This window comes from Silurus meridionalis, chromosome 9 (assembly GCF_014805685.1).
Source record: "Silurus meridionalis isolate SWU-2019-XX chromosome 9, ASM1480568v1, whole genome shotgun sequence".
NCBI classification, from domain to species: domain Eukaryota; kingdom Metazoa; phylum Chordata; class Actinopteri; order Siluriformes; family Siluridae; genus Silurus; species Silurus meridionalis.
Genome location: NC_060892.1, coordinates 12006866 through 12078954, shown reverse-complemented (window position 1 = coordinate 12078954; position 72089 = coordinate 12006866). Strand labels below are relative to the sequence as shown.

The 72089-nt window shown below is 37.7% G+C and overlaps 4 protein-coding genes and 1 long non-coding RNA gene across 10 annotated transcripts in view; 4 read left to right on the top strand and 1 right to left on the bottom strand.

Annotated features, from left to right (window-relative positions):
- The window catches only part of LOC124391675 (FERM domain-containing protein 5-like), a 20332-nt gene extending 147 nt beyond the window's left edge, over positions 1 to 20185 (top strand). Inside the window, exons 1-14 of the mRNA XM_046858409.1 lie at positions 1 to 319; positions 5647 to 5751; positions 6116 to 6158; positions 6340 to 6418; positions 7570 to 7667; positions 7946 to 8069; positions 8300 to 8387; positions 8513 to 8601; positions 8689 to 8752; positions 9524 to 9615; positions 10998 to 11072; positions 12262 to 12330; positions 12460 to 12566; positions 18464 to 20185. The exon at positions 1 to 319 is cut by the window's left edge and continues 147 nt beyond it. Coding sequence (XP_046714365.1) covers positions 218 to 319; positions 5647 to 5751; positions 6116 to 6158; positions 6340 to 6418; positions 7570 to 7667; positions 7946 to 8069; positions 8300 to 8387; positions 8513 to 8601; positions 8689 to 8752; positions 9524 to 9615; positions 10998 to 11072; positions 12262 to 12330; positions 12460 to 12566; positions 18464 to 19032 — 1704 coding nt within the window. The 5' untranslated portion in view covers positions 1 to 217 and the 3' untranslated portion in view covers positions 19033 to 20185. The remainder of the gene's footprint in view (positions 320 to 5646; positions 5752 to 6115; positions 6159 to 6339; positions 6419 to 7569; positions 7668 to 7945; positions 8070 to 8299; positions 8388 to 8512; positions 8602 to 8688; positions 8753 to 9523; positions 9616 to 10997; positions 11073 to 12261; positions 12331 to 12459; positions 12567 to 18463) is intronic.
- A 3753-nt stretch (positions 20186 to 23938) lies between these two features.
- serf2b (small EDRK-rich factor 2b) lies at positions 23939 to 25957 on the top strand. Its single transcript, XM_046857738.1, has 3 exons — positions 23939 to 24092; positions 25151 to 25256; positions 25351 to 25957. Exons 1-3 carry the CDS (start codon positions 24086 to 24088, stop codon positions 25415 to 25417), a joined length of 180 nt encoding a protein of 59 aa, XP_046713694.1. The 5' UTR covers positions 23939 to 24085; the 3' UTR covers positions 25418 to 25957.
- Positions 25958 to 46188: 20231 nt separating this feature from the next.
- On the bottom strand, positions 46189 to 53597 carry ralbb (v-ral simian leukemia viral oncogene homolog Bb (ras related)). Of its 6 annotated transcripts, none has more exons than XM_046857573.1 (5): positions 53576 to 53597; positions 50698 to 50821; positions 49980 to 50188; positions 47562 to 47739; positions 46189 to 47347 (listed from the first exon to the last, which is right to left on the bottom strand). In XM_046857573.1, the coding sequence occupies exons 1-5, from the start codon at positions 53593 to 53595 to the stop codon at positions 47228 to 47230; spliced, it is 651 nt and encodes a 216-aa protein (XP_046713529.1). In that variant the 5' UTR covers positions 53596 to 53597; the 3' UTR covers positions 46189 to 47227. The 6 variants fall into 6 exon arrangements, with proteins under 6 accessions (XP_046713529.1, XP_046713530.1, XP_046713531.1 ...); XM_046857574.1 differs by lacking the exon at positions 53576 to 53597 and adding an exon at positions 52301 to 52450; XM_046857575.1 differs by lacking the exon at positions 53576 to 53597 and adding an exon at positions 52301 to 52422 and having other exon boundaries at positions 50698 to 50818.
- Positions 52093 to 52807, top strand: LOC124391174. Its single transcript, XR_006926916.1, has 2 exons — positions 52093 to 52194; positions 52573 to 52807. It is a non-coding gene; the product is annotated as an uncharacterized LOC124391174 (long non-coding RNA).
- A 788-nt stretch (positions 53598 to 54385) lies between the features above and the next one.
- On the top strand, positions 54386 to 62233 carry LOC124391172 (inhibin beta B chain-like). Its single transcript, XM_046857571.1, has 2 exons — positions 54386 to 55485; positions 59939 to 62233. The coding sequence occupies exons 1-2, from the start codon at positions 55095 to 55097 to the stop codon at positions 60712 to 60714; spliced, it is 1167 nt and encodes a 388-aa protein (XP_046713527.1). The 5' UTR covers positions 54386 to 55094; the 3' UTR covers positions 60715 to 62233.
- The last annotated feature ends 9856 nt before the right edge of the window (positions 62234 to 72089 follow it).

Here is a 72089-nt window from a genome sequence, read left to right as displayed (position 1 = left end):
TCAAGGAATTACCCGTTTGAAATAAATATGAACCAGGCTGCGTTTCAGTGTGTCCTGTATGTGCAGCCATCAACGCATCCATCGGCGTCACATCGCGGCTACTCCAAACGCTTTGTGTCACGCAGCAGGTTGACCAAACAGAGGCGATACTGATCCCTAAACACTGACATGTTGCGTCCAGCTTAATGTTTGCGCCAGCATCCAGTGACCGGGCAGGATGTTAAGTCGAGTGTTGAGCGGCAGTGTTCGGAGTCTGGATAGAGAAATCAACTGCACCGTCCGGCTGCTGGACGACACGGAATACACCTGCACGGTACAGGTCAGTTTCGACATGTTTTCATGACGCCACACGTGTTTTCCACGCCGCTGGGCTGTTTGCTGATGCTGCGCATCAACGATGCAAAATTTGGTGCTTTTGTGCGCGTGCAGGGGGACCGTTTGTAAAGCGGTGCAAACGCACGCGGTATTTTCTGTCTGTCAGCCTGTCTGTCTTGTGCACACATTGTGGTGATGGGAATAACCCTTTTGGGTGCTTTGCTTGAGGTGTGGTCAGACAAGCGCAAAGCTTGTATTTAAAGTTCTTGAAGATCATATCTGCTTCGACGCATGCAGCATTAGACTGAGATTTCTTTCCACACACAGACACGCACACACACACACACACACACACACACACACACACACACACACACACACACACACACACTTGGGATCTGGCATCTATCAAAAAAATGAACAAAGCATTCACGCCAAGCTAGATTTTTATTTCCACTCTTCCCTCCAGCTTTGAGTGTCACAGCTGAGTGTGAGTTTTAGTTCACAATTGCAGTCGTGCAACTCATGTTGATAAAAGGTGTTACTATGGAATTAAACAGGAGGTAAAAATCAAGCCATTTTAGTTCTCTGATCACTTTACCCCTTGCTAAAAGTAGAACTATGGTATTGAGACACTGAATATGAAGCCATTATTTGGATACGTAAATATGCTATGGATAAAGTGTATGATTGACAAACCCTTACGTCTGTCTTTTTAAGGGAGACAAATCTCAAACATCTGGAATTTTGTAAACAGGGTGATGGTGGTCCTTCAAATGTGTAACGGGACCAATAATATAGTTCCAATGCCCTTTAAATGTGCAATATTTTTGTTTTTGTTTTTTGCATTAAACAGCATGGCTGTATATGGGTTCTTGTCTTATTTTTAATATATTATTGTAGTGTGCCTGTTCTTGTCTCTTCATTTTTCTTGAAACTGTCCACTATCTATGAATATTCATAAGCAAAGACTCAATGTTGATTAATATTTATTATTTGGTTTGGGAGACTTCCAAAATACTGTTGCAATCTGATGCAGAATTTGATGCAAAAGGACGAACAGCAAGAAATTTTAACATGGTGGTTTTATTTTATATAAAAAAAAATATATATTTTTTACTACAGTTAATGAGCAGTAGCCAATGTAAAGAATTTGTGACTTGTGTGTTAGCATATTCTGGTCTTTTTTTTTTTTTTTTGCCAAAAGCATGCTCAACGTAGAGAGCAGCACATAAATACAAGCAGACATTTCCTTTAAAATCCAAGCATCAGCAATGTAGTAATTCATGAAACTTTGAGCTGAATAACATCGTTTTTAGTCATATAATCCTGTATCAATACTATTAGATAAATTAACTGTTTATTGAGTGTGAAGAGCAAATAATCTAATGTGTGTGGAGAGTTTGTCTTTGGGGAAGAGGTAAAGGGATTATTGATATCACATTTCACATCGTCATTTCTTAGGGATGTTTAAGTATTTTAAGTAGAATGAGTACACTCCAAATTTTCTGCTTTGGCTAGCATACAAAACAATATGGCAAAATATTAAAGCTGATTGTATACTTTGTATGGATGATTACTTTGTATGGATGATTACATAAATCTTACTTTGTTCACATGAATTAATCACTTTATTAGGAACACCCGTGCTAACTAATGCATTTATTTAATTAGTCAGTTGCATGAAATCATACAGATACAGGTTAAGCAGTAAGCTTTTAATGTTCACATCAAACATCAGAATAGGAAAATGATGGCATCAAAGTGACTTTGTGGCATGGACTGTGGTGTCAGATCTGCTAGTTAGAGTATATTAGAAGCTGCTAAGTTTCTGGGATTTTCATGCACAACAGCCTTGCACAGAATGGTGCAAAAAACAAAAAACATCCAGTTATGTGGGTAAAAACACCTTGTTTGGCTGGTTTGAGCTGCTCAAATAACTGCTCTTCACTAGTGATGTCATTTGTGGGCTAGCTCCTTTTAAGTAAACAATAGGAGTTTATTATTATAATTTTTTTATTAATACAAGACATGAAAAATGCATTACCTGTTCACCACACTGCTCAGCACCATGCACTCCATGCACTGTGTTGATTTGTATATGCATGCAACCAATGTGCTCGTGAATGGTCACAAGCACATCCACATAGCATTCATATTTTGATTATCTGGAAACCATACAGTTTAGTATAAATACATTGCGCTAAAGCACTTATTCCTGAGCCAAATGATCTGGCTTACTAAAAAGAGGCTGAATTCCCATCACTATGCTTTAAAGATACGGCGAGTAGAAAAGCATTTTGGAATACACTCTTATTGGCATATTGGCTACAAGAGTAAATGACCATATCATGTTCCACACCTGTCAGCCAAGAACAGGAATCGGAAGCTGCAGACTACAATAGGCACAAACTAACTGAGACAGTTCATGTGGCCTGTAGTTGCATTATTTTATGCATTGCTTTGCAGCCACATGATTGGCTGATTGGATAATTGCACAAATAACCAGATGTGTAGATGTTCGTCTTTATTAGCTGGTGAATATATGTTAATTGCATGGAATAATACTTATTATTAGAGCTATTTAAATGAATCTCTTTTCAAAAAATCAACCAAAACCAAACCCTATGACCATTTCAGAGAGGTGAAGTGTCACTTAGACCAGTCATTATTATTAAGTCATTATTATATTGTGTTGGACTGTTTATTTCCATTTCACTTAAAATATCTTGTCTATTAAAACAAAAAAATTGCATTATCTTCGTCCCTTTTTTGTGTATGTTCTTTTTTGCTCTTTGTGTCTTTGTATTCAAGTATAACAGTTTTAATGTTATTGTAATATCATATGAAAACAAACCAAATGACTGCTGCTCATGCTGCGTCACAGGGCGGCATAACACACACAGCTAGGTCCTATCTGCTCTTATCTTTATACATGAGCTCACAGATGCCTACATCTGAATGTTGTGTACTTTCAAAGCGATGCTTTACTTACATTTAGGTTAATTGATATAATAATTAAAGACAGAAAAATGGTGTACTACCAACATTTTTCAGGATCAGGTAAACACTGCTTAACCAAGTGGAATTTTTCTTTCACTGATAATTAAAGAAGGTTTTACGCCTCTGTTGTGTACATATGTGTGACATAAATCAGTTTAAGTGCTTGTGCTTGTTAGTGACATCATACATTTAATGCAGTTGGGAATACCATTCTCCAACCACGACATTCCACTGTCCTTGGAATCCAAGGTGAGCTTGTGGTCTCCATGGCAACAGACAGATTCCATCATCAGTCTCCAGCTGCTCCTGCTTTTGTTCTGACAATAAAAAGTCATCTAGACATGAAGACTAAAGCTTCCTAACGCTGAGGAAAGAGCGATTTGATGGAGAAAACATGAGTGTGTCGAGCAGAGAGGGAGGTCTGTCCTCTGTTCTCCTCTCCTTTCCCCTCCTCTCTGCTCTTCATTCCCTCAAGCACTGTCCTGTCCTCATTAAGCCATTGAGGAGGTCAGAGAGGTGCAGCTAGACATAAAACGCTTATTAGTGTAATGTGACACTTTTTCTTTTGAAACATTGCTGACTGCATGTGGCTCCTGCCTGCCACACTGATAGAAAGGATATCAATCTCTGTCACCCTCTTGTACATACACCCACACACACAAACCCAGACACACCACACACACAAACACACATGTACACGCTGAACACAGTAATGTTGTCATTTACATTTTAAATAACAGTAAACGGTTATACAGCATATTATTGTGATTCAACACAAGACAACACACACAATTTTGACCTTTTATTACTCCTCACACCCACGATATGACGATGCCAAAAGTCACAGTGACTAATACTGTATTTAAAAAAACAATGTTCCCTTTTTATAAAAAAAAAATCGGAAGGAGTTAAAACAGCATTGTACATATCCACTCCTATAATGCTAATAATACACAAGAATCTGATTGTAGAGACATTTGGCTGATTTAGCATAAAATTAAGCAAAGCACACAAAGTCTCCAGAGAAATAGGACATTTCGGACAAATGTCCTTCATCAAATGTACACTCAAGGTTCTTTTACATACTGTATATACTCCAGCTGCCTCGAATGACCACATGCATTAAAAGGACAAAGGGAACATACAGCTAACTTTCAATTGGTATGCTCTATGAAAAGTAGTGTTGGTTTTATAGTCTACATAGTTTAGGAAAATTCACAGCAGAGTATAAGTATAAACATGATATATTTTTCTGCAATACTCATTCCATATTTTTGCTGTTAAACCCTTTTATATAACAACCGAATGCAAATGTGAGATTGAATAGTTTAGTGAAAATGTACCGAATGTCTCAGAGTCTCAGAGTCCCAGGGGGAACATTGTGGTATGTGGGTGAAAATGCATTAGTAAATTAATGTAGAGAAAAAAAAAGATGAGATTAAAGAAAAGTATAGTGGTTAATATTTTCTTTTTAAATCAAGTTACTTAGTGGATTTGCTCATTTATACTGCCTCGCAGTGTGTGTGTGTGTGTGTGTGTGTGTGTGTGTTTGTGTGCTGAGGTATTCTTTCTTGTCTTGTCCATTGTTGCTGGTTTGTGGTCCACCACAATATGGATCAGGATGAAGTGATTCTGTAAAAGAATATGTAACACGATATGTTTATAATGAAATATTTGTCATGTGCCATGTAATTCTAGTGTACATTTTTTGGATGTTGTAAACTTTATGAGAAGTTAGCAATTGTCTACTTTACTGATATAATGAATGGGACATTTAGTCAGATTTAGGTGTTAGCTCCTATAAACAAAAAAGCTCCTTTTCTCATAGAGAATTATCCATCAATGTGCGGCATCACATTAATAAAAAATTCAGCCAAGCAATACTAATTTTAGATCTTTTGAATGTCTGGCAGCTTTTCGACTTAACTGACACTGAGACTTGCCTCAGCTAGTTAATGTGTTCTAGGAGATGATAATCATCCGGCTGTGGATAGTGGTATTAGGATAAAATTTTGGAAGGTGGTCTGAGTGAACAGCTGACAGAGGTGAGAGAGCTAAAGGACTAAAATGCCACTGCATTGCTCTCATTCGATAGAGATGAAGTTAGGGCTAAATCCCACTGCTGTTATAGTAGTCCGTTGGGTAATGTAGCAACCCATTAACCAAAGTGAAAATAGACCAACGTGTCAAAGGAGAAGTAAAAAAAAACCTCAGAATTTTATTACATTAATAAACCGTGGAAACCATCTTCATGTTAATTTTGAGCAGTAATGTGAAAGATACATTTTTTTCTTTATATTTACACGTCTTATTTTGTTCGTGTTACAGAGGGACGCAAAGGGTCGATGGCTTTTTGAGCAGATTTGCCATCATTTGAGCCTGTTAGAGAAAGACTACTTTGGCATCAGATATGTCGACCCAGAGAAACAGAGGGTAAGTTACATTTAAAGAAGTTATGTTTTTGTTAAAAACTTCACAACATTTGTAATAAATCTAAATTGCATTCTTGTCTATGATTACTGTAATTACTTACATTTTTAGCCTAGCTAAATAGTCTATTTTTTATAAGACATCAAGAGAAGGAAATGCATTCTGGACAGAGCTTTTTTTTTTTTTCCTTTTATTCTTAGTTAAAACATTTTCTGTTATATTTATAGCTTTATTTTTCAGATTGCTTGAAATATATTTTACATAGGAACAAACATAAACTTCAAGCATTGTTCAATGACATAGCAACAATTGTTCTCTGCATTTATTTACTCAAAATAACTGTTATGATTTAACGTTGTCATTTCAGCATTGGCTAGAGTTAAACAAGCCGATTACCAAACAAATGAGATGTAAGTTTGACTTTTCAGTGAACTATAATTTCTAAATTGACTTCCTCATATGTACTGTGGCTTTGTAGAACTGTGAAAGACAATATGTCATTCTGTGATAATTGTTCTGCAAAATCAGATTCTTAAGAAACTCTATATAGATATAACTCTGTTATTCAGTTTTACTTTTTGTATGTTTCAGCACAACCACCATTCATTATGTGTTTACGGGTGAAGTTCTATCCCCCTGATCCTGCTGCTCTCAAAGAGGAGATTACCAGGTGCTTCAGTCCACTGTGACCTAAATAATAATAGTAATAATGACATCATAAAATCACCACCACCAATAATAACAATGACAAAAATAATAAAAACAATAACTATTATTATAATCACCATCACTAATTTATAATATTATCATCAACATTATCATTATCATCAATATTCTATCCGTATTTTATATATTTTATATACTCTTCTCGTATTAATGATCATAATGGTGCTTCTCTACATTATGCTTGCCTTAAACTCTTTGGGTGTTCTATTATGAGAAAATAATCAGGGACAAGGTTGTGTGAAGCGACGTAATGATTTAAAAATTAGCAGCACAGCCTGCAGGGGTTTTATTTCTCTAATACCACAGCATATACCAATATCTTTCTAAATATTTTTTTTAATTTATTTAACCCTTTTAACTATTTATAGTTGCATTTAAGGTTGTAGAAAACCTTTTACTTTATCACTTAAGTTATAGCAGATGTGTAAATAATTAATTGCAATAGTATACACACAGAACAAGTATGCTAATATAAAACTGTGGTTTAAGTTGTAGTATAATATTAATTAATTCTATAATTAAAATGATAGAAAATACCTTTTGTCCAATCACTTTAGAGTATTCAACTGCTCTGTGGTATAAACATTTGCAAAACATGAATGTTAGCGTTAATAAAATGTAACAAATTTTAACATGTACAAATTGAAATCTGTTTAAAAGTTAAACAAATGCAGCTACATTAACAATTTATTCAAGCTGATCAAAATTCACCTAAATGGGCGAAAATTCAGATGAACTCCAGTCTCCAGGCGCAAATATTGAAATTATACTATTTAAAGTTTACTCATCTATACTGTAAACATTGGATATTGCAGTGATTATTTGACATATTTAGCTTATTAAAACCACCATAAAAATCAATTAATAATTTAAAAATGATGCACTTCATGGTTTGTTTGTGTTTCCTGTTAACTTGTGTTAAATAATACTGAAAATAATACTAATGTAACCCTAAATGTAAAGTTGTTTCCAGATGATAGAATAAATCATAATTTTAATTTCAGTTGAATGTAACATTTCTATTATATTTGGGACCAAAAGTACAATATGTGCCCTAAACTGATCTAACAATGTTTTTATTGATGTTGTTTTCAGATATTTGGTCTTTTTGCAGATTAAGAGAGATTTGTACCATGGCCGACTGCTATGCAAGAGTTCTGATGCTGCCCTACTGGCTGCTCATATACTACAAGGTAATGACTTCTGGGGACATGTTAAAACATTGGTGTAATGTGATGACATGCTTCTGTTACTAAAATACATTTCATAACAAACTTTGGTATGAAAGAATAACTTCACTGAGTGTATGTGTTTACATATATTCACTTGGTTTGATTTTATGGATATATACGTGAATTACACTTTTGTGTTTGAATGATGTCATGATCTTAAATGGCTGCCTATTTTAACATTATTGTGGCATAATATTTATTTATTGGAGATTTTTCTTAATCTTTGCTTTCTCATCTAGCTGAAACTGGAGACTATACTCCAGAGAAGCACCCAGAAGGCTACAGCTCCAAATTCCAGTTTTTCCCCAAGCACTCTGAACGCCTTGAACGTCGCATTGCTGAAGTTCACAAAACCGAGCTAATGTAAGAACGTAATTATGGTTATAATTAAGCTCTATATTTGTCTCTTGATAAGCCCTGTTCATTAATAGAATGGTGTTCATAAAATAAAAGACTAGAGATGGATCTTGGGAGACTAGCTAAAGCAGTGCTATTAGGATCTTTTCAGGGTTTTCTAGTCACTTAAAATGTGTCTTTTTCATTATGCACTACATTTGATGTGTGAGTGAACATGTATACATCTTTTTCAACAGAGGACAGACCCCTGAGACCTCTGAGTTGAATTTTTTAAGGAAGGCCCAGACTTTGGAGATGTATGGGGTTGATCCACACCCTTGTAAGGTCAATATCATTTACATTGTATTTAAAATTTTGCAGTTTGAAACATACCGACATCTTTAACTTTTAGTTTTTCTTTATTTAGTTTCTGTTTATAGTTTATTTGTCCTTTGTTTCCTTTGATGCAGGATGTATCAGGAAATGCTGCGTTTTTGGGTTTCACTCCATCTGGCTTTGTGGTGCTACAGGGGAATCGGCGAGTTCACTTCCTCAAATGGTCAGTTGGAGAAAACTGTCATAGTGCATTTACATGATTGGTGTGTGTGTGTGTCACTGTAGATAACAGTCCGCTGTTCATCAACAGGAATGAGGTCACCAAAATGAAGTTTGAAGGAAAGACCTTCCACATTTATGCAAACCAACAGGAAGTAAGTATATATGAAATAATAATATCATGTAGATTTCATACATAATTTTCATAAAGGTGAATTTCAATTAAATGTTTTAAGTGGGAAGGATGCCCAACTATAGTCCTGGGGGGAGAATGTGGCACAAGTTTACAATCTCCCTGCTCAAAAACAACTAACTTAAGCATATTTTTAGTTTTAGTAGTTATTTGAATGTGGAAATCACAAAAATATACGAGCCCTCCAGGTGTACAGAACAAATTGAACTCCTGTTTTTCTGGATTCAAAATATTTTTCATATAGCATATCATATCAAGTTGTCTAATCTTATCTACTAAGGGTCATGGTGTGGCTGCAGGTGTTAATTCCAACTAAACTGAGGACAAATAATAGTTGATCAAGATTGCTGGTTTAATCAGTAAAATGTATAAATGCAACTGTCCAACACACATATAGACTTGTTCTAAGCCCACTTCTTCTATTTTCACAATTGTAATAGTAGCAGAGTAGAGTTAGTTAGACTAAGTCAGTTTTGCAATGCATGAGAGATCTGATGGCTGAAACCTTTTTAAGGAGATATTTCCTCCAGGAAAAGAATATACTATAAAAATACATATAAATAAATATAATAAAAATATACTTAAATATAATAAAAATATACTTATAGAGTGCATTAGAAAATCAGAAGAGTCAGAATTGTCACATCTGCTACAATATCCACCGTTTCAGTCCAAAATTGGAATGGTGCATTCCTATTCATGTTTTGATCTGCTACCTTTTTCCCTCATTTAGGATCACAATATCATCCTGACCTACTTTGCACCAACGCCTGAAGCCTGTAAGCACCTGTGGAAGTGTGGAGTGGAGAATCAAGCTTTCTACCAGTGAGTCACCACGGAGCATGCCTCTCCAAAGCCATGAATTAAGTCTATTACACTTAACACTTAATACTACACAACAAGAATAAGGCTAAAATACAGGACTGTGCAAAAGTCTCATGCACCCTATTTTTTATTTTATAGATATTTATTGATTCTTCACTATTAGTTTCCAAAACTTACTTTTTGTTACCTAAACATAAAATGTCACAGAAAAATGTCTGTATGTCAGTAAAGATTAAGTCAAAGAAAGAGGCATGTGCAGCAGCCAAAATCAGTGAAAAAATTCTTCAAGATGCTCGTCCAAATATATCTCAATTTCAAACTGCACAAACTTTACACTATTTGTATGGATATTTGGTTTACTGGCTTTATTTAGTTTGTAACTTTTTTGTGTAGTATTTTTATGTAGAAATATTATGGTTAATTATTTTAAAAACATTTTTGCTTTACAATTTGCATGTGCTTCTGACTACATATTACTGGACATACACTTTTTCCACATTTCTTACAAGTCATAAATAAAGTAATAGGATTTTGTTTTGTTTTATAATGCCTTTAATAATTTAAAACACACAGGTGAGTAAAATCTGAATAAAAAGGACATCAGGAGGAAACAACTTTAAATAAAATTAAACAGATTAACTTTGCAAATGGTCATAAGTCAATCAGTCAAAATAATATGTACCAGATTCTAGTAGTCGCCACAGTTTGAAAGCACCTGCAGAATGCTAGAACTTCAGATGGTGAAAATCACAAGGATACATTCTTGTGTGCATGGATTAGTAAGCCTTTTAAACAAAGGTTACAAAAGTGTTCAGTGGGGTTGAGGTCAGAGCTCTGAGGAGGCCTCTCTTGTTCTTTCACATCAACCTTGGGAAACCAAGTCTTTATTTACTATTCTTTGTACAAAGACGTATTGTCATGGTGAAACAGGTTTGGGCCCTTTTCAATGAAGCCTTTGTTTGTCTTATAAACATTACAATACAAGAAAATCATTTTCTTTCTATATCCTAGAAGCTTGGGTCAAAGTGCATGGTTAACCATGTAACACTAGTAGCTTAGCAATGCCATAGCTTGAACTCCTGACCTTTTGTCCCCACTGACCTAGAGTTCCAGTAAAGAAATAATGCCACAGCATATAAAGACATTTTATACCATTGTGTGTTTGTAAGGTGTTCACATACTTTGGTTATATTCTGAATAACTATGTTTATGTAAATACACCTGTAAATAGCATTCGGTTTTACTCCTCTTTTCTACCAGGAGTGGTGAAGTAACAAATGACAATTATGTCCATTTACTTTAGGACTAACCACAATTGATGATAAGTAATAATGATAAATGTTAATTTGAACTAAACTGTATCTATCTTTGTCTTCTTAAAGGTTTGAGAAATCCAGTCAAGTACGGACAGTGTCAAGCAGTAATCTCTTCTTTAAAGGGAGTCGTTTCAGATACAGGTATCCATTTTAGACCTGTTTCACGGCTTAATATCACTCCATTTCCTATGAAATGATATTACCTGTCTTTAACAAATCCTACTGGTTCCGTGCTGGAAGAAAGAGAGACAGGCAAAAGTTCACCAAGCAGAGCTCTTTCATTAATTTAAATTTTCACCCACAGTCTCTCGGTTTGGGACGCCTTTCCAGCTTGACGTCTGCTGGCGCCCACTCGCGGATCTGCAAGCTTTTACTCTTTAGCGCTCGCCCGAGTTTTCCTTGCGGACTGGCCCTTTCCCTGGTGTCTGCCCGAGTGCACTCGCTGGCCAGCACGCCTTTCACTGGTGCCCGCTCATGCTCAGTCACTTTTCGGCGACCCTTCCACTCTTCTATGCTTGGTGGCGATCTCCCCAAGGCTGGTGTCTCTCTCCTCTTTATTGGCATCACTGGACTAAAACAGAGTGCACTGATTAGTCTCATCAGTTGCAGGTGTTTTTAACCGCTCGTTCCATCTGGCTCCATACCCCCAATGCCCGACTCAGGCCAAGGAACCGTCCGGCCTGAGCTGACTCACCCTTGGCATGAGCGGCAAAAGGTGGTGGAAAGTGCTCTTAAATTCAGAGGAGCGGGTGGGTGGGTGGGTGGTGAAGGTCGATGGAGAAGGGCAATGAGAGAGAGGGAGAGAAGCTGCCTGTACATGGGGATACCGCCCTGTAGAAGCACAACAGACAATGGAGTGCCTGTTTTTACCACTGGTCTCATCTCGCCAAACAGGACTCGGGTGTTGGCTGCAGTGGCTGCAGACCTCCTCCTTGGTCTCGTCCTGCACCTTCTGCGGCAAACTCTCCCTGGTGTCATACTTCTCTTCCAGCACAAGGTTTTGGCACCACTATAACAAATCCCACTGGTTCCAAGCAGAGCTCCTTTATTCACATCCCTCCGCTCCTCTCTGCTTGGTGTTTTCATCTCCTTCTGTTTTTCTTTTTATTGGTGTCGCCGGACTGAACCAGAGCCCACGGATTAGTCTTGTCAGCTGCAGGTGTTTCATACTGCTTGTTCCGTCCGGCTCCACCCTCCACTCGCACACACTATGATAGACTTTTCTTCCTATTGTTATGACATACTGATATATGTGCAAATATTTGAATTACTACTGATATTAAACTGATGTTAAATTAGAAAATTTGATTTGTGTTTTATTCTTTCACAGCGGAAAGGTGGCTAAAGAAGTGATGGAGCAAAGTGCCAAAATCAGACGAGAGCCACCAGAAATCCATCGGTAGGTTCATAGTTAAAGCTTGCTTAGTTTGTTGTGTATTTGCTAAAGTTCCATTTAAATGTCTAATACTCTGTCCTTAGGAATTGATTTTAATAAGTGACAGTTTGACACACTGCTTGTGTTCCTCAGGGCTGGGATGGTGCCTAGTAGGAGTTGTCCTTCTATTGCTCATGGCCCTCGACAGAGTAGCGTTCCTCGAACATGCAGAAGAGCAGTCCATATGTCTATAATGGAGGGTAAACACACACGCACTTTCTTGTGTTTGTAAGAACAGTAATGTGGTAAACGCTAAAATGTGGGGTTTTAATAATGTAAGTGTTCTGAAATTTGGAATTTTAAGATGTAGAACTGTAAATACCTGTTTGTTTGTTGTAACGTTTTTTGCGTGGTAGTCTTATTTATTAATTTTTAGGTTTGCAATATCCAAGAACAGCTTAACATTTTTGTTTTGTAAGATTTTGTCTTTATTCAGATGAAAGTATGGCTATTCAATATACTATTTGTGTAATATTGATGATTACGTTAGAAGGTTGTTGATTTTTAGACAGAATTTTGTGGAAAAAAAATAGAAAGTGGACAAAGCACAGCAGCAATACATTCAAGGTTTTTTCAAGAAGAAACCATGTCAAAGATGGGTAGATGCAGTACAGTGCAGTACAGAGCAATTATTGTCTGTTCAATGGTTTTTATTTATAAAAAGAGAGATGCATTGTCCAGGCACTTGTGCAGTGCAATTTTTATGTCATCCCACTTGCCACAACCCGCTAATATGGCTGCCCAAACATGTTTACATGTTCATTCCATCTTTGTGTTACATTTTGTGCAATAATATCTGGTAACAACTGCTATCACTAATAGTGCTATTACTGTATTAATATTCTTTGCTACTCGTTGATACTTAAGACCGATGCTTCTTTGTTTGGATTAATATAGTACTGCATTGTAGCAGTTGGCTAATATTCGTGCTCTACCTGTCATTTTCTGGTGTTATTTGTGTAATAAGAATTTGTTTCTTTATCCTGATTCCCAAAAAACTACCTCATGCACATGACCCTGTGTATAGTGTTATTCTTGTGCAATAAATGGCCAAACTCTGATGACTCCAACTCACTTACCAGTGTTCTGCAGAGGCCTATACCATAATTACCAGTTCCAGTGGGCAAGCCCAACAGTGGTCCTTCGAGCCGAATTCAATGACTACCGCAGTGATGCCATCAGAGGAGCAGGTAGCCTAACTTTCTCATGCTGAAATGTCAGACAGAACCTCAATTCAGCGCCGCACACCCAAACATCTAGAGCATTATCTTCTTGACTACAGTCATCACCAGCCAGTCCCTTTCTTGCAGCCTGCAGTAGAGGTGCCATAGGAGGAGCGAGGAGATGCATCAAAATGGTCCATGAAAATATTGTCCGACATTAAACCGGTCCGTGGCACAAAAAAGATTGGGGACCACTGCTCTACAGGAATATAGAAAGATTATGGCAGCTTGATGTGCTGCCTTTCTGCAATGAGAAACTGGTTGACCGGTCTAGGCAAGACACGGAGGTAATGTATCTGCTTGAGACCAAAACTTAGCAAGTCACTGTAGACTGAGTAAAATGTTACTCCATCCGTCTTCAATGGAAACTGGGTACACCTAAACTTAAAGGGTCCAGCAATACGTCTTTGCAAATCTAAGAAGCTTGGAAAGAAGACTCCAGAAGGACCCAGAGAAGGCCTCAATCTGCTCAGGAGAGAGTGCTCAACTTATTGAGGCATGATATGTAGTCAAACTTGATAAGAGGGAAGAAACACAGCCGACAGATGCATGGTACTTGCCTCATCACCTGGTGTGCCGTAACAATAAGTTCCGTTTAGTGTTCAAATGTTCCTTTAGACATCTTTAGCACAACAAACAGCCCAATGCTGTGCGATCTTTGCCCTGCAGCATCATGCACACAAATTTGAAGCCAAATATCTAGGTTTGCAATAGAGTGCATCATAGCTTCTACGTGGATCATTGCTTGACCAGCTTCCCTATGGTCTCTGCATCCAATCAGACAGTGAAAGTTACACAGCATGTTAGCAGAAGAAGGATTTATCCTCAGACAGTGGGCCAGCAGTCATCCAGTAGTGATGGCTTATCTTCCATCTAAAGCATGGTCCTCTGCCACAGAGCGGTGGCTAAAGCAAAACTGTAATGACCCGATGGAGCCTGCATCACGTGCAACTGTGCAGCTGACACTCTCGGCTACCAATATCGGACCAATGATCACATAGCACAGACCATGAGAGCTGCCTATCTGGTTCTGGCATCCCAGTATTATCCATAGGGATTCATACTACAATTTACCACCAGAGCGAAAGTGATCATCCCACAGCTGTGGGCTAAAAAGAGATACTATGATGACCCAGATCTAATGGCAAACCTTCAGACTGCCTGGACCAACTGGGAGAGTGAACTTGCACATCTCAGTAGGGTATCAGTTACTTGCTGTTACTTACCAGCCTCCATGATGTTCTCTTCATGTGTTCTGTGATGCCTCTGTAAGGGTATGTGTGGCTTTGACATATTTGGCGCTTAACCTGGACAGTGACATCTATCTAAGAGGCAGCAGTCAATGCCATGCCAGCATAACACCTTTAACTGCTCTGTCCACCCTTTGACTCAACAGGCATCGACTGCTTCAGCCCATACCTGGTCAAAATAGAAAGTCGTAATGAGAAGTGCTGGGGCCTTATCTTTAAATGGGATCTGGGAATGTGAGGTCCTAAAGTATGCTCTCCAGGTAGCTGTAGGTAGTTAAGCAGTGGCAGAGCGTGTCCATGGTTCTACTGGAAGTAGAGGGGATCCTTAATTCAAAACCACAAGGATATGCCTTCACCAACGTTGCTGAAATCGACCCAGTCACACCTAAACTTCTCCTTATTTGGCGGCAGGATGGAGTGGGAGGATTCCCTCAGGTGGCCTATGCTTCAGGAGAAATGGGGCAGCGGAGGTGGCGTCACTATCAGAGCATTGCTGACCAATTCTGGATGAATTTCACCCGAAACTACTTCCCAACAATTCAGACCCGTCAAAAGTGGTATAAAGTGTTTATCGATTCTGGAAGTAGACTGATTGTGAATCTGCAACTCCCAAGAGCTCAGGGGCCCATAGGCAAAGTTTGGAAGACCTTTCCTCTTAGTGATGGACGTGTGCAGACTGCTGAAGTTGACGGCAAGGCATACCTCAGACCAGTTGCCCGCCTGATTCATTTACCTGCTCTAGAGGGTACTAAACAACACTTCTCTGAATTCCCCAAATTACCCATTTGCTGCTCAAATATGGGGGTGGCTGTTTTGAATTCTCTCCCTTTAAGCGTAAGTGGGAAGCGCGAATATAGCATAGCTGCCTATGCACAGCGCCTTGCCATCTGCGCAGGTAGAGTGCAGTCGCATTATCACTGATGCTGTATTAGCGAGCAGGATAAAGTTTGTAAATATGTAAGTGTACTCCGCTGTAGATAATAGCACAGAGTGTAAAAAGACACCACTATTGTGATCTTGATGTTGGCTACAGAATGTTACCGATATTTAGCGTGCTTTTTAACTGTGGATGTTGTACCTGTTATATAGCCAGGTTAGCCCACTAGCATCGCTGTTGTATAGCCGGGTTATCCAACATAGCCGCTCACTAGCATCGCTGCTCACCTTAACATGTTTATTCCGTCTGTGCGTCACATTTTGTGCAATAATGTCTGGTCACAACTGCTATTACTAGTGACTATATTAAGCATACATTCTTATTTCCTCATAATTCAGTGCACTGCTGTCTTTGCTACTTGTTGATAATTGAGACCACTGCTTCTTTGTTTGGATTCATATAGTACTGTATTGTCCAGTTGGCTAATAGTCGCTATACTAGCCATGTTATGGTGCTATTTGTGGAATAAGAATTTGTTTCTTTATCTTGATTCCCAGAACACTACTATATGCACATGACCCTGAGTTGGAGTGGTTAATACCATAATCACCAGTTTCAGTGGGGCAATCCAACACTTTAAATTTAAGACTCCCTTGACATTCTCAGACCAAAACATATGACATTATAAAACTATTTGGTAAGGTTTATATATATAAACCTAGACAGGCTAGACATATATAAAGCTAGACAGGCGGTTGGTTAACACACAAATCAGATTATGCAATTAATGGCAACACATACAATGCACGTTGTACAATTGTTAGTTCTAAAAATAATAATAATAATAAAAAAGACTAATGTAATAAACTCATAGATTAATACAATTAAACAATTAATACATTTATTACAGGCTGGGATGGAATAAAATATTTAAAAAATTTCTGTTAGAGATAAATGCCATAAATGTAAACAGAGATTATGTTTGAAATATCAGATTCTTGATATTCATTGCTTGTTAATAGTGCTTTTATATAAAGTCAGTATCACAGTCATCCAGTTATACTGAATATTGGCTTGGCTGTGGTATATGACATTGTAAATTCCTTTTATACTGCTTAAATGTGTTTAACAGCACTATTTAAGCAGACAACAGGATCTTAGTGATCTTAACTAAATACTCAATTCAAAACAACCAGCGCTGTATACAATACAAACAAAGACAATTCACCTATTACCACTGAAGATTTGACCTTTAACTGCCAGTCAGGTTCTATACATTAAACTGTATCTGATCTGACTTAACTGATTTAGCAAACTTTTAACACATTTTTTTCATTTTCTAATGAATTTGTTGAGTTACCACTTGTAAAGGTGCAGTTAAATGAATTAAGTCTTTTTTTGTTTAATTTGCATAATATATAAAATACATTCAGGCTGAGAATGTTTCGAACAGTTATCATTTTATTTCACATAATAAAGGTGCACATTGATGCAAGTGCAGGAAATTCTGTCTTTTTAATAAAATATGAGCTGACAAATCCAAAATCATAGGTAGATTCAAGGTCAATATCAAAAATAGGATCCAAAAAAACTACATGATTGATGAAATATACTTAGCTTAGGGGAAACAAACAAATGAGAAACAAAACAAGTCCAGATCAAAATCTAATGCAAATAAACTAAGCACTTAGTATAACTAAGCATACACTTAATCAGCTTGGGAATAAATAAGAGTCTCTATTTGAAAGTTTGTGTGTGTGTGTTTAATTGAGCACAGGTGATTCACTCTAGAGTGAATGGGTATATAGACCACGGCAGCCATATTTGACTGCTGCGATATCTGCTGGGAGTTGCAGTTGGTTGATTGCTGTGACATGACAATATGTTACTGCTGTGGTTCTGAATGCAGGATCCATGAAGCATAACCTGGGTGTTCCTTATATTTATATATAACTACAATAAATAGGCAAATGTAACTGCACATATTTAACTAATCAGCCTAATATAGAAATAGTTGGATAATGTTGATATGAAAATAAATATGTGAACAGTATCATAAATATTATATTTAAAATCATGTTCTAATAGATCAAATATAATCAATAAAACAACACAACTGAATTATTTATTATAGATTTACACTGAATTTCAGCTGGTCACAATGGTTTAAAAATCACAGCTACATGGCTGTGTCATCTTTACAACACACATTCCATCCATTTGAAATAGGGGCGTTTTGATAAATTTTTAAATATGGGAAAAATCAGGCCTAGTTTCAATGAAGTTTGACAGAATGCATGTATTAATTTAATCACAAATGGTGATTATTCCTATGACACCATATTTTTTACGTAAAATACATATCTGTTTTTATATCTGTCAAGTGCTCCAAATATTTGTTAATGAATCGGACTTTTACACAAACGTGAATATGGTCAACATTTTTTTTAAACATCACAACCCTGACCAAGCAATATGATGAATTAATGATGGCTATGTGCATTAAATTAAAATAGGTATTCATTCTGTCTACTCATTTGGGTCCGGATATAAAAACTTCTGACAAACCTTCATTAAACCAAAAATAAATATATAGGTTGCCTCTTATATTTATTTGTATTTGTTTAGAACACATGATTTGTTTATTTTGAATAATGGATTAAGTATCTCTATATATTGGAAATGAACAGAATTCAGTAATATTTCAGAAGCAAAATAAACCTTGTTTACTGTTTGTTCATTTCCAGGTCTGGAGTCTTTACGTGACAGTGGCCACTCCACCCCACTGCGGTCCATTGGTCATGGTGATTTACTGAGGTCTCATAGCAGTTGTGGTGAGGGTAAAAATGGGGCATCAGAGTTTTCAGAGGAATTGTATAAGCCCACTGACAGTGTCTTACCCACACCTGTCTCCAGCAACTGTTCCCTGGATCAAGCCTTGTGTCAGCACATCAACAGCCCTCCCAGTGTCCAAGAGGAAAAAAAAACTGAGGCAGGCATTCCAAAAAGTGGGAGGTTGGTGGTTGCTAAGTTTACAGGAAGAGTGTATCACCTGGGAAAGATCCAGACACCTACTGGAAGCATGGAGGTAAAGCAAGTAAGTAAGGTGATTGGAAGCTTGGCACGGCTCTTCTTGGTCACCCTCACTTTGCTCCTGGCTCTCCTCCTGCTTCTCATTGCTCTGACAGAGTCTGAACTCGATGTGGCCTTTCTGAGGGACATTCGACAAACAGCTGAGTTTCAACAATTCCACAATGAATATTTTTGCCCGCTGAGACGCTGGCTAGCCTACAAGCTGCGCTGGATGGGAGGCTAGCTCATGAAGAAATGAGAGACTGGGAATGTGTGACAGGCTTCTCCATTTTCTATCAGTATTCTATTATGGCATCATGTACTTACTGTAGAACTTTAAAAAAAATCAAACCCAGGCCAAAGCCACAGACATCCCCAGTGCCATGCCACGAAGACTGTGTACATGTTTTGTTTCTCGTTATTGTAAAATTTTACCCATTAGTGTTACCTTGGTCTAAGTAGAAAATGTTAGCAATTAGACCACAGTGCTGTTGACTTCTTAATTCTGATTGTTCAGAAAGTGTAGATTAATTTTCTATTAAAGCAGCTCTGACAATAATGCTGGCTATAATTTAAAATGCTAGGTTTATATTAATGCACTCAGTCTACTATGTTGTAATTTCTATAGAAACAACTTATTCACAGGGACTTGTATGGCGAACGATCTACATACTCTAAGGCTATTAATAATGAAATAAAAATCACACCGTATCTTAACAAAAAAAGTTAGACGGTGAAGCTTTCTTTTTAGAAGATGTTCATTTGACTTTATAAAAGGAGGCTTGCAAGTCTGTTGAGGGAATGATTTTTATAGCTGCTATGCGGAAAATTACTTGTCTTGCAGATGTTTCATAACATTTAATGTAACTGGAAACAGACAAAACACATTTGTTATTCATTAATGAATTCAAAATTGTTGGCAAATCACTGTGGTATACTGTAAGAGGAATAACACACTTCTAGACATGATGCTATAAAAAATAATCAATAGTAAGTCCAATTCATGCTGTGCTGCATGATACCATCCAATTGTCGATTATTTTCCTATAATATCATGTTTAAAAGTGTTTTATTCCTTACCGAACCAATTTTGTAATCACCTACATTAAATACTTGTGGTTTTCACAATAGTTAGATATCAAATGGACTGACAAAACATCTTTTCATACTTTTTTCAATTTCACTGTCTTATCCTGTTCCATATACCCATAATTTTGTGTTCGTTTTTTTTCTCTCATCACCATTATACATTTACTGTGTGACAAGTGACCGAATACTGCAGACTCCGATTTTTTTTTTTATTATTATTTATTTATGCTGGATAACACATGGATAATAAGATGTGCAGGGATATTCTGACATGAGGTAAACTGGTAAATGGATTTGCGAACCCAAAAGATATTGTTCAATGTGATTAATATTTTGCTCTTCAGTGATGTGCCGTTAATATCAATATTCTCTGTTGAGGGTAATGACAAAGAATCAATATATGTGATGTAGAGGCTTTATCTTTTTTAAGGAATGGTTCATACAAAAATCTATATGACATGATTTCCCTCTTGCCTTAATTATGCACCATTTGACATTTTATTTCAACCTTTTATAGTTTGTTTTTTTGTAGAGTGATGCATATTGCAAGTCAAAGTCGTCCTTGTCAAAGGAAAATAATACTTCCATGTTTAGAACATTGCTGAGCCTATTGGAGCAATATTTATTGGTTTATTGAAATATATATGTATTTACAAAATAACAGACAATGGAACTGTATCAATGAATGAAGTAAAGTGTCACACCAAGTGTGTTCGTAATTTGTCTAAGAATGGTGCTGAAATTAAGCGGGACATTTTTTCCAGATTTGACTATAATTTTTAATGAAATATGTAGCAGCATTTTTCCTCATGTTCTAAAACACATCTCGATTACTACATCAGGCAATTATTATAGTTATGGAAACATTTCAACACAGTTTTGCATATGTATACTCGCCAGCCACATTAATAGAATCACCTTTACAACTGCTGATCTGTTTATTTATCTGCAATTGGTACAGTGCTATATTGCCATATGGATCAGTAGCATCATAGTTCAAGAGGTCAAAATTTTGTGTTAATATTCACAACAAACATCAGAATGGAGAGAAAGTGCTGTCCTTCTTGAGTTTTTGCACACGACAATCTTTAAACATATATTCATATTAAAATAGTGCAAAAAAATCTAGCCAAAGTAAGGCTATGGTACCTCAAATTAACATGCTTTTTTAACCAGGTTAAACAGAAAAGCATCTGAGAACATGCAACATGATGAACTTTGAGAAGGAAGGATGGGTTACAATAGTGAAAGACGACTTCAAGTTCCACTCCTTTCAGCCAAGAACAGAAAGTCATGGATACAGAGGTTACAGCTCTTAGCCACATGATTGTATTCATTGTGCTGCAGCCACATGATTGGCTTATTGGATAATTGCATGAATGTACAGGTGTACACTGAGTGTACAGTTTAATTGATATAATAAGACAGACATGTCTGTTTACAGCATAAGCTGTACAAAATGCATACACTTTTCTCTTGAAGCAGCATAATCCAGACAAGAATGCAAGACAATAATATATAAATAAAGTGATATTTGTTTTATATAAATAGTATCTAAATAACATTTTACAATACATGTATGTTTAGTAACGATTATTACACAATAACACAATACTATTATACATTTAAGATGTGTACAATATGGTAAAGTGGTGAAATGCAAATACTTGTTTGTAATATAATATGCTTTGAACGCAGTTGATTACTGTGCACTGCGTCGTTTTTACCTCCAGATGTCACTAGCGTGCCCTTTTAAAAGGCGTGGGATAACTGTTTTTCCAAAATACTTACATGATTCATTACTTACCGTCGCATTCTACAGTAATGCATTGTTTTAGGTTCTGTTTTACCAAATTTCGCCCAGTTTCCCTTTTTTTTGCGGAATCCAGGAAGGAGAGGCACTACATGACTGAAACAGCCGTGAGCGTTACGTAAGGAGACACGTGATTATTCCTGGGTGAAGTCAAACCTCTGTACAATGATTCAATATTCATTTCCAGAACCAGTTTATAGATTGATGCTTCCAAAATCCTTATTTCCTGTTTGGAAAAAACTAAAAAAATGCAAAGTTTGTACATTTTAATGTAAATATAAATATTCTTCTTCTTCTTCTTCTTCTTTCGGCTTCTCCCATTATTGGTCGCACTTCCTTGGCCTTCCTCTTTTCCTCCTTTCTCGCAGCTCAATCTAGCCTCCTTCACCTTGTCTCCAAAACGTCCTAAACACGTGGTCCATCACCACTGCAAACAGGTCAGCTTAGAGCCGAACCTTGATGCAATCCAACCTCCACCTTAAACCAGTCTGTCGTTCCTACTGCACACTTTAGTGCAGTAACACTGTCCTCATACATGTCATGTCACCTGACTTCTTCATACAATACCACAACTCCACTCTTATGGCACCCTGTTGTACACTTTCTCTAAATCCACAAACACATTGCAAGTCCTTACGACCTTTTCTATACTTCTCCATCAACATTCTCAAAGCAAATATTGCGTCCATAGTGCTCTTTCTAGGCTCACAGATGCTCACCTCTTCTCTCAGCCTGGCTTCCATTACTTTTTCCTATAACTTCATGGTGTGACTTATCTACTTTATTCCCCTGTAGTTACTGCAGGTCTGCACATCTCCCTTATTCTTAAAGATCGGTACCAGCACATTCCTTCTCCATTCCTCAGGCATCCTCTCACCTTCCAGAATCTTGTTAAACAATCTGGTTAAAAACTCCACTGCCATCTCACCTAAACATCTCCACGCTTCTCATTCATCAGCTGCAAAAAATACTCCCTCCACCTTCTCAACACACTCTCCTCGCTAGTCAACACATTTCCATCTAATTCCTTATTGCCCTAACTTTTAGCACATCCTTTCCAGCAAGGTCCCTCTGCCTGGCCAAACAGTACAAATCCTTTTCTCCATCCTTAGTGTCCAACTTCTCATACAGCTCCTCATATGCCTTTTTCTTGGCTTTTGCTACATCCCTCTTCACCTGCTGCCGCATGTCCTTGTACTCTTGCCTACTTTTCTCATCTCTCTGGTGATACCAATCCTGTTTCACCAACCTCTTTCTCCTTATGCTGTCCTGTACTTCTTCATTCCACCACCATGTCTCTTTGTCTTCCTTTCTATTTCCAGATGTTACACCAGGTACCTTTCTAGCTGTCTCCCTTTTTACTTCTGCAGTATTTGCCCAATCATCCAGCACCTCTTCACCACCACTGAGCCCCTGTCTGACTTCTTCCCTGAACCTTACACTACACTACCTTTAGTTTTCACCATCAAATTCTTCTTTCAGTCCTCACTCTCCTCTTCTTCTTTTCCCCTCCAAAACCATCCTACAGACCATCATCCGATGCTGTCTAGCTACACTATCCCCTGCCAATACCTTACAGTCTCCTTCTTCTTCTTTCGGCTTCTCCCATTAGGGGTCGCCACAGCAAATCATCTTTCTCCATACCCCCTGTCCTCTACATCTGCCTCTTTTAAATCAACTACCTGCATGTCTTCCCTCAACACATCCATAAACCTCCTCCTTGGCCCTCCTCTTTTCCTCCTTCCTGTTGGTTCTATCCTCAGCATTTTTCTACCTATATATCCCATGTCCATCCTCTGCACATGTCCAAACCATCTCAATCGCACCTCCCTCACCATGTCTCCAAAACGTCCTACATGTGGGGTCCCTCTAAAAATCTCGTTTCTAATCCTGTCCATCCTCATTACTCCCAAAGAAAAGCTCAACATCTTCAGCTCTGCTACCTCCAGCTCCACCTCCTGTCTTTTACTCAATGCCACTGTCTCTAAACCATGCAACATCGCCTTCCCTCTCATTCACACACATGTACTGACTTACTCCTACTAACTTCCAACACCTTACAGTCCTAAATAACAATAACAATAATAATAATAACAATAACAATAATAACAATAATAATAATAATAATAATAATAATAATTATCATTATTATTATTATTATCATTATTATTATTATTATTGTTATTGTTATTATTATAATAACCAGGAGCTATTTCAGCTACTGTCTGAAGCGCATGAGCATGCTCTGCAGTCTGATTGGCTCATCTTTACAACATGGGGGCGGGACAATCAAGCCAAGGCTCACACGACCAGGAAATCTATTAGCGTTATACTGCTACAGGAGAGAAAAGAGGTTAGGCTTCGCTTTGCCCGGAATTAAAAAGCACCAAAAGTCATGACCAGTAAGTATTTGGTTGATTAATGTTTAAAAAAAATATTTTTCACATTTATTAATATTCAAAATGAACGCAGGTCAAATACCGAGAATAGATACGAAAGAGTCCTGAATTTACGCTAACCACCGCTAGCTCCGCTGACGATACTTAGCTAGCTGATGTTAGCACTGTTTTATTAATAAAATACTATATATATGTAAAAAGTAAATGCTATCTGCTTATTAAACGCCTCGTGTATTCTCGATAAAATGGTTTTAATATGCTTAATTCAGTCAATGTAACGTTATCTTAATGTTTCCTTGTAACGTCACTGTTAGCTTTGGCTAGCAATAAAAGCGCAGCAGTAAATGTAAAACATTATTTATTCTCAAGATGGGTAAAAAAAAAATAATTGTCGCACAGTTTTCGATATATATTTAATTTGCTTGGTGATATTGACTAGGTTTTGGTATATTGAAATATTAAACCTGTGCTTTTGTTCTTATGGATTCATGTTGCCACGTTGGCATATGATATGTATATAAATAATGAAGCCGCCTATATGAGGGAGTTTGTTTTATAAAGAGTTTGTGGTTTACACGGAGCAAGAAGAACCTCAACCTTCTGACAATGCTCTTTCACTAATGTATGCTGAATACATGTATCTATTTATGTTTACATAACTGTATCGCTGCTGAAAAATCCAGTTTTGGTCTGACCAGCTCTCAGCTTCCAAAACACAATCGTAGCTGGTCAAAGTGGTAGAGCATCTTAATCAGCTGGTAAGTTATTTTCCAGCTTCATAATTACTTGATAATTTGATCAATAATTGTTTGAGGAATTTTTTTTGTAGATCTCGTGTTATATACTGTATTTTCTTATTTTTCTTAAAATCTTTCTGCATTTACCAACTGGTAAAGATGGTTTACTGGTTTCACCATCTAGGCAGTGGGTTTTTGTAGCTGGTCAAATCAGGCTGTATTTTTCAGCACTGACGCTATTTAAGAGGAGCCGGATATGTTTGATGTGATTGACATAAATGGCTAAATTCTAATTAATTGTGGATTTGATCATTTCTTGTGCAGGAGGAAACCAGCGTGAACTTGCCCGACAGAAGCATGCCAAGAAGCAAACTGAGAATACCAAGGGCAGAAAGGATGATGGTCTCTCTGCTGCTGCTCGCAAGCAGAGGTAATGTCCTTAGTTTTTTGTAATTATTGATTGTGATCTACATCTACCAGAAATATGAAATAATCATATCTAACACATGTTTTTTTTTGTTCAGGGATGCCGAGATAATGCAGCAGAAACAGAAGAAAGCCAATGATAAGCCAGAACCTAAATCGAAATAACCAGTGGGATAGCTTGGGGCCTGTGTGCATTTTGCAGAGGTTTCCAAACTTCAACAGCCCATGGCTCACAAAAAGTTGTAACCATATAGACAACTAAAAAAAACAAACAAACAATTGCTGACTTTGGTAATCAGTTGCAGAAAATAGTCTACAATATGGTTTCAGAAAGATCTCATTTATGAGGAAAGTTCTTTTGAGTTAAGTAATGATTCACCCATTGTTCCAAATATAATCAGTACACAAATAATTCAATTTTGAAACATGAATTGGTTAAATCATATTTTTAACTGGTTAAAAATATTGATGTGTAGTTCCACCACATGTTAAACTCTTTACTGATAAATCTTGGTTCAAATGTCATGAGATTGCTTTCTAATCCTTCATCTTGTGTCTCCTTTTGATTTCACATCATTGAGTGTTTACTAGATGTGGAGAAGATCATTTTAAAGAGGGAGACTGCCAGTCAACATATGAACTGACTTTCAAGTTTCTGTATTTTTGTATCAAACACCCTTAATAAAGTGTACATTTTTAAACTGATTTGATTTTGTGCAAAATTATATATTTTTTTTCAGTGTTTTATTTATAAGTGTTTAAATTATAAGCTCATTTATTTTATTGTGGTTTGTGTGCATTGACTATTTTTAACTTTCAAACAACCTCCCAAAACAAAAAGAGCCAGGTCTACATGAGGCATGAGGTTGCAGTCTAGCGTTGTGTCAATTTGCAGCTTTCAAGATCAAGGGGTGTATCTGTTTGGACTGCCAATGTTTAGGTGTCTGTGTTTTTTTTATTTAAACCAGGAGTGGGTGTGGCCCAGAGATTTTTGTGAACTCTAGTTTGGGCCCTGGGGACAGTGAAAAGCACTGTAAAACCAAACAATAGCTAAAAGAAATCTCTAATTAGTTTTTTTTTTTTTTTAATATTCAGAAAATTTAACATTTTTACTACATATTTATAGAATTAATTCAAAAGCTAATTTTTCTTCACAGTTCTTTAACCACACATGAGCTGCCTGAGTGATAGTGTTACCCAGTCTTTTATGCTATGTGTCTATTGTGTATAATATTTACTGGTTTCATTGCGTATTTAGATGAACCCAGCCATTAGGGAGGCACAAGCCAGTGCACTCTTAGCGTCGCTCCCAAGCCCGGATCAATGGGGAGGGTTGCGTTAGGAAGTGCATCCATCGTAAAACGTGCCAAATCGAATATGCGTGTCACGATTAAGAAATTCATACTGGATCGGTCGAGGCCCGGGTTAACAACAACCGCCACAGGTATCGTTAGCCGACAGGGTACCGGTGAAAATAAGGCTACTGTTGGCCGAAGGAGGAGAAGGAGAGGAGGAAGACATCTACAGAGACGGCAGGGAAAGGAGAAGTGTAGGAGAGTAGAGGTTAGGGTTGGTACTTTAAATGTGGGTACTATGACTGGTATAGGGAGAGAGATATCTGATATGATGGAGAGGAGAAAGGTAGATATGTTGTGTGTTCAGGAGACCAAGTGGAAAGGGAGTAGGACCAGGAACATTGTAAGTGGGTTTAAACTGTTCTATTATGGTGTGGATGGAAAGAGAAATGGTGTAGGGGTGATTCTGAAAGAAGAGTACAGAAAGAGTGAAGTGGAGGTGATGAGAGTTTCTGATAGGGTGATGAATGTGAAGCTAGAAGTTGAAGGGATGATGGTAAATGTCATCAGTGCCTATGCTCCACAAGTCAGCTGTGAGATAGAGGAGAAGGAAAGATTCTAGAAATGAATGATTGGTGAATGGGGCAGACTTTAATGGGCATGTAGGTGAAGGGAACAGAGGTGATGAGGCGGTGATGGAAGGTATGGCCTAAAGGAGAGGAATGTGGAAGAGCAGATGGTGGTAGATTTTGCTAAAAGGATGGAAATGGCAGTGGTGAATACTTATTTTAAGAAGAAGGATGATCATAGGGTGACCTATTAGAGTGGAGGAAGGTGCACACAGGTGAATTATGTTCTATGTAGGAGATGCAACCTAAATGAGATTGGAGACTGTAAGGTGTTGGCGGGGGACAGTGTAGATAGACAGCATCGGATGGTGGTCTGTAGGATGGTTTTGGAGGCAAAGAAGAAGAGGAGGAGAGTAAGGACTGACAGAAGAATAAGATGGTGGAAACTGAGTGATGAGGGAGGCAGCTAGAAAAGTACTTGGTGTGACATCTAGAAATAGAAAGGAAGACAAAGAGACGTGGTGGTGGAATAAGGAAGTGCAGGAGAGCATAAGGGGAAAGAGGTGAACAAAACAGAAGTGGAATAGACAGAGTGATGAGAAAAGTAGGCAGAAGTACAAGGAGATGCGGCAGCAGCTGGAGAGGGATGTGGCGAAAGCCAAGGAAAAGGCATACGAGGAGCTGTATGAGAGGTTGAACACTAAGGGAGGAGAAAAGGATTTATACAGATTGACCAGACAGAGTGACCAATCTGGGAAAGATTTGTTGCAAGTTAGAGTAATAAAGGATGGAGATGGAAATGTGTTGACTAGTGAGGAGAGTGTGTTGAGAAGGTGGAGGGAGTATTTTGAGCACCTGATGAACGAGGAAAATGAGAGAGAGAGAAGGTTGGATGATGTGGCGTTAGTAAAGCAGGAAGTGGATAGGATTAGTAAGGAGGAAGTGAGAGCAGCAATTAAGAATGAAGAGTGGAAAGTCGGTTTAGGAGATGTTTAGGAGAGATGACAGTGGAGTTTTTAACCAGAATATTTAACAAGATTTTGGAAGGTGAGAGGATGCCTGAGGAATGGAGAAGGAGTGCTGGTACCGATCTTTAAGAATAAGGGAGATGTGCAGACCTGCAGTAACTACAGGGTAATTAAGTTGCTCAGTCACACCATGAAGTTAAGGGAAAGAGTAGTGGAAGCCTGGCTGAGAGAAGAGTTGACCATCTGTGAGCAACAGTATGGTTTCATGCCGAGGAAAAGCAGCACAGATGCCCTATTTGCTTTGATAATGTTGATAGAGAAGTATAGAGAAGGACAGAAGGAATTGCATTGTGTATTTGTGGATTTAGAGAAAGCGTACGACAGGGTGAAGAGAGAAGTTGTGGTATTGTATGAGGAAGTCAGGTGTGTCAGAGAAGTATGCGAGGGTGGTGCAGGACATGTATGAGGACAGTGTGAAAGCAGTGAAGTGTGCAGTAGGAACGACAGACTGGTTCAAGGTGAAGGTTGGATTGCATCAAGGATCGGCCCTGAGCCCTTTCCTGTTTGCAGTGGTGATGGACAGGTTGACGGATGAGGTCAGACAGGAGTCTCCCTGGACTATGATGTTTGCGGATGATATTGTATTTGTGGTGAGAGTAGTAAGCAGGTTAAGAAAAGCCTAGAGAGGTGGAGGTACACGCTGGAGAGAAGGGAAATGAAAGTCAGTAGGAGTAAGACAGAGTACATGTGCGTAAATGAGAGCGAGGGCAGTGGAGGGGTGCCGTTGCAGGGAGAAGAGGTGGAGAAGGTGGTGGAGTTCAGGTACCTGGGGTCAACAGTGCAAAATAATGGAGAGTGTGTTAGAGAAGTAAAGAAAAGTGTGCAGGCAGGGTGGGGTGGGTGGAGAAGAGTGACAGGATTTGTGATAGAAGAGTATCTGCAAGAATGAAAGGGAAGGTTTATAGGACTGTGGTGAGACCTGAGATGTTGTATGGATTAGAGACAGTGGCATTGAGTAAAAGGCAGAGCTGAAGATGTTAAGGTTTTTGTTGGGAGTGACGAGGATGGACAAGATTAGAAATGAGTTTATTAGAGGGACAGCGCATGTAGGACGTTTTGAAAACAAGGTGAGGGAGGCGAGATTGAGATGGTTTGGACATGTGCAGAGGAGGGACATGAGTTAAATTGGTAGGAGAATGCTGAGGATGGAGCCACCGAGAAGGAGGAGAAGAGGAAGGACAAGGAGGAGGTTCATGGATGTGGTGATGGAAGACATGCAGGTAGTTGGTGTGAAAGAGGCAGATGTAGAGGACAGGGTGGTATGGACACGGATGAGCCGCTGTGGCTACCCCTAATGGGAGCAGCCGAAAGAAGAAGAAGATTGCATATTTAGATGCAATCTGATTACACAGCTGACAAAAGGACAGATCACAAAGTAATTTTTCACATAAACAGTTCTATACAATCTATAACTCGTAATGAAAGCCTGACCTACTCCATCTTAAATAACTAATATAAAAAATGTATTAATTTGACAAATGTACAAGAAAAAAGTAATCTAAAATATCCAGTAATGTTAAATCAAGGAAGAAAAAAATAAAATATGCGATCTTAGAGGTGATTTATTTAAACAGACAATGTATCTTTCTAGATGTTTATATGGCATTGTTTTAGTAAAAACACTAGAGTTTTAAACAAGAGACTGGGTCACACTATCACTCAGGCTGCACTACTGCGTCTATTCACAGGTGCGATCCCACTACTGATCAGTACGGGGGCTTTGACCTGCTTCGTTCCCGACCTGGGCCGGTTCACCCCTCCTCAGGCGACCTGGTAGTCCAGAGCTCCCTTAGGAACACCATATCGATACCGATCTTTGTGCAGACACCTGATCCACATAGTCCACAGGAGCCCAGAACCCCTGAGCTCAAGAACTCCACCAGCCTCAGCCTCCCAGTAACGTGGATTACAGGCGCGCGCCACAGCACCCGGCATACAGCACTCAGTCTGATAGGAGTTTAAATGTAAAGTTCTTCGTTATAGCGCCACCTGGTGACAATTCCTGGTGTAAACGAAATTTTCTGTGTTCACCCATTCAACGCATACATACAAAGGTAAAGAAAGAACTTCTCTGATTCCGATTCTGATTTATATGCTTTTATTTGGAAACAAACTGAAGTTGAATAACTAATGAGAGAGATAAATGATACAAAAGTGCCCTCATTTTGCAGCTGCATTTTATGTTTTTACACTCTGTTATTCCAGACACATTTGTTCATTGGATTATCAATCATCGGCTCATTTGCTTGTCTTGATATTACGTCATATCGCTAAAATATACTATAAAGAGTCTCTCATAATACGTAAGTTTCTTTTAATTCTACATACATTTTTATGAATTTTGGTGTTTAATATCTGGTTTCAATACATCTTCAGAATCACTCTTATTCTCAACTTTTTGTCCCAGGTGACAAACGATAGATCATAATTTAACTGATCACATAAACAATTATATTTACAGCCTGCAATAAAATTTTTGACATTTGAAACGTTGATGATTATGGCAGACGTTTCTGTCGTGTTTGTTACTACCAGATCTGAGCATATAAACCGGCTATATAAACGTATTTTTATTATATTGCATAAACGAACGCGAAATATTCTGTTAAAACATCACATTTCCAGATTTTACAGCATTAATGGAAGCCAGGTGGCGCCATAATGAAGAAATCTACATTTAAACCTCCTATTAGATTGAACGTTGCGCGCGCCTGTAACCCACGTTACTGGGAAGCTGAAGCTGGTGGAGTTCTCAAGCTCAGAGGTTGTGGACTATGTGGATCAGGTGTTTGCACTTAGATCGGTATCGATATGATGTCCCCAATGGAGCTCTGGACTACCAGGTGGCCTGAGGAAGGGGTGAACCGGTCCAGGTCGTGAACGAAGCAGGTCAAAGCCCTCGTACTGACCAGTAGTTGGATCGTACCTGTGAAAAGACGCAGTAGTGCAGCCTGAGTGATAGTGTGTGACCCAGTCTTTTATGCTATGTGTCTATTGTGTATAATATTTACTGGTTTCATTGCATATTTAGATGCACTCTGATTACACAGCTGACAAAAGGACAGATCACAATGTAATTTTTCACATAAACAGTTCTATACAGTCTATAACTCGTAATCAAAACCTGACCTACTCCATCTTAAATAACTAATATAAAATTAAATAATTTTACAAATGTACAAGTAAAAATAATCTAAACTATCCAGTAATGTTTAATCAATGAAAGAGAAAATTACTCACAAAAATAAAATATGCGATCTTAGAGGTGATTTATTTAAACAGACAATGTATCTTTCTAGATGTTTATATGGCATTGTTTTAGTAAAAACACTAGAGTTTTAAACAAGAGACTGGGTCACACTATCACTCAGGCTGCACTACTGCGTCTATTCACAGGTGCGATCCCACTACTGATCAGTACGGGGGCTTTGACCTGCTTCGTTCCCGACCTGGGCCGGTTCACCCCTCCTCAGGCGACCTGGTAGTCCAGAGCTCCCTTAGGAACACCATATCGATACCGATCTTTGTGCAGACACCTGATCCACATAGTCCACAGGAGCCCAGAACCCCTGAGCTCAAGAACTCCACCAGCCTCAGCCTCCCAGTAACGTGGATTACAGGCGCGCGCCACAGCACCCGGCATACAGCACTCAGTCTGATAGGAGTTTAAATGTAAAGTTCTTCATTATAGCGCCACCTGGTGACAATTCCTGGTGTAAACGGAATTTTCTGTGTTCACCCATTCAACTCATACATACAAAGGTAAAGAAAGAACTTCTCTGATTCCGATTCTGATTTATTTGCTTGTATCTGTAAACAAACTGAAGTTGAATAACTCATGAGAGAGATAAATGATACAAAAGTGCCCTCATTTTGCAGCTGCATTTTATGTTTTTACACACTGTGATTCCAGACACTTTTGTTCATTGGACTATCAATCGTCGGCTCATTTTCTTGTCTTGATATTACATTATATCTTTAAGATATACTATAAAGAGTCTCATAATGAACAAGTTTCCTTTAATTATACATACATTCTTATGTATTTTTGGTGTTTAATATCTGGTTTCAATACATCTTCAGAATCTCTCTTATTCTTAACTCTTTGTCCCAGCTGACAAAAGATAGATCATAATTTAACATAATCAAACAACCTCCCAAAACAAAAAGAGCCAGGTCTACATGAGGCATGAGGTTGCAGTCTAGCGTTCTGTCAATTTGCAGCTTTCAAGATAGGGGTGTATCTGTTTGGACTGCCAATGTTTAGGTGTCTGTGTTTATTTTATTTAAACCAGAAGTGGGTGTGGTCCAGAGATTTTTGTGAACTCTAGTTTGGGCCCTGGGGACAGTGAAAAGCACTGTAAACCCAAACAATAGTTAAAATAAATCTCTAATTAGTCTTTTTTTAATATTCAGAAATGTAAAATTATTACTATATATTTATAGAATTAATTCAAAAGCTATTTTTTCTTTACAGTTCTTTAACCACACTTACTTTATTATAGGTCTCATAATTTGAGTTTTTACGACATCTCAGCATCATACATATTATAAAGCACACAATCTTATATCATGTCTTTGTAAAGTAATGCCTGTGCAAACAATACAAGCTCCAATATCATCATTTGATTTTGGAGTGAAACAACTTCAGTTTACTGTACAGAGAGAGCCTGACCTCAGACCCATTGAACACGTTTGGATGTACTGAAACTGAAAAGACGCAGTAGTGCAGCCTGTGTGACCCAGTCTTTTATGCTATGTGTCTATTGTGTATAATATTTACTAGGTTTCATTGCATATTTAGATGCACTCTGATTACACAGCTGACAAAAGGACAGATCACAATGTAATTTTTCACATAAACAGTTCTATACAGTCTATAACTCGTAATCAAAACCTGACCTACTCCATCTTAAATAACTAACAAAAAATTTAATAATTTGACAAATGTACAAGTAAAAATAATCTAAACTATCCAGTAATGTTAAATCAAGGAAGAAGAAAAAAAAATAAATGAAATGTCTGATCTTAGAGGTGATTTATTCAAACAGACAATGTATCTTTCTAGATGTTTATATGGCATTGTTTTAGTAAAAACACTAGAGTTTTAAACAAGAGACTGGGTCACACTATCACTCAGGCTGCACTACTGCCATTCAACTCATACATACAAAGGTAAAGAAAGAACTTCTCTGATTCCGATTCTGATTTATTTGCTTGTATCTGTAAACAAACTGAAGTTGAATAACTAATGAGAGAGATAAATTATACAAAAAGTGCCCTCATTTTGCAGCTGCATTTTATGTTTTTACACTCTGTGATTCCAGACTCATTTGTTCATTGGATTATCAATCGTCTGCTAATTTTCTCGTCTTTATATTACGTCATATCTTTAAGATATACTATAAAGAGTGTCTCAGATTAAGTAAGTTTCTTTTAATTCTACATACATTCTTATGAATTTTGGTGTTTAATATCTGATTTCAATACATCTTCAGAATCACTCTTATTCTCAACTTTTTGTCCCAGCTGACAAAAGATAGATCATAATTGAACTGATCACATAAACAATTATATTAACAGCCTGCAATAAAATTTCAGACATTTGAAACGTTGATGATTATGGCAGACGTTTCTGTCGTGTTTGTTTCTACCAGATCTGAGCATATAAACCGGCTATATAAACGTATTTTCATTATATTGCATAAACGAACGCGAAATATTCTGTTAAAACATCACATTTCCAGATTTTACAGCATTAATGGAAGCCAGGTGGCGCCATAATGAAGAAATCTACATTTAAACCTCCTATTAGATTGAACGTTGCGCGCGCCTGTAACCCACGTTACCGGGAAGCTGAAGCTGGTGGAGTTCTCGAGCTCAGAGGTTGTGGACTATGTGGATCAGGTGTTTGCACTTAGATCGGTATCGATATGATGTCCCCAGTGGAGCTCTGGACTACGAGGTGGCCTGAGGAAGGGGTGAACCGGTCCAGGTCGTGAACGAAGCAGGTCAAAGCCCTCGTACTGACCAGTAGTTGGATCGTACCTGTGAAAAGACGCAGTAGTGCAGCCTGAGTGATACTGTGTGACCCAGTCTTTTATGCTATGTGTCTATTGTGTATAATTTAACCCAGCCATTAGGGGGGCACAAGCCAGTGCACTCTTAGTGCCGGTCCCAAGCCCGGGTAAATGGGGAGGGTTGCGTTAGGAAGGGCATCCAGCGTAAAACATGTGCCAAATCAAATATGCGGATCACAAAGGAGAATTTCATACCGGATCGGTCGAGGCCCGGGTTAACAACGACCGCCACAGGTATCGTTAGCCGACAGGGTACCGGTGGAAATTGGGCTACTGTTGGCCGAAGGAGGAGAAGGAGAGGAGGAAGACGTCTACAGAGACGGCAGGAAAAGGAGCAGTGTAGGAGAGTAGAGGTTCGGGTTGGTACTTTAAATGTTGGTTCTATGACGGGTAAAGGGAGAGAGATAGCTGATATGATGGAGAGGAGAAAGGTAGATATGCTGTGTGTTCAGGAGACCAAGTGGAAAGGGAGTAAGGCCAGGAACATTGGAGGTGGATTTAAACTGTTTTATCATGGTGTGGATGGGAAAAGAAATGGTGTAGGGGTGATTCTGAAGGAAGAGTACAGTAAGAGTGTAGTGGAGGTGAAGAGAGTTTCTGATAGGGTGATGATCGTGAAGGTGGAAGTTGAAGGATGATGATAAATGTCATCAGTGCCTATGCTCCACAAGTTGGCTGTGAGATGGAGGAAAAGGAAAGATTCTGGAGTGAATTAGATGAAGTGGTAGATGGTGTACCTAGGAAAGAACGATTGGTGATTGGGGCAGACTTTAATGGGCATGTAGGTGAAGGAACAGAGGTGATGAGGAGGTGATGGGTAGGTATGGTTTTAAGGAGAGGAATGTGGAAGGGCAGATGGTGGTAGATTTTGCTAAAAGGATGGAAATGGCAGTGGTGAACACGTATTTTAAGAAGAAGGAGGATCATAGGGTGGCGTATAAGAGTGGAGGAAGGTGCACACAGGTGGACTATGTGCTATGCAGGAGATGCAACCTGAAGGAGATTGGAGACTGTAAGGTGTTGGCGGGGACAGTGTAGCTAGACAGCATCGGATGGTGGTCTGTAGGATGGTTTTGGAGGCGAAGAAGAAGAGGAGGAATGTAAGGATTGAAAGAAGAATAAGATGGTGGAAACTGAAGGAGGAAGAGTGTAGTGTGAGGTTCAGGGAAGAGGTCAGACAGGGGCTCGGTGGTGGTGAAGAGGTGCCGGATGATTGGGGAACTACTGCAGGAGTGATGAGGGAGGCAGCTAGAAAAGTACTTGGTGTGACATCTGGAAATAGAAAGCAAGACAAGGAGACGTGGTGGTGGAATGAGGAAGTGCAGGAGAGCATTAGGGGAAAGAGGTTGGCAAAACAGAAGTGGGATCGACAGAGTGATGAGAAAAGTAGGCAGGAGTACAAGGAGATGCGGCAGCAGGTAAAAAGGGATGTGGCGAAAGCCAAGGAAAAGGCATATGAGGAGCTGTATAAGAGGTTGGACACTAAGGAAGGAGAAAAGGAGTTATACCGATTGGCCAGGCAGAGGGACCGAGCTGGGAAGGATGTACTGCAAGTTAGAGCAATAAAGGATGGAGAGGGAAATGTGTTGACTAGTGAGGAGAGTGTGTTGAGAAGGTGGAGGGAGTATTTTGAGCAGCTGATGAATGAGGAAAATCACAGAGAGAGAAGGTTGGAGGATGTGGAGTTGGTGAAGCAGGATGTAGATAGGATTAGTAAGGAGGAAGTGAGAGCAGCGATTAAGAGGATGAAGAATGGAAAGTCGGTTGGACCAGATGACATACCGGTAGAGGCGTGGAGATGTTTAGGAGAGATGGCAGTGGAGTTTTTAACCAGATTGTTTAACAGGATTCTGGAAGGAGAGGATGCCTGAGGAATGGAGAAGGAGTGTGCTGGTACCGATCTTTAAGCATAAGGAGATGTGCAGACCTGCAGTAACTACAGGGGAATTAAGTTGATCAGTCACACCATGAAGTTATGGGAAAGAGTAGTGGAAGCCAGGCTGAGAGAAGAGGTGACCATCTGTGAGCAACAGTATGGTTTCATGCCGAGGAAGAGCACCACAGATGCCTTATTTGCTTTGAGGATGTTGATGGAGAAGTATAGAGAAGGACAGAAGGAATTGCATTGTGTATTTGTGGATTTAGAGAAAGCGTACGACAGAGTGCCAAGAGAGGAGTTGTGGTATTGTATGAGGAAGTCAGGTGTGTCAGAGAAGTATGTAAGGGTGGTGCAGGACATGTATGAGGACAGTGTGACGGCAGTGAAGTGTGCAGTAGGTACGACAGACTGGTTCAGAGTGAAGGTTGGACTGCATCAAGGATCGGCCCTGAGCCCTTTCCTGTTTGCAGTGGTGATGGACAGGTTGACGGACGAGGTCAGACAGGAGTCTCCCTGGACTATGATGTTTGCAGATGATATTGTGATTTGTGGTGAGAGTAGAGAGCAGGTTGAGAAGAGCCTGGAGAGGTGGAGATATGCGCTGGAGAGAAGGGGAATGAAAGTCAGTAGGAGTAAGACAGAGTACATGTGTGTGAATGAGAGGGAGGGCAGTGGAGTAATGCGGTTGCAGGGAGAAGAGGTGGAGAAGGTGGAGGAGTTCAGGTACCTGGGGTCAACAGTGCAAAGTAATGGAGAGTGTGTTAGAGAAGTAAAGAAAAGAGTGCAGGCAGGGTGGAGTGGGTGGAGAAGAGTGACAGGAGTGATTTGTGATAGTAGGGTATCTGCAAGAATGAAAGGGAAAGTTTATAGGACTGTGGTGAGACCTGCGATGTTGTATGGATTAGAGACAGTGGCATTGAGTAAAAGGCAGGAGGCAGAGCTGGAGGTAGCAGAGCTGAAGATGTTAAGGTTTTCGTTGGGAGTGACGAGGATGGACAAGATTAGAAATGAGTTTATTAGAGGGACAGCACATGTAGGATGTTTTGGCGACAAGGTGAGGGAGGCGAGATTGAGATGGTTTGGACATGTGCAGAGAAGGGACATGAATTATATTGGTAGAAGAATGTTGAAGATGGAGCCACCAGGTAGGAGGAAAAGAGGAAGGCCAAGGAGGAGGTTCATGGATGTGGTGAGGGAAGACATGCAGGTAGTTGGTGTGAAAGAGGCAGATGTAGAGGACAGGGTGGTATGGAGACGGATGATCCGCTGTGGCGACCCCTAATGGGAGCAGCCGAAAGAAGAAGAAGAAGAAGAAGAAGTCTATTGTGTATAATATTTACTGGTTTCATTGCATATTTAGATGCACTCTGATTACACAGCTGACAAAAGGACAGATCACAATGTAATTTTTCACATAAACAGTTCTATACAGTCTATAACTCGTAATCAAAACCTGACCTACTCCATCTTAAATAACTAATATAAAATTAAATAATTTTACAAATGTACAAGTAAAAATAATCTAAACTATCCAGTAATGTTTAATCAATGAAAGAGAAAATTACTCACAAAAATAAAATATGCGATCTTAGAGGTGATTTATTTAAACAGACAATGTATCTTTCTAGATGTTTATATGGCATTGTTTTAGTAAAAACACTAGAGTTTTAAACAAGAGACTGGGTCACACTATCACTCAGGCTGCACTACTGCATCTATTCACAGGTGTGATCCCACTACTGATCAGTACGGGGGCTTTGACCTGCTTCATTCCCAACCTGGGCCGGTTCACCCCTCCTCAGGCGACCTGGTAGTCCAGAGCTCCCTTAGGAACACTATATCGATACCGATCTTTGTGCAGACACCTGATCCACATAGTCCACAGGAGCCCAGAACCCCTGAGCTCAAGAACTCCACCAGCCTCAGCCTCCCAGTAACGTGGATTACAGGCGCGCGCCACAGCACCCGGCATACAGCACGCAATCTGATAGGAGTTTAAATGTAAAGTTCTTCATTATAGCGCCACCTAGTGACAATTCCTGGTGTAAACGAAATTTTCTGTGTTCACCGATTCAACGCAGACTGAGAAAGGATAGATCACAAGTTGATTGTTCACATAAACAACAAAACAGCAGATGATATAATTGGTTTATAGCTGGAGGAAAGGAATCACTGGACACTTTTTTTAGAAGTTCCTCTGGTTCTAAGATGAGAATGTTATTGCTGTTTTATGTATTAAAAAAAGGATTGTAGTCATGAGTTGTAACATGCAATGCTTAAAATACCACTTCACTGTTAAAGATTAATACACTAAAACATTATCTAGCCAAATTTGATATAACTTTGATCCAATTTATTTCCATTTTCTGTACCCTGTGTGTAGATTTTTCTGTACATTGTTGGTAGAACAATAAAGTTCTAAATCTAAATGCACTTAGTGAGCAGAAAGAGCATTGATAAAAACTTGCTGAGACCTGAGGGTTCACATTTTATCTATATTTTATCATAACTTGTCTTGTACATGTGGTATCCATCCTAACAGGATATTTGCCACAGCAAAGGGTTTCCTGGGAATATGGGACATTTGCACAAGGGAGCATGCGATTCAGAGAGATAACATTTCATGTTGTATTTTTACAGCCGTGGTAAAATATTAAAATAATATAAAACACAAAAAAATATTTTCTAAAGATTACATTTAAAATGTAAAAAATATAGTGGTGAATTTGTTACAAATATGTATTGCTAATTTTAAGATAACTTACATTTACATATGCACATGTAAAAATAATCTAGAATTATGGATGCTATTTTGCTGCTGTTAAAGGGATCCTTTTACTTATTTTAGTCACCCTTAAGTTGTTCCAAACTGTATACATTTCTTTGTTGTGCTGAACACAAAAATGTTTGTACCAAGTTAATCTGGGCCACAATTGACTTTCATAATAGGAAAGAATTACCACAGAAGTCAATGGTGTCCCAGAACTTTTTAGTTTACCACATTTATCGAAATATCTTCCTTTGTTCAGAAGTACAAAAAAATATATAAGTATATAAGAGCAAGGCAAGTTGTTTCTTTATGCCTTAAAAGATGTTTTATGTAGAAAAAATGGCCTTTAAAAGTCTACATGAGAAATGCATGCAGGACAATCAGGAGACTGCTCTTTGTTTTCTGTGCAAAGGTGCAAAGGTAATGATATTGATGACATTCGAGACACACACACATACACATTTTTTTTATTATCAGGAGAAAATTCCCCAAAGTGTACATCTTGACTGAATTCACTGTCCATTACATATATTTTACTAGACTGTATTACTGCTACCCCATTTAGGAATTTGTTTTAATCTATTGATAGTTTTGAAAATGTTTTTATTCAAGTAAATCTAAATTTAGTTTTAAGTTTTTAGAAAAAATAAACCTTAAAAATATTACTTAGTTTTATTTGTAAATAACTAAATCTAGTTCTAACTAAGAGCATAGTCATAGAAAAAGTAATATCTGTATGGTGTAATACAAAGTAATACAACATCAGAACATAAAGAAAACGAACAAGAAGGTAAGGCGAATTTTATTTATGGAAAAATCATGTTGCAGAATTTAGACCAGGTCTCCTCAAACAACTACCTATGGTCCAAATGTATGTGGACTATGTTCTATGTAGAAGATGCAACCTGAAAGTGATTGGAGACTGTAAGATGTTGGCAGGGGTCAGTGTGTCTAGACAGCAGGTGAAGAGGGATGTGGCTAAAGCAAAGGAATAGGCATATAAGGAGCTGTATGAGAAGTTGGAGACTGATGAAGGAGAACAAGATTTGTACTGATTGGCCAGGCAGAGGGACCGAGCTGGGAAGGATGTGCTGCAAGTTAGAGCAGTAAAGGTTGTAAATAGAAATGTTGACTAGTGAGGAGAGGGTGTTGAGTAGGTTGGTTGATGTGGAGATGGTGAACCAGGAAGTGGATATTATAAGTGAAGAGGAAGATGTTTAGGTGAGATGGCAGTGGAGTTTTTAACAAGATTGTTTAACAAGATTTTGAAAGGTGAGATGATTGAGAACAGACTGGTTCAAGGTAGAGGTTGGACTGCATCAAAGATCGGTTCTGAGCCATTTCCTATTTGCAGTGGTGATGGAGGCCGGTTGACGGGTGAGGTCAGACAGGAGTTTCCGGGAAATATGATGGTCGTGGATGATATTGTGATTTGTGGTGAGAGTAGGGAGCAGGCTGAGAAGAGCCTGGAAAGGTGAAGGTATGTGCTGGAGAGAAGGGGAATGAAAGTCAGGAGGAGTAAGACAGAGTACATGTGTGTGAATGAGAGCGAGGGCAGTGGAGTGGTGCGGTTGCAGGGAGAAGAGGTGGTGAAGGTGGTGGAGTTCAGGTACCTGGGATCAACAGTGCAAAGTAATGGAGACTGTGTTAGAGAAGTGAAGAAAAGAGTGCAGGCAGGGTGGAGTGGGTGGAGAAGAGTGGCATAAGTGATTTGTAATAGAAGGGTATCTGCAAGAGTGAAAGGGAAAGTTTATAGGACTGTGGTGAGACCTGCTATGTTGTATGGTTTAGAGACAGTGACATTGAGTAAAAGACAGGAGGTGGAGCTGGAGGTAGCAGGGCTAAAGATGCTTTTTATTAGGAGTGAGTTTTTCATTAGGAGTGATGATGATGGACAGGATTAGAAATGAGTTTTTAGAGGGACAGCGCATGTAGGATGTTTGGAGACAAGGTGAGGGAGGCGAGATTGAGATGATCAGTAGAAAAATGCTGAGGATGGAGCCACCAGGAAGGAGGAAAAGAGGAAGACTAAAGAGAAGGTTTATTGATGTGGTGAGGGAAGACATGAAGGTAGTTGGTTTGAAAGAGGCAGATGTAGAGGACAGGGGGGTATGGAGACGAATGATCCGCTGTGGTGATCCTAACGGGAGCAGCCAAAAGAGGTAGAAGATTACATTGGCTAAAACATCAGAGTGTTCTCTGATTCACACCGTCCTGTGAGTTTGTAAAAGTACAACAATCTTAAGTTACCAGACTGGAGTAAGAATAAAACATCTGGTATCTTTCCTCATTGCAGATGTATGCAAAGCTCAAATGTTAAAATCTCTTTTAGTTTAAGCTGAGATGTTGCGCAATCCCAGTGAGTTATACTGTAAAAAAAGACTGCAAAAATATCTTTCCATGAATTCTCATTAGACAAAAAAAACTTGGTAACATGAACTGTTCTGAAAATGTTCTAGCAGAATTATTCACCTTTTTTTTTTTTTTTTTTTTTTTTTACAGTGGATGCTATTAAAATAAGTCTATCCCTCACAGCCTCTCTTTTATACCTATCATGGCGCTGCTTGGAAAAAAAGTATTTTAGCCGAGAATAATTAAGAGCATAACATTTTTTTTTCATGTTAAAAAAGAATCTAATGTCTGATATCTGCCCCAAATGTTGGGACCCACTGTTAATTTCATTGGGATAATCTGACCTTTCAAAGTATCTTGTTGGAACTCTGGTATATACATTGGTATATTATTGTATTCATTATTATTATTATTATTATTATTATTATTATTATTATTATTATTTTATTATTATTATTATACAATTGATCATTTACTGTGAAAGTGCAGTTATTTATATTTTGTCTACATTGTCTTTGCAGAGACTTCCAAATGCATAGATAAGGAAGTGGTGGAGAAAAGTTAAGCAAATTATTCCTTTTAGAGACAATTAGAGATATCCATATACTGTATAGACATACATACATATGTATATAAAATACTAATTTTTCAACATAGCTTGTGTTAAAGTGATTACCATTCTGTGTTTCAACCACTACATTTAAAAGTTAATAAATAGAAAATTGGCAAGAGATTGGGTTAGTGTTTATAAACAAAACATATCTATAATACCCCATTTGTGTTAATCCTATTTTAGAAGGTTTTCTTGTAGCTCTTGTCATCAGGAGGCTTCCTGGTAGAAAGCGTACTGAGAGTATCAGACTTTCAGCAGGCGAAGAGGTAATGCAACAGGATTAGTGTAGGTTAAATAAATGTGACCTTGCACATAACATTTTGCAGACTAATTTCTGTCACTGAGTTCTTTTACATGCACATTATTTAATAAAAGCACACACTCAGGAAACACAGGCGCAACATCTCAATTCCATAATGACCAACAGGAACAAATCAGTGTCTGGTTTAAGACTAACTTTTTGGCCGATAAATAATGGTGCCGAAAGTCCATCTCAAAGTATTTAAGCATCTTCTAATTTAATATTACAGATATCTGGTCTCTGCAAGTGAAATACAGAGGAGATGCTCCGAACCAGATTGTTACTCCAACAACACTGTGGTTGTTTATTTGCGAAAAGCAAAGACACAAAAAAAAATCATACAGGAAAAGCTGACTCACATGGGTGTGCCTCCAAACACACCAAACTGACTTCACTGTGGAGTAAACTTTGAACTTTTATTTTTTTTGTTAATGTTTGCTGTTTTGTTAAGTATATTTCAATATTAGGTCTTATTATTTTACTAATAATTATATTTGTTTATGTGACTATATTTTAGATGAATGCAGTGAACTGGTCAGTGATGTAATGTTTCTGGCAGCTATGTTTACTCCACAAAAAAAAGTGGCCCAGGAAATGAGTGAAAATGATAATATTCAGGATGCAATTTCCAAAATTGAAGTATGCAGTTAACACACATTTTACATATATTTTTTATGATTATGCAAATTAAGACCTTAATTAAGATGATTATGCAAAAGCTTTATGTACTTCAGTTGCAGGAAAACCTACAAACACTTCTGTCCACTTTAAGGAGCAACTGAGAGACATTTGAACAGGTGACCCATGGCCTTGGCCTGGTTTAATGGGGGGCACATTTGAGTTCATTGACTCATGTCTGAAAGAAAAAATTAAAACACTTAAATCCTTAATGAAAGACATGTAAAATAAAAAGTTTTAAAAATACAGAACCTTTAATTCATGGGATTTGTTATTGAAGTTGTAATTTGATCAAATTCCTTATTACAAAATGATAGTCATAATTGTATTTTAATATTTTATTGTCACATTAGAATGTTGCCTAGAATAGGCAATTTATTAAAAACATTTAGTGAAATAATTGAAAATAGTCAGTATTTGTTCATTAATTTTTTTTTTATACAAAGCATCTGTACAACAGTCATTGACAAAAAAAAAAAGTTAGCAGCAACAAAGGAAAAAAAACCCCATTTTGGCTAGGCAAAACCTGTAGCTAGAAGTGATGGTTTCCTCAGCAAGACATTTACCTCTTGTAGATCAACCTTGGTTTTTTTTCTTTTTGACTGTGTAAATTACAGTGACAGCATCTTTTGCTGTTTGGCACAACTCGAAAACTATGAAGTGCAGTCACCTTTCTTTTTCTTGAATATTTTTCTAAACTGTGGAAAAAACTAATTTGTGTGCTTTCTGTACTAAACTGTACACTTCCTTATTTTCAATGATTTTTTTCTGATGGGCTCCACTCTTGAAGATCTATGAGCATGTTTTGCAGTGTAACGTTCTTTTTCTCAATGAACTTTAAGCAGTGTGAATCATCAGATATACTCTCACAAGATGATGTGTACAGAATGTTGTAAACTAATATACACATGTGCAACAAGATTTTCATTATCTGTAAAGTAGGATTCACTGTTTACAATTTTTCTTGCTGCTTCTTTCCTAAGGTCTTGAATTACAAGTCATTGTTTCTCTGCAATGTTCTGAGAGATAATTAGGTGTTTGCACATAGATCCACATTGGAATTTTTTGCAATTGCATTTATGCATAACTAAGTCAACTCTGTGAGATTGTGTGCTTGTATCAAATGAAACCAAACATACTCAATTTTTATACACTTCCATTTTTTAATCCAGGCCTTTTGCAATCATAGAATGGATGGCATTAGTGGTCTCCTCAGCATTAACTCCTTTTATGCGTCCAGTTTCTGTCAGGTCATCGAGGTAACTAAACAATAAAATGAAAGAACAAGAGAGGAAATTGTCAACTGATGTACCAAGGAAATGATTCAAAGAAAACTAAATACCCTATGAATTTTTATAGATTTCAAAGTAAAAAAAATGTATAGTGAAAAACTATACTATATAGAACAAAGAGGGGAGCTCTGGAATACTGTGTTTTATGGGATCAACAATGCCCTGTGAGCTGGCAGACCTTTTGGCTAAATGATTTCAGGATTAATATGTGCTGTTTAAGGGAATGAATCTATAAACTATTATATGTACACCGATCAGGCATAACATTATGACCACACTGACTGTTAAAGTCAATAACACTGATTATCTCTTCATTGCGTTGTTGCATATGGGGCAACGTAGCCACGGACCAGTCGGGTTGCCTGTGCTGACCCCTGTCCACCACCAAAAGCTCCAACAATGTGCACTAGAGCATCAGAACTGGACCACGGAGCAATAAGAGAAGGTGTCAGGTCTGATGAATCACCTTTTCTATAAAGTACGTAGATGGCCGGGTGCGTATGGGAAGAAGGCAAGCTGGCAGAGATGTCTGGGCAATGTTCTGCTGGGCCATCCATGTGGATATTTTTTTTGTACATGTACAGACTACCTAAGCATTGTTGCAGACCATGTACACCCTTTCATTTAAATGGTATTTCCTGATAGCTGTGGCCTCTTTCAGCAGTATAATGCACCCTGCCACAAAGCATAAATCGTTCAGGAATGGTTTGAGCACAACAATAGGTATTGGGGTATTCACTTGGACTTAAAATTCCGCATATCTCAGTCCAATCGAGCATCGGTGGGATGTACCGGACAAACAAGTTCGATCCATGGAGGCCCCACTTCGCAACTTACAGGACTTCAAAGATCTGCTGCTAACATCCTGCTGTGAGAGACCACAGCACATATTCAGAGATTTAGTTATGTCAAGTCAAGTCAAGTCAAGTTTATTTCTATAGCGCTTTTCACAACAGACATTGTCTCAAAGCAGCTTTACAGAAATCAACAGTTAAGGTGAACGGTGTGCATTTATCCCTGATGAGCAGCCGTGACTGTGGCAAGGAAAAACTCCCTTAGATGTAATGAGGAAGAAACCTTGAGAGGAACCAGACTCAAAAGGGGAACCCATCCTCATTTGGGTGACCAAGAGTTTGATCATAAATCTTTCAACAATACAGAACACTGGAGAGTGAGAACTAACATGAGTACGGGAGTATAAGGTTATAAGTAATGTTCTTTCTACAGTCTTATACAGTCTTTATGGTTAGTAGCTCCTAGTTTTATGAGCTCATAACATTTGTGATCATCACAGATCCAGCATCAGCTTCTCCATGCCAGAGCCTTTAAACACTCCAGGAGGTCCAATGTCGAAACCACACATCTAGTGGGATACAATTGGCACTGGTACGTCTCTAGATGGTTCGGGATGTTTGCGAGTTCGGCATCTACTTCTTCAAATGTCCATAATCTATATGAGGTGGGACGTGACTGAAGCGGGCCAAACCTCAGGATGCCTCAGGATGGGGAGAGAAAGAGAAGCAGTGGAGAGGAATTAGCGTAGCTGCTGTTCATGATATTAACAGCACAAGTTGATAACGTGCATGTGATCAGATGTTCTGGAGCACAAGGTTATGATGTGATGTGTGTTATGTGTAGGCTTTGCTACAAAAGATATGTTTTTAATCTGCACCTAAACTGGGAGAGTGTGTCTGAGCCCCGAACACTGTCCGGAAGACTATTCCAGAGTTTAGGAGCTAAATGTGAAAATGCTCTACCACCTTTAGTGGACTTTGCTATTCTAGGAACTACTAGAAGCCCAGAGTTTTGAGATCTCAGGGAGTGTGGCAAATTGTAGTGTGTTAAAAGACTGGAGAGATACATGGGAGCCAAACCATTTTGTGCTTTATAAGTAAGAAGCAGTAGTTTGAAGTCTGTTCTAAACTTAACAGGAAGATGTGCATGCTGAGTCAGGACGGTTTTGGCAGGAAAAGGGGGACGAACACAATATTCATAGACAGTATTAAGTGATTTAAATGTAGTTTACAAATACATGACAATCCCTTAGACATACCCTAAGAAATAATTTACTACAACATGTACTACACAAATAGAGTTTATTTGGTCTGTTATTAACATACAGTGAATCAGTAAAAAGTAATTTCATACAAAAAGTGGCTTAATTACAAAAATATGGTTCTCATTAAAGCTTGTGAAGTTCAAATAAATGCAATATGTGTGATAGCCTTTGCATAGTGAAGTGTTTTAAAACATTGTCACAACAAATTACAATATTACAACAAATGGCATTCTGCAGATGGCTGTATAATACACCAACTTTGTGTATATACCCATTAGTATTGTTCTTTATATTTGACTCATTATTTAGATAAACAGATCATCTTGCTTAACACCCCACAGCACTGCATTCTCAACAGCTTATCATTACAGAATGTTCAAAATATTAAACAGTCCTTTCTACATTTTTATAATAATCTCTGTGCTGTAGGATCTTAAGAAATCAGAATCAGTTCGTTTTCCTTAAAGGTGCTACATTAACCAGCAAAGACTTGCCTAAAAACATATTGATTAGATTTATCTAACATAATATACATTGTTCCTAATCTGTGTGTGGTTCGATTTAAAACGAGTTCATTTCATAGTTCATTTTTTTAAATAGTGCCGGTGGTGTGTAAACTATCAAGCCAATAATATGAAATGCAGTAGTGGTAAATATTAACACCAATTATAAACATTTGCGTATTCTACAAACATTATTGTATACATTTGATGTATGTGTGAATCATATATTAGCAGGAGACACTGTCATAAACCAGTGACAGTTTGCCAAATTTAAGACGCCTGAGAGAGCAAGTATATAATATGGCAAAATAACCACATGGATGTTCTTTATGTTGGGGATTATTTGTTTGATAGCAGAAGAAAAGAATTCTAATAAGAAAAACATAATGGATGACAGTTGCATAAACCTCGATGGATACAGCGAGAGAGAACAACGGCATCCGTTCACAGTTTTTTTTTTTTTTGTCTGGTTTTGGCAACGTTGACCACAACATTTTCTGTGTCCACCAGAAAGGTTTTGTGTTGAGAAAGGTTTGCTGTAAACCCTTCTTCTGACTCAGAGCAATGTGCAGCGCTCTTTCAGGCTTTTTTTCTTCTTGCCGCTTTTCTTTCCATTTTTGTCCTTGTTCTCTGCCATCTTTTTAGCACGCACCTCTCTCATTAAATCAAAAAATACCTGAAAAGAGATCATGAACAACATACTCAAGGTCACCATCAGTACATGGTTCACCACCCAAGGTAGCTGTTTATTTTATTTAATAGTAACAGATTATAGAATTGTACTACATACTTGATCATAAATAAAAACCTGCATGCATCATGATATTAAAAATATTACATGTTATAAGGTAAACAGAACCAACTGCTATGGTATAATGTGCAAACCAAACCTTATCAACGTTGGCACGCGTTTTCGCTGAGGTTTCCACATACTGCACTCCCCATTCATCTGCTTTTTCCCGGGCCCCAGTCACAGAAACGTGCCTCTTGTCTGCCAAATCAGATTTATTTCCAACTAACAACAGAGGAATCTTATCCTCCTCTGCTTTTACACGTAGGATCTGCTCCCTGTCTCTCACACACACACACACACACACACACACACACACACACACACACACACACACACACAAAATGTTTAACTGTAGGTTCTTTATAGGCTATTCATTCTGTTTGTGTCATGTGCCAACCACACAATAAGACAGAACAGAAGATGCATTATTTCATCTTGCAGGTTCTGTGCAGGTTTCTGTGGCCATGACATCATACTGATGATGAAATCACAAGTACAGTCAATACGGAAGCACAAACACTAGAAAAGGTAGACAATGACAAACACACTAATGAACACTGAAGTTTCATTAAGGTTACTGTAAACCATGCATCATCATATCAACCTTGTTAGTTTCCAGTTCATTATCAATGCAACTGCTGCTGAAAATATGAAGTTTTTCATTTAAAAATAAAAAGGGAAGTCAGCACTGACACATCCTGTTCTGGGTGAGGTTTGGAAATCAGTAGTGTGTAAAGAAAATAAAGAGAGGTTTGTAATTCACCAAAAAGAACACAAAGCTGCTCCTACAGGCTTGTCAGTATGGAGCTTGAATGCAGACAAATACATTTTGTGTATCTGATTTCTATTACGCAGCTGTGTGAAAAAGAAAGTACACCTACATTCTATGACTTTACATATCGACATAAAATTAATCTGGTCCTCATCAGGTTTAAAATAAGGTAAATATAGCCTCAGATGATCATAAATCATGTCATTATTTAGTTTTACAAAAATTTAGTCAAAATAGAGAAACCATGTGTGAAAGACTAAGTACACCTTTACTGCTCCAATAGAAATTTAATGGCTAAGTAGCAGTCAGGTGCTGCTAATGAAAAGTCCTCCACACATTGCTATAAAAGCTAAGGTTTTACTAGATTGCTGTTATGGAGCATTCAAGTGTGTGTGTTAACACAACACAAGAAGGAAACACATGATCATAGAGAAGAAACATCATTTTACAGTCAGGAACATTATTCACATGTGAAAAATATTCAAGATAGTTGCCAATCTAAGAGTGGACCATCCTAGCAAATGCTCATAAAAATTGCTAAAATCTCAAGAGTTACACCTCAGACTCTGTTAAAGTTCATGACAGTACAAGAAAAAGACTAAACAAGTATTGTTTGGAAGGGTTACCAAGAGAAAACTTATGCATGGCTTAGGTTTGCAAAGTTGCATCTGAACAAACCACAAAACCTCTGGAACAATGTACTTTGGACACATGAGACCAAAGTTTGTGATGTTTGTCCATAAAGCAAATTAAATCCAAACCACAGCATATCACCACAAACTCCTCATACAACAGTCAAGTACAGTGGTAGTAGAGTGGTGATTTTGGCTTATTTTTGCCTACAAACCTCAATGAACTGAAACAACAGTGTAAAAATATAATAAGCCAAAATTCCTCCACAATGATGCGACAGACTGATAAAGTCCAAGCTATTGCTGATAGAGGTGCTTCTGTACTTAGTTTTCACACATGGTTTCTCCATATTAGCTTTATTTATGTAAAATATATAATGACCTGTGTAATGTCATTTACTGTTGTTCATCTAAGGTCTACTTCTAATACCTGATAAGTAACAGGTGATTTATATATCCTGATACATAAAACCATAGAATCCAAAGGAGGTGTATCTTTTTTAGTGCATGACTGTATGTGCCACATTCAATAACATTTTTTTTTCTGTCATGCATTTCATACACTAACAGCTTTTTTTTAATTGGGTTGAAGTTACTGATAAGATTTGCCTTTAAAATAATCGAATTAAAAATTACACGTTATATGTTTGGGATGTAACTCGAATAAGGTATTACAAAAATGGTATGTATAAAAATCTGAGAGACAATTTGCCTTCAGAGTGGTCAAACTGAATAACAGCAGTATGTCACACTTGTTTCTTTGACTGCATTGTGAAGTGAGGAGACCCAGGAGAGATCATCAAAGTTTAACTTAAGGGTTCAGCTATGAACAGTAAAAAGGCATTTTTATGTTGCATGGTAAGATAACCTTCTGTTTAACTTAGTTAGAAAACTAGTCAAAATGTTTAAAAAAAAAGTTATGCCAGCCATTTACTCAGCATCCAGTGTTTAACCTAGAAAACATTGCTTAATTTCTTTTTTTGTTGTTGTTTGTTTTTTTTTTCCCCCCCAAATGCGACAAAAACCCAATTTTAACTTCTCAAAATGACGTTCTCCATTTTAGCTCAGAATTATGCTATACGAATGCATTTTTACAACAAATTCACCACACCTGAACTCCGAGGTGGCACTGAATGACTCCTGCTCTGTGATGGAGAACACTAGCAGGAAGCCTTCTCCGCTACGGAAGTAATTATCCCTTATGGCTGCATAGTCCTCCTGTCCTGCTGTGTCCAGTATGTCAATCTGAACCTCCTCTCCATCCAGCACTACCTTCTTTCTGTAGCTGTCTGCTTTAGTGGGCTCATAGTCTTCAACAAACTGGGGAAAGAAATTAAGTAAATGAGATTTATGAAAGTGCTCAGCAATATTTCATATAGAAGACACTCCAATATGTGGTTTCTCTTCACGGATTTTATATTTAATTTAAATGAGAAGACATTTATGAGATCAATCTATCATGCTGTTTTAGCAATACTTTTGTACAGAAAAGGAATTTCTACCTAAATAAATCACATGGGGATACAATTCTGTTGTGTTATTGCTTTTAGTAGGACATGGCAAATGTAGTAACCCACCAAATGTATTCAATATACATATTAACAAATATATTCATCTACTTTACATATTTACATCATGTCTTATGTCCTTTTTTCTGTGTTATATTTTTTCTCTACTGCACAATCTGACCTTGCTGCATAGTATGTTTGGCATACTGTTTAATGCTTAAAAGGGGTTAATAAACTGTGCTTAAAGGTATTAGTTCTGAAGTTATTTCAAACCATCACATCAAGTCATCAGAGTCAAAAATATACCCGTGTGAATCTTACCTCATCATACATGAACTGCAGCGTGAGTGCCGATTTGCCCACACCTCCGCTTCCCACCATGATCACCTTGTGCAGAACCAGAGAGCTCTGACCCTTGCTCTTGTTGGCTGCCATGGGTGTTCTGCTGTGATAAAGAAAAATAAATCCTTAACAAATTGAGTATTATTTATTATTATTATTAACATGTCACTTTCAATGGTATCCAGGGTTTATTCTATGATTAAATTATTTGTCAGATTAAAATTTTTCATTGACGTCCTGGTCTTGTTTTCCTTTGGTTAACAGCTTGCTACATTACCCATAATGCCTGCTGATAGTAGTATCACTGAGACTATAGCTTCACATGCACCTTAAGAGAACAGTGCAGCAGTTTATCAGTCGTTTAGTCTGACCAGCTCTTTTTGCTGTCTGTCTGTTGTTTTGTTTCCCCTATTAAACACTACTGCAGCCATGCTGGCAATTGTCCTCAGGATGCTGATGCAGCAGACAAACATGAACATTAACCAAGAAACAACAAAAATATAGACTAACAAATTCACACCTGCATCACTAACTACAGCACTTTTTATATATAATAAAATACTAATTATATATCAGGGTGGAGGTTTCCTTTAGGGGTGGGTAAAGAGACACACCTGAATGAGCTCATGGAAACAATTAACTGAGTTGAAACCGCATAATAACCACTCCCCATCTAATCATGATCTAACGTACAAAAATGCTTGAGCTTCTAGGACACCACACAGCCAAGTGTTTTTATGTGCTTTAAATTCTTCTACTTTTAAATAACTGATTATAAATCTCTGATGTCCTTTAATCCAGGGTCCATGGGTTGATCTCATGGATAATGTCTGTGTGGAGTTCCTGTGCATGTTCTTCCCTGCCCAAAAAAAATTGCTCCTAGGCGTGAATGTATGTGTTCCCACGATAGGCTGAAGATTCACTGAGAACCTGACTAGGGAAAAGCAGTTACAGTTACAAATATGAATATCAATTGTCTAATGTCCATGGAGGACCCAATTACCATCAGTCTGTTGATACATAATAAAATTAACAGTTCAGTTAGTATTTGTTTAACTAGAATTTCCCATATTCTATTTTTCCCCTTTCTTACCTTAACAAGGATTGACTAATTGTCCAAATCAATACAATCTCTAAAACAAAATAAATCTTCAGTGACTTATCAATAAACAAATTTACTGATCACCATACATGATTACAGCAACAACAACAAAAAAAAACTGTTTAAAAATAACAGTCGTTTTTGTACATTAAATAATAGTATCTGTCTGTCTGTCTAAATGTCTGTCCTAAATGCTGATTCGAACTACTTTTGTTTTCTTTACGTGCTCTTAAAAGGGACACCGCCCCTTCCGCAATGTGCTACGAGCAACTCTCCGGCTCGTTCTTTGGCTAAACGACGAGCGCGCGCTCTCGCGTCCACCTACTGATTGGACAAGACGGCAATCAATCAAATGTTTTCCAACAAAAAGAGAAGTACGTCTTGAAGATTTTTTTTATCCTTAAATTAATTAAAAGTGACAAGAGATGTCTTCTTTTAAACATCGAAAAATTAGAAAATTAAAATTATTTTACCGCAGACCTTTAATGACTTTAGTCACAGTTTTGGTTACAGCAGGCAGTAAGTCTCCAAAGAGGCGCGTCCGCTGTTCCCAAACTGCTGCTCTTCCGTCGTTCCAGCGACCGGAAATGCAATGGCGCACATTATAGGGATATGATGTCACTAAACTGCCATGTTATTTGAATGACCGCTTTTGCCTCACTTGGCATTAATAATGACTTCTGTGTTTAGCAAATTATTATTATTATTATTATTATTTACTATTAAACATTTTCATCTTTATTTATTTCCAGAAAATTCTAAAAGATGCCCTACACTGCCTAAAACCCAACTTAGAGCAGAATGGCGTGCCAGGGTTTGCTGGTTTTGTGACTCTGGTTGGCTAATTTGCCTAAAGACCTGACAGGTATTATCTGGCGACAACCTGCGTGACAAACTAACCAGCTTGAACTGGATTGCAAATGTACAAATCCTCTTAATACATCCAATTAAACAAAAAACAGCTAGAGCAACTCTTACAAGGCAGAACCAGCTGTAAGTGTCCAAAATTATTTTTATATTATTACACCAAACAACCATTACCATCACCAACCAGCTGTAAGTGTCCAAAATTATTTTTATATTATTACACCAAACAACCATAACCATTACCATCACCAACCAGCTGTAAGTGTCCAAAAGCCTTCAACTACCATCAAGCCAATGAAGTATGACCAGCCATAAACAGCCTAACCAACCAGTCAGTCAGTCCAATTGGATCCAACTATCATGAAAGTACCTGACACTCCTCTATCACCACAAAATCTGGCCAGATGTGGCAAATCAGTCACAGTTTCTCATAACTCATTTTATTGTTAGTTTTCTTGTAGATTTTATTTACTGCTCTTTAATATTGTACATTTATTAAAATATAAACGTTAAATATTTCAGGACAAAATGTAATTTTTATTTCTCATGAATAATTCCGCAGCACTTTTATATTGCGGTGAAAAAAAGAGAAAAAAAATACGTCCTGATGTTGGCATGTTCATTTGTCGATAGATGGCGCTATGTAATAACCAATCGGCACAATATTACAAAGTTTCATTCCTAGGTTTACTAGCTCTTGAATGAATAAGAAAATGTTTTTAACATATACACAGTGTGGTTAACCAGCAGTCACGTGAATGTCATCAAAGCATTAAGGATTTTTTTAGGATATTATTATTATTGTTGTTGTTAATATTTTATTTAGTTACAATTAATAACATTAGTCTTATCTATAAGTGAGTAAACATAACACTATACAATCTGTACCTGATTCTGTTCATCTGCATACCTGAAGAGGAAGAAGAAGATTCACTGTAGGTTTTTGATCTTTCTCATTCATGATGCAACTTTTTTTTGAACATGTGACGTGTGGAACATCCCAAATATTTCCCAAATATCATGTAAATATTATAAATAAATATTCTCATTAAAAAGGTTGTGTCATGCATTAGATGGTAAATGAATTCGCACATTAAGAATAAAATAATCTATACCCCACAAATATGGTGTATTATTATTATTATATATATTTTATTATTATATTATATCTTTACCAGGGAGTGTCATACTTGTATTTTATGAAAATGAACATTTATGAACTACATTTTGTATGTATTTATCTGAAAGATAAGTTACTGTATATTATAGCAATAGCAGTCTCAAGGATTTCTTAAGCTTTTTTTGTATTTAGGGACCATTTTCAAAGAAATCCTACAGACCCTCTCTCAGATTTCAGGTGCAACAATATAATGTGTATTTATTAATAGCCTGAGTTTTGTATTAACCGATAGGAATCGGTCAAATGTTTAATTCAGTTATTCTATTATTTTTACATTAATAACTTAACTCAATAAGTGTAATGTTGGGTGGTTATTTTCTAAAATCACAAACCTTTGGAGGTCCCCGTACCCCACTAAAGTGTCTACTTCAGGTCGCCAAGGACGCCATGCGTCCACATGGAGAGAACTCCATCAGGAAGTCGCACTCCGTTCGCTTGAGGCTTTAATCTGCTACAGGGGACTCCTGTTGGCTGCTCGACCCACGTGGTTCCTGCTCCTGTATAAAAAGTTTCTGTCTTAAGCGGTACAATGTTGCGATCGCAAGGGGTTAAAGCTGTTCATAGGAGCGCATCGCAGAGATGAAGAACTACTTGGACAGCGCAAACTGGAAGACGACATATCAGACAAAGAAAGAAAGGACCTAAAACAAGAACAACACATAGCTATTGTGCTGTGGAGAAGAAAAAGTAGTGGCATCATCTTTTTTTAGTTTTTTTTTTCATTATGGATATTTTTAACTGATCAAAAACTCGTCAGCTTATCAGGCTACATACATGGGCTTTAATTGCATGTGTTTTCTCTTCAAAATTGCTTACATAATAATGTCTCCAGCCATGGCATGACGCTGAAGTGCCACTGATGCTGAGGCTTTTATCAAGTAATACCAGGGAGACAATAAAATCACCTTGTAATATGACAAAAACGTGATTTCTTTTTTCTTTTTCTTTTTTTCAAAATCGCGCTTCACTGACTGACCTAACAAATGAATCTAAATAAATGATTCTTCCATGATTTCATCCAATTTCAATGAAGTCATTGCATGGAAGATCTTGGTGCATCCTTACAAGAAGCCTGGATGGTACAACTTACTCTTGCGCTTAGAACATTCTCATTTGGGACGAGCCCGAACCATTTCTAAAAACGAACGTTCAAGATCTAGTGAACATCACCGAAGCGAAGACTCGGGACTCGTCTTTTTGTGCTTTCCCTTTTTCGCTGTTTAAAGAATGAGAAGTTTCCTACTCAAGGTGCTTTGTCTGACCGCCTGCGCGCTGTACGTGCGCTGCACGCCCGCGCCGGAACCCGAGGCGCGCACGACGGCGTCGCGCGAGTCGTGCGCTTCGTGCGGTCTCGCGCAGCCTGCCGACTCGGGGAGGATGGACGCGGAGTTCGTGGAGGCGGTCAAGAGGCACATCCTGACCAGGCTGCAGATGAGAGAGAGACCCAATATCACTCAGCCCGTACCAAAGGCGGCCATGGTGACCGCGCTGCGAAAGCTGCACGCCGGCAAAGTGCGTGAGGACGGCCGGGTCGAGATCCCCGATGTTGACGGACACGCGAGTCACGCCAATGACGTCGAGGAGGAGACGTCGGAAATCATCACTTTTGCAGAGACAGGTGGGTTTGCATCACACAACAATACCTGTGCGCACGTCACAAGTGTGGGTTTAAAGTTTTAATTTGTTTGTTTTGTCTTGTTTTGTTTTTTTTAACACCGTTGTATGTACAAAATATCCCGAAATTCTTCATTTCATTCAGAATGAATTGTTTGCTTTACTGTGGGATCAGTATGAACCAAGCATTCCCATGGGTATGTTCTGACACGAGGAATCTATAAACAGTGTGTTTATGTGTGTTGAGAGAGAGAGAGAGAGAGAGAGAGAGAGAGAGAGATTCAGAAAGTGAGATATTTGCTTATCTATAAGTGAGATATAGTAAACATTAGACTGAGATTTATACACTTTAAGATACACTACACACTTGATTGCACTGTGCCTCGTCACAAAGATTGTGCTGGTATCATTTGCACCAGTGTTTATAAATGAATTAAGCTACATAATTAACCTTAGTGAGCAAAGCTTTAAAGGTACATTATATATACATCATCACTATTTCTGGGTAGCATGCATCCTAAATGTACAAAAGTTGATGGTACCACACTAGCAACAGTTGAGGTAGTTAGGGATTCTTTTTTTATATGCATTGTAAACAGCATGTGAAAACTATTATTACATTCTTTTAGAATGTTTATTACTTACAGGGGTAAGATCAGATTCAACTCAGAGCTGATTTGTTTGATAAACTATGACAGTAATGGCAAAATACAATGTATAATTTCATTATCGGTAAATATGATAGATGAATTATACAACACACACAATGTACATTAAATCAGTGCTTAATTGCTGACTATTGTGTTCTGTGGCACTGGACGCATTCAAGTGATGCATGTGGGCCATTCGTTTTCAGAAAGATTGCTACAGTAATCTATGGCTCATCATCAAGCGCCATAATCGGTTTGCCAAAAGGAAATTCAGTGACAATTTATGACAAGGAAAATATTAATGCACAGTGGAACCATGATTAGCCAGAATTTCTATAGATACCAACCGATTTCCATGTAAGGGATCTAAATTCACTCTTGTTCCATTCTCTATAACTTAAAAAATGAAAATATGTCCAGGTGCGTTCACTTTGAAATTCAGTTAACAGCATCTCATTTCCTTTATACATAATGCCTAATTGCAGGCATTTTATAAGTACTGAGTATTTTTCAAGGGGCTGTAAACTTGTTCCAAATTTGGTTGTGTGAACTCCTTGGCATGTCAGCTTGGCTGCTCATGCATCTTATTAAAAATGCAGGGTAACCCAAGGACATTTAAGAATGGCTAAGTGCTGCAAATGCTGGCTAACAGGGGTTCCTCTATTCCTTTTACATATTATTTTTGTTTGAAATTATAGGTGAGGAGGATATTTAGCCTGTCAGAGTTGCATTTACTTTCCTGTGAAATGTCTTACTTTAATATAGTGGGAAAAAGCATAACTGAAACTGTAACAACGCTTGGTTACTGTTAAAAGTTAATGATTATTTTACATATGAGCCACTGTTCTAATATTTGTTACTTTATCTTACGTAAATTAAACCAGTAACTAACATACAACAGGGATTAACACACAGCACTTCATGTGTCTAAATTGTCCTTCCTTGGTGTCCAGGTGGTTGTGGTCGGTTATGTACCGAGACGTTGAGTAATGACACGGAGATTACTTCTCCAAGCTGTGAGAGCTTGTGCAGGTGGAGGCATGCTGAGTGGTGTGTATTGTTGCTGGCACTAGGGGCCCACCCAGGTATTGTCCTACTCTCTGTGTAGTGGCCAGGCTTAACTTCTGAGAATTTTTTGACCTCATGGATTTGTCTTTCTCCACTAATTCTCCAATTTGCATTCACTGACAGCTGTATTTTCGACTTTGTCCTATACAGTCCCTGCAGGCTTAAGTTGTATGAGGAATTAGTAAGGGTTAGTAAGCAAAACTTACTTAGGGAAGCTAGTGAGACTCTTGCCAAGTGCCAGAGTTCCTTGAATTACTGTTTGCTATAGTGCTCAATGCACTTTGCTATGTGGCCTAGAGCATTTTACCTATAACAGGGTTAAACTAGATATAAAACAGAGGTGGGAAGTAACGAAGTACTTCATTACTGTACTTAAGTAGATTTTTCTGGTATCAGTACTTTACGTCACTATTTTTCAGACAACTTTTTACTTTTACTCATTACATTTTTACACAAATATCTGTACTTTCTACTTCTTACATTTTCAAAACAGGCTCGTTGCTTTAGTTTTAATCTATTTTTTTCTTCTCACTGCATGCCGTTTTCATACGATTCCCTGTTATTGCGCAGCTTTTTCAACCTACCACTGGTGAATCATTTCCTGGCTTTCACACACCACAGACGTAGACTAGTTTACAAACCTAACAATGAGCAAGACAGAAGACAACAAAGAATTTAGGGTAAATGTGGATGAGACAGAGGGAGGCAGCGATGTAAGCATGACTGAGAACAGACACATTCCCGATCAGCTGATGATCATTATCTTTTCTCAGCTTATGTTTTATATGGTGGATGTTTAGCCTGGATACATTCATTAGATAACACATTTTTTAAATTCTTTTGTGTAAATATATTAATTAATGATGGCTGTCAAACTTGTTAACGTGAATTCCTTTTAACGGCGCTAATTTTATTAACACACGGTTAATGCAGCGCGCATTTCTGTTTGTCCATTTTTATTAAAAGTATATATAAAAGAGGCGAAATTAAAACCTTCAGCTCAAGATTAATTTATTTACGATGTCCTTATTTACTCATATATATATATAATAAAAATAAAAATAAAAAATATTATTTTTAATCAGTACACATTGATGCAGCAAGTTTCAAATCAAGCACCAAATTACGCCATGCGGCACACATCCGGCAATACAACCCTCTGGGGTCGACAAAGGCGGTGGCGAGTTTTGTGGCATTTTTCTCTCATAACGCCTAAATGAACTTAAATTAGTCTGTTATTTCTGATCGTACAGATAAGAGCAATACATCAATCGAATCTGTAAAGTTTCGACTATTATTTGTATACACTCATAATAACAACAAAATGCTGTGCTTTTGCAAAATAAAGAAAACAGGCAGGGGGCGCTTTCTGCTGTCTCAGTCATCTCTCTTCACTGACATAAAACAACAACCTGCATCTCAGTGAATACTTAACTCACAGACATAAAAATATCTGAAAAAGCTTGAAATGTCTACTTTTAATTAAACCGATCCACAAAACAAATATTCTCTGATGATTTAATCCATACAAGTTTCTCCGGTATGACCGGCCCTAATATAATATGACTTGAGGTCCAGTTACCAGTGTGACACTAAAACAGGTAGCAGTAATGGCTACTTTACTTAATTACATGGCAGAGCCCAAACTTATTTACTTTAACTTGATTAGGAAAGTATAGTCAGTACTTCAACTTTTACCAGAGTAAACATGAGTATCTGTACTTCTTCTTAAGTGAAGAATGTGTGTACTTTTGCCACCCCTGATATAAAATAATACTTATGACTGCAAAGGTTGCTAATTTACTTTACTATTTTACTGCATGCATTTATGTACTTGTTTGAAAAGTCTGATATTATGCTCTCTATTATCTTTTCATTAAATGTCCTTTATCGAAGATTCAATGAAAGAACACGTTGCTAATCACATTTTATTTATTTTTTAAAAGGCCACAAGTATGTATTGCTTCCTCAAATGTAACAAACACCAGTGTACACACATGCACACAAAATATCAATTCATTTAAATAGTTATCTCTGATCTCAATGCTTATTTTGTCCTATCTGAGGTGTCATCATATCTTTCATTGCCATGGCTTTGAACCCTGCTAGCTGTGTCCTAATAGGTTTTCTTTCCTCATTTCCACCTTAACTCGTGGCCAACTGGGCTAACATAGAAGCCTACACTGTCATCAGACACACAGGCGAGTTCGGAGAATGTCGTTGTGGCCCCCTTCACCAAAAAAGGAATTGCGGGAGTTCACACTTCTCCCAATTTTAATTGAGCCACAGACTCAAAAGACTGTTACAGAGATGTTAATATGTTAGAATCGGATAAAGAGAGAATGCTAGGAAGTTCATGCAGGTCAGATTTAGTAAGTGAGGAAGGAGAGGCAGAGTGAACAGAGCGAGAAAAAGGGAGATGTGGCAGAGGAACAGACTCTGACAACTCCTCCCACCCACATTGTCGTTTAATGTGAAACACTAACACCATTTGATCGCTTTAGGTTGAAGTGTTCCCAGTTAAGGAACCCATTCATGGCAATGTGAGCGATCTACTGCCCTCTCAGCATGTTAATGTCCTTAGCCTTCTGTCTGGGCCTGGCTATTATAGTGACACAGCCTCATGGTTTTTAACTGAAAAACTTTTACTGGCTACACAGAGCATACACCTGCTGTTTCAGCTATGTTTGATGACATTTCAATGACCTAACATTTCGTCTTTTCTTTCCCATCTCATAGATGATTTGCTGTCTTCAAAGTCCAGTCTTTTCTTCATCATCTCCAATGAAGGCAACCAGAACCTCTATGTGTCTCAGGCAAATCTGTGGCTGTACTTTAAACTTCTGCCTAGTTTGTTGGAGAAGGGCACTCGAAGGAAGGTCATGGTTAAAGTTTACTATCAGGAACCAGGCCTGGGCAGCAAGTGGAACCTGGTGGAGAAGCGTGTGGAGTTGAAGCGCAGCGGCTGGCACACATTTCCTCTTACTGATGCCGTGCAACTAGTGTTCTCCAAAGGTACACGAAGACAAAACCTGGATGTTCGGTGTGATGGATGTGAGGGGGTAGGCATTCTGCCTGTATTGGTGAACTCAGGTGACGAATCGCACCGACCATTCTTGGTGGTACAGGCACGTGCAACAGACAGCAAGCACCGCATCCGCAAGCGTGGCCTGGAATGTGATGGTACAAGTGGACTGTGTTGTCGGCAGCAATTCTACATCGACTTTCGCCTCATCGGATGGAATGACTGGATCATCGCACCATCAGGCTATTTTGGCAACTACTGTGAGGGAAACTGTCCAGCATACATGGCTGGCGTTCCAGGCTCAGCATCATCATTTCACACAGCTGTAGTGAACCAATACCGCATGAGGGGGATGAGTCCAGGTTCTATGAACTCCTGCTGTATCCCTACCAAACTCAGCACCATGTCCATGCTGTACTTTGATGATGAGTATAACATTGTCAAGCGCGATGTACCCAACATGATTGTAGAGGAGTGTGGATGTGCTTGAGCATGGACTTTTCAAAAACTCATAACTGCAAACGATCAGTGATGGAAGAAATTAGTGTAAAATGATATTTATGGACAACTGGGTAAACAGTTGCCATGATGTCCACACCCATAAACACATGCATGCACAAATATTTTGTATATATATTTATGTTGGTTAATATCTTCCTGGTAGACTCATTGCTATGTGATTCAGTCTTATTTTAATTTGTACAGTGGGTATTGATGTCAAAGGAATGAGAAAGTTATGTTACAGGTTATTTTTGTTTTTTTTCTCTTCTCTCCTCTAAAATTGAAGAAAATTAAGATGAGAGAGAACCTTAGGCAAAGGTCCTTTAGCAGAATTTCTCAACTATGCCTCTTTCACTGTATACAAAAGCACTGACCAATTCCCCATTTACTCCTTTCAACAGCAGCACTTCACTTTACCACTCCATGGAAAACACGACAACCGATACATTAAGAGTCTCCATCAAGCAGTATTCATCCGTCAAACTCCATCAAGCAACTGACCCATACTGTCTAAGACATGCTGCATTCTCATGTTAGTGGGTCTTACTTAAGAAAGACATAAGCAGATTTTTTTTCTGTTAAACTAGTACAAGGGCTTTTTACATAACAGAAGAACTGTCTAAGTTCATGTAAAAGGTCTGTTCACCAAGTAAAGGAAATAATTACTGTCAATCCCTTCCTATGTATCTGTTACAGTGCTGTTGCAAAGAAAAACACTTCCAAAAGTACTTAAAAGAACTGTAATATATTTCTTCTCCATTTTTTAGCTGGCTTTTGGTACAGTATCACACTTGCAAAAAAAAAGTCCTGAATGCACATTTTATAGCACTTGCTAATTAAAATGCCTTTAAATGGTACCAAGAGGCACACCTGCGCTCACTCACACTCCTTTTTTAAATAAGTGCCGCACAAACTATGCAATGTATAGTACAGACCCACTTCAGACAAACTAGCTAGTAGGTGTATACTATCTTTAAATACTTGAAATGTCTTTCGTTTCCTTCTCTAAACGAATGGTTGTTATGGTGTTTGCACTGAAAAAGTCGCATTATGAGTAAAAAAAATAGAAAAAACTTGCCATTGAAATAAAAGTTATTTTTATAGACGTAAAATGAATTCAATGTTCAAATGTATTATATTAAATCATGGAACCAAAGAAGGCAAGATTTTTCTTTACCTATGATAAGATGGCAAGACCATCATATTGTTATGTAAAATACTTTTTTTTGATCATGTAAAAGGCCTAAACACTGTATCAGGGTACCATATTATGGATTCCATTTTCAGCTCAATTCTCTTTCTTTCTTATTTTGTACAGTAGATAAATGAAATATTTCATATTTTTTCATAAACTTTAATATTTTCGGTTTTGTATTTAATACTTATAGTTACTTTTGCAGAATCATTTAGAATAAAATATGTGCCACCTGTGTACAGCATATGTGAGATAAAGAATGTTTTTAAATATTTTGTTCTTTGTAACTGTTATAAATAAATCCCTTATTATACATTCAGACTTGTGACTGTAAAAAAAATCAAGCACATTATCTATATAAAAAATCTGACGTTTTATTTTAACCATATATATATATATATATATATTTTTAACCACTTCACCCTTTCGGTTTTTCTCTTTAAAAAACTTTATAATAATGGTGTTAATTACATAATCACATAATTACTTATTTAAATAATAATTTAAATACAATTAATGGCCATTTGCTCTGTTGGTTTTAAAGGCTTATTTTAAAGTAAAATAGATATACTTATATATTTGACAAAACTTATAAATGATTATCTGTTAAAAGTCCCAACCCCATTAGCAATTATTATATGTTATTACAATATATATTAATATATTAATATATTATATATTCACACACACACACACACACACACATACACACATATATATATATATATATATATATATATATATATATATATATATATATATATATATATATATATATATATATATATATCCTAACATTTTGCATTCTCCAAACACATAAATATAAATGTATAGTTGTAATTCAAAGATTTAACTTAAGGCAGGCAAATTACAAATGCTAGAAATGTATCGTGCACATTATGGTATTTCATAAATACCACTGTGGCCACTGTACCGGAAGTAAGATTTGTTTTGCACATATATGAAAACTCTGAAGAATTCATAGTGCTAGCATTAACCACTAACAAGGAAGTGGCTACTGACTAATGCTAGTGCTATGGGTTGTTTAGCGTTTTATGTCCAGCTTAAAGAATTTCTCTTAAAAGGAGAAAACTCTGATTTTCCACATATCGAGGGAGTGAATAAATTGAAGGATGGAAGGAAGACATTTGTTAAAGTATGCTGAAATAAGTAGAACAGTTAAGTAGATCATATAAATAAATATTAAATATACCACTCATATTTACATAAACATTTGTATTACCAAAATGGGGTCTAACAAATGTAAACCATTAAATTTGATTTAATCAAATGGATTTGTGCCAGTTTAATTGATACTCAATTGAATCAATATAATAAAAATTGTATTACATTATTTTGATTTATTCTATTTTTTTATATTATAAAAATAAAATGTTATATATTTATTAACCAAGCGGGCATTTTAATAAAAATGTAAACTGTTGATGTTTAATGTTAATAGTAATTAACTACGTTAATAAAATTTTTGCATTTCTTCCCCTTATTCGTACCTAAATTAATCTGAACCATAACTTAAAAACCAAACAAAAAAATTAGACTGACCTTATATAAATATATAAGACCTTTATTTGATTTACTTACCTTATAATTGATAACTTGATTTGATGTGTATTCATTACTGCTGGGTGAGTTTGGGTGAAGAAGCTGCTGGTCACACAGTTAACCAGAACCCACACAAGCAGCCTTTACGCTATTAGGAGCTAATGAAGCTTTAGATCATGCCCATGCCTTGGTTTGTTTTTTAAGACAATAGACAGGACAATAAGACAATAAGTTAAAACAATAGACAGGTGTTGATCAAATAATTCTTTGGATAGATTTTTGTTTCTGACTTTCTGCTGAAAAAAAACAATGCTATAAAAAAGTTATACGTAACTTGGGATAAATGTGTAATTTGTGCAAATATCAACAAACCCTACAAAAATAAAAATGCAAATGATTATGTCAAATTCTTTTCCAGACCAGGCAGGATTGTGTAAGTCATTTTAAAGCCAAGAATATCACCATGTCCACCAGCAAAGCAATTATTGTAGGTCCAATGGTGTATTCCCATCATGCACAACTCTCTTGAACTGTATCTTTGGTCAAATGTGAAAGAAAAAAGAAAGAGTGTTGCGTTATAGGAAAGGTTAGAAGGGTTAACATCTGACAGATCTTTTAATCATCCGCTGGGTTATTAGCACACCTCAGGGGTGAAATACAGCAGAAATTAACTGCAGAAACTCCCTTCCACTGAACTCTCTTCCGTTGAACTATGCTTCAGCAACTGCTCTAGATTAGGATAGGTATGGAAACATTTTGAAGGAAACACTCTGAGGTAATAAAGCACTATAAACAATCTTTCTCTCAACAACCCACCCCCCCAAACCCAACCCGAGCCCCCCAAATCTCTCTCACTCACTCTCTCTAGGCAAATAGCACAAAAAAAAAAATTATATTACAGAAACTGTAAAGTGAAAAGTTCTTTGTCCTAAAGGTTTTCCGATGGTAAAAAACTTAAATTTTATTTTACTTTTATATTTATTTTATTACTATTACAAATCATTGACACTGAATACTCTTTCTATGTTTAATAAACATCTTGCAGAAAACTTTAGCATATAAACTTCACCTATCTGAGCTGCTGGTGTAGAAAATAATATATATATATATATATATATATATATATATATATATATATATATATATATATACACCATATTTCAATTTCAATTACATTTACATTCAGCTTGTGATTTCAAGAAAAATTACATATAGATTTAAAGATCACAAAGAACAGAACACAAATTTCAGTTTAAGAAAGAAAACTTTTACCTTATGTCTACAGCAGTATTTGAACTAATTTTTACTAAAAAATTTTTTATTAACATAAAATCCCCTATTTATTGTTATATCCAACACGTTTTATTTTAACAGCATCATTCTCACAAACCGCTCCAGACCATTTAAGGCTTTTAAAAAAAATAAGGAGTGTTTCATTTAGAAATGCACAGAGGATGCATTGTGTTCACAATTATCATGCACTTTTTGCCAGACCACTTGAGCAAAAACAGGATAAAAGGCCATAAAGACTTATAGAGTCTTGCAAATATGTGAACTTGTGAGAAAACTCTTGAGAAAATTGTTCAACACAGAGAGGTCTTGCAACAATCTTGTGTAATACAGCAGCTCATATATTGCATAAAACATAAATGAAAAGCTAGTGATTACTCGTGCAATGAGTCAGTAATGCTGTTTTCTTAGGAAAGAAAGTTTAAACACTTCCTAATAGACATAAAAAAGTCATCAATATAATGTTAAAGTTTTGCTTCCTGTGTCTTCAAGCTGATTGTTTTTTACATTACCACCAATGTTTTGAAAAAAAAAGCTGCAGCTAATTTCTTTCTAGCCCTGACCCTCCATGTTCTGTCTTTTGATTTCATAGTGGCATGCCCCATAAAATATATTTTCATTCAGTCTCACATTTTTGTGCGTATGTTGTTGACACATCTATACCAGGTCATCAACATGTGAAATACAGTTGTGTTTTAAAAAAATGCAAACAACATGGATTATCTGTCATGCATGATGCATACTGCTCAAACTCTTTTGTTTTGGCTTCTGTCTTGTTATATTACAGTTTTGATTCTCACCTAATTAATACCCTTAACTGTTTACCAATTAATCCTTATCAAAATGTTTTGGCCTACTAAAAATAATAAAAACTAAATGAACAAGTATACATTTACAAGTTTACTTTAAAAAAATAGTACTATTTATTAAGGATAATAAAATGCAGTGTAATGGACCTCCATGAAGTAAAGCCCAGAACCCTGGGAGATCCAGTTTGAGAAGCACTTGACAAGCGGCACTGCAAACAATTATTCCTGTTTGACGCATGGCACCTGGACTTTCTGAATCCCATTACAGAGTGGAGCCAGTCTAAGGATTTGCTGTTAAATGAACTGAATTGAATGGACATTTCTTTTTACCGTCTTTGTGCTTGAGAGTTTATGGAGAGGAATGACTGGAATGTTCCACTTAAGTTATCAAAATATGTACATCTGGGGATATTTTTACCCACTCAGCTATTAGGTCTGAACTACTACTCAAAAAGGACTGATTTCCATCTTACAAGATTGAAATGGTGGTATGTTACTTAAAAATGTCACCCATATTTGGCGTGGGGTTAGAAAAAACTGTTATTTTTTTTAAATATGGTATGATGGTCACCATAGTCATCATGATACCTCAAACACCAAAACACATGTTTTCCCAGAGAAAAAAACACAGTTCCCTCCATTTTAATGGCAGGATGTAGACAGTATTTGACCCTTTGCGGTGTTAAATATGCAATAGCACTATGTTAGACAAAAAGGAAAGTGCTAATGGTAAGTGGCACCACAGCAAATCCCAGTGGCTCAGTATAGTCCCATTTCAATGCTCCACCTCCGCTGCTTTTGGTTCTGGCTTATTGCCCTGAAAATAAAAACAAATGCATGCTCTAACATGTTTTTAAATCATGTAACTAAATGATCTAAAGTAAATTGAAATCTTAACCACCACGAGTATCACAAACAAAATTCCTACCAGATTAATAGCCTTTGTGTCATCCTATGCTTATTGCATATGAGGAGCATCTCTGACAGACCTGCCACGCACATATTTCGACACTTTATCTCTGAGGCTGTATAAAGAAGGAATTGTTCTTGACTGACAGTGCTTCTTAGAAGAGCACAAAGGATGAACTTTGGCATATTATTGCACATAATCCCATTCAACAGGACTCCCTCCACACACCATTTACTCCATGACACCACAACTGAGACATGATGAACGGGTGGATATCCAGTGTGACCTTGAGCAGAACCGTGGTGGGACACAAGCACGCTCTGGTCCTGGAACAGGAAGTGTGCACCCTCCTAAGGAAAGAGGCCATCGAGGTGGTTCCTCCCTTAGTCAGAGAGTCAGGCTACTACAGCCAGTACTTCATTGTTCTGAAGAAGGGTGGCGGAATGCGGCCGATCCTAGATCTGCACTCTTTGAACCACTCACTCAAGAGTCTCAGGTTCAAGATGCTCACTCTCAAGGAGATTATGTCTCAGATCAAGTCCGAGGACTGGTTTGTCACGATAGATCTAAAGGACGCCTATTTCCACATAGCCATCCTTCCTTCTCACAGGAGGTTCCTGAGGTTTGCTTTCGGGGGCGAAGCTTACCAATATTGGGTCCTCCCATTTGGCCTAACACTCTCATCCCGCACCTTCACTAAATGCATGAATGCGGCTCTAGCTATGCCCCGCTATGGCGTTAGGGCATCCGCATTCTAAACTATATCGACGATTGTTTGGTATTAGCTCGATCAGAGCTTCAGGCAGTCCAGCATTGAGATGTCGTTCTCCCCACATGAAGGAATTGGAGTTAAGACTAAACGTGTGCTTTCTCCAGTACAGAAAACTTGTTTGTTTGTTTAACCTTTATTTTTACAGGCAAGTCCTTAAGAACAGGTTCTTATTTACAATGGCGGCCTGACAAGTGGAATAACCACTTAGGGAAAGGGAAATAGGGCTAAAATAAATACAAAACATTAAAAATACATACATCATTTAAAATACATACATAATACAAAACCACCTTCTTGGGCATAGTGTGGGACTCAACTGTGTTGCGGGCACAATTGTCTCCTGCCCGGATCAAAGTCATCCTCACTTCAGTCAAGAGAGTAAAAGCAGGCCAGTCACTGACTGTAAGGCAGTTCCAGAGGCTGCTTGGTTTCATGGCAGCAGCGTCCAGTGTGATCCCACTTGGCCTCCTCCATTTAAGACCTCTCCAGTGGTGGCTGGAGAAGTATGAAGAGAACTTATTTTCCTGTCTCAAGGCCCCGTCCTGGGAGCTCCTTGTCGTTGCATAACGCTAATGACAGACTTATCCCTCACAGGGTGGGAAGCGATCATGAGTGGCCGCTCTGCCCAAGGTCGGTGGGACAAGTCACATCTTTCATGGCACATAAACTGCCTGGAGATGATGGCCGTGTTTTTGTCACTGGAACACTTTCACCGAGACCTGAGAGGTCCCCACATGTTGGTCCATACGGACAACATGTCGGTGGTCTCGTACATCAACCACCAGGGGGGACTCTGGTCTTTTGAGGCAAGTGCCGACCATTGGGGCTGGACGACATGGTGCAGAAGTGGCCGAGACAATGTCTGTACGCCTTTCGTATCGCGCTGCTCCCGGGAGTTTTGGAGAGAATCCGCCAGAAAGGAGCTTGTCTTCTCTTAGTGGCCCTCATTGGCCGGGCAGTCCGTGGTTTACGGACCTGCTGTCCCTCCTTGCGGGACCTCCTTGGGGAATTCCTCCCAGGAGCGATCTCCTCTCACAGGGGGAAAGGAGTTATGAAAGCTGTGGCTGTGGCCCCTAAATGCAGTTCCTAGCAGCTGGTCTCTCTACTAAGGTAGTAGAGACCATTCTCTATTCCAGAGCTCCCTCCACGAGGAGGTTGTATGCCGCTACATGGCATCTGTTCACCATGTGGTGTGAGCACCACCAGTTGAACCCAGTTAACTGCCTGGTTGGATTAGTTCTGGAGTTCCTGCAGGAACAGTTTGCCACAGGATTGGCTCTGTCAACCCTGAAGGTTTACATGTCAGCTATAGTGGCTTATTGTACCCCTTGTGACACCCCCTTGTGACACATTTCCTATGCGGCATCTGAAGGCTGTGGCCCGGGACATGACCCAGAGTGCCTGTGTGGGACTTGGCCATTGTGCTGGCTCAGTAGATGGATGTGGATGGCATTTGTCTGTGCTTTGAGTCCTCTGGTCTCCCCAATTTTTTCAGAGTTAAAGCTCATTCCACCTGGGGTATATCAGCCTCTACGGCTGGTTATTTAAAATGTTATTATAAAAAGAAAGCATTGCAGACTTTAATATGTGTAGACTACAACACTTTACTATGTGGCTCCCCTGTGCCTAGGTGATATTGCCTGTTTGGTATTACCTAATGGTATTACAAACAAGTAAGTTAATTCTCAATTTGACATCAGTGCTAGTGCAGCAAACCACCAAGAGGTTGAAAAATAAAACCCACCAGAGGATAAAAATTTTTTTTTATTCTATGTGTAGTCAAGTCAACTATTTGATGTATTCTTAAAAAGAATAGTTTTAATAGTGAGCTCAGGGAACCCAAAATGCTTGAAAGACCATGAAAAACATCAGAGGTGAATGACACAAAATTTATTTCCCTAATCCCAGAAATCCCAGTTGGCCAGATCAAGTAAACCTACAAGCAATAGGTGCATATGTGTCAAAGTCAACAATCAAGAATAGAGTTCACCAAAGTGAACACAGTATGTACCTAAATATTAAAAATAATAACTAGTACATTAATGATTGTTACTTTGTCTGAATATCTTTGGTCTCTAAAGGGGCTTATGAAAAGTGCTGTAATTTGTATACAATTTAGATATAGGATATAAGTACCCACAGATGAATGATTTAATTCCCTAACCCTAAATCTTCAATGGGCTTTGGCAGACTGGTAAAACAACAATATATTTGTAAGTGTGCAAATATTTATGGACCTGACTGTACAATAACTCTAACATTTTTCAACTAGCAAAGTTTAGAATGTTAAATTCCAGTTATCCTCAAAGGTAAAAACAAAGTTAAAGAAAGAAAATATAAAGATTTTTTAAGTTTTACTGAAAAGCATCCTGCCTACCTCTTCATTTGCAAATAAAAGTTTATGTCTATATATGTTTATGTTTATATACGTTTATGATGGGGAAGTAAGTTAATACATTTTGGCAGTCAAGCCTAAAAGTTTTCTGTTTTTAGAACCTTGTATGGAACAAATATCAGCCTAAACCAAGTCAACCAGCTGCTGAATGAGTTTTTTATTTGCAAAAAAATATGATTGGTTTTATTATGAAATATTAAAGAATTTAATTATTTAATAATAAACTATTACTTCAAAAAAAAAAAAACACACACAATCTGGGACAGAATATGAATATAAACAGCATCAAGAAATCTAATGGCCTTTTTCTTGACACAATAAAGTCCTGTGAAAATTAAATGCTAACAAGTTGTCCTGTCTAATTTGTAACAACACAAAACACCTCATGGACCTGATGGATATTCCAGTAGCTGTCATTTGCCATGTTTGGAGGAAATCTGACAGCATGCATCTGGTGATATACATATGGGCCAAGAGGGAGTTCTGCTGTTTACATTGTGAGCAGAAGGTTGTTAGATAAAATCCCAAGAACAGTCAGAGGTGGCAAAAGTACACACATCCTTCACTTAAGTAGAAGTACAGATAATGTTTTAAAAGAAAGAAAGAAAGTTGAAGTACTGACTATACTTCTTTTATTTAAATTAAAGTAAAGAAGCATGGGCTTTGACATGTACTTAAGTATTAAGTAGCCATTATTTGTACCTGTTTTAGTGTCACACTGGTAATTGGACCTCACATATATATGTATATTAATTAGGGCTGTCAGTCAATTAAAATATTTAATCATGATTAATCGCATGATTGTTAATCACACATTTTTATCTTTTCTAAATGTACTTTAAAGTAATATATTTCAAGTTTTTAATACTCTAATCAACATGGCCATGGACAAATATTGATGCTTTATGCAAATGTATGTTAATTATTAGTGAACCATATTCAACATAGAGCATGAAGACAAAATACTCTTGTAAATGTTTTAAAGTGTTTTAAATTACGTAAATTATCAGGACACCAAACAGTTTCAAGTATTCACTGAGATTCAGGTTGTTTCATTTATGTGTCTGTGAAGAGAGACAGAGACAGCAAAGAGCACACCCTGTCTGTTATCTTTATTTTACAAAAGCACAGTTGCGGTGTTGTGAGGGGGAAAAAAATGACAACGCGCCGGTGCGTTTGTCAACCTTAAACGGTTTAAGGTTGGTGCGTGATGGGCAGCAAACCAGTGGTAGGTTGAAAATGTATGTTGATGGGCTGGAAACAGCACGTAATAAGGAGAAAAATATTGATATTTCACCAAAAAGATTAAAGCTAAAGTAACAAGCCTGCTTTAAAAATGTAAGAAGGAGAAAGTACAGATTTTTGTGTAAAAAATTTAATGAGTGCAAGTAAAGTACTGATACCTGTAGAATAGTCATGAAGTATTTGTACTTTTTTACTTCCCACCTCAGTACAAAGCCACAATTAGTCCCTCGAGTAAAATATTATTTCTTGGTGTGTTTCAGTTTATGTGCAAATTAAATGTAGCAACCAAATAAACAAATATGCATAATTGAAGAGTTTTTAAGCACCAAAGGTATGGAACATGTCACCATAAAAACTTTAAAACTAAGTTAAACATAGCATGAAGTTCAAAACTATAAAAAAAAGTTAAACATAGCTACAACATACTTTTTAATATTTAACTAGCTATAATTGCTTTATTCCCTTTTTTAAGTGTAATCTATTTAGTCTTTATTATAATATTATAAAATATTAGTCAAATTTAACACATACAATTTATTAATGTTTTATATTGTAATTATTTAGCTCCTTTTTATTTTATTTTTTAGCATTTACTTTCTTTACTTCTTTTTTTTTACTTTTTTTTTTAACAAAAAATGCTTATAGGTGTATTTTTTGGACATATGGACTGTCGACTATAAATAAAGCTTATTATTATTATTATTATTATTATTATTATTATTATTATTTTATAAGCCCCTGACCCTTTACCCTAATACCCCTGAGATACCCCTGTCTTTTTAGGTCTCCATGCATATGCCACTCGTCCAAATGCTTTTGCTACACTGCTGACAGAGAGATTAGGTGGAGTTGCAAGGGATGAGTGTGTCCTTAGGTTTTGAAAATAACTCAGAACATTTTGACATGCAGTCTTATTGCAACAGTGTTATTACAACCTATTACATACAGTTAATATTCAGAAATCAACATCATAACAGTTACTGCAGCTACAAATATGGGTGTCATATGTGTTTTTTGAAGGCAAACACCCTGAAATGCCTTCTGATACAAGATTGTAGTATAATTGATGGTGCCTTTCCAGATGTGCAAGCTGACTATTTTATGTGCAGCAATGCACCCTCATACCACCAGAGATCCAGGTTTTTGAACTGAGTGCTGATTACAAGCCGGATAGGCTCTTTCTTT

Excerpts from the sequence above, each read along its gene's own strand:
- serf2b (XM_046857738.1), top strand. Across the intron at positions 25,257-25,350 it reads GCTGCTGCTCGCAAGCAGAG|GGATGCCGAGATAATGCAGC; the intron begins GTAATGTCCTTA and ends TTTTTTGTTCAG.
- ralbb (XM_046857573.1), bottom strand. The coding sequence starts at position 53,595 with ATGCAGATGAACAGAATCAG. Across the intron at positions 47,740-49,979 it reads AGTGCCACCTCGGAGTTCAG|GGAGCAGATCCTACGTGTAA; the intron begins GTGTGGTGAATT and ends TGTGAGAGACAG. Across the intron at positions 47,348-47,561 it reads CGCGTGCCAACGTTGATAAG|GTATTTTTTGATTTAATGAG; the intron begins GTTTGGTTTGCA and ends ATCTCTTTTCAG.
- LOC124391172 (XM_046857571.1), top strand. The coding sequence starts at position 55,095 with ATGAGAAGTTTCCTACTCAAGGTGCTTTGTCTGACCGCCTGCGCGCTG. Across the intron at positions 55,486-59,938 it reads CATCACTTTTGCAGAGACAG|ATGATTTGCTGTCTTCAAAG; the intron begins GTGGGTTTGCAT and ends CCCATCTCATAG.